Genomic DNA, 72,089 nt, shown 5'->3' on the forward strand with positions numbered 1-72,089 from the left:
TATATACACTCACTGGCCACTTTATTAGGTACACCTGTCCAACTGTGTGTTAAGACTTAATTTCTAATCAGCCAATCACATGGCGGCAACTCAGTGCATTTAGGCATGTAGACATGGTCAAGACAATCTCCTGCAGTTCAAACCGAGCATCAGTATGGGGAAGAAAGGTGATTTGAGTGCCTTTGAACGTGGCATGATTGTTGGTGCCAGAAGGGCTGGTCTGAGTATTTCAGAAACTGCTGATCTACTGGGATTTTCACGCACAACCATCTCTAGGGTTTACAGAGAATGGTCCGAAAAAGAAAAAAAATCCAGTGAGCGGCAGTTCTGTGGCCGGAAATGCCTTGTTGATGCCAGAGGTCAGAGGAGAATGGGCAGACTGGTTCGAGCTGATAGAAAGGCAACAGTGACTCAAATTGCCACCCGTTACAACCAAGGTAGGCAGAAGAGCATCTCTGAACGCACAGTGCGTCGAACTTTGAGGCAGATGGGCTACAGCAGCAGAAGACCACACTGGGTACCACTCCTCTCAGCTAAGAACAGGCATCTGATGGCTACTTTAAGCAGGATAATGCGCCATGTCATAAAGCTCGAATCATCTCAGATTGGTTTCTTGAACATGACAATGAGTTCACTGTACTCAAATGGCCTCCTCAGTCACCAGATCTCAATCCAATAGAGCATATTTGGGATGTGGTGGAACGGGAGATTCGCATCAGGGATGTGCAGCCTACAAATCTGCGCCAACTGTGTGATGCCATCATGTCAATATGGTCCAAAATCTCTGAGGAATGCTTCCAGCACCTTGTTGAATCTCTGCCACGAAGAATTGAGGCAGTTCTGAAGGCAAAAGGGGGTCCAACCCGTTACTAGCATGGTGTACCTAATAAAGTGGCCAGTGAGTGTATGTATATACAGTGAGTACCTCTTATGCGCCGTCCCCTAGTGATATATATGTATACACAGTGAGTACCTCCAGTATACAGTATCCTCCCCTACAGCTATATACATAGTGTGTACCTGCTATATATGTATAGCGCCGTCCCCTACTGATACATATGTATATGCAGTGAGTACCTCCAGTATACAGTATCCTCCCCTAGTGCTATATACATAGTGTGTGCCTGCTATATATGTATAGCGCCGTCCCCTACTTCTACATATGTATATACAGTGAGTACCTCCAGTATACAGTATCCTCCCCTAGTGCTATATACAGTACCTGCTATATATGTATAGCGCCGTCCCCTACTTCTACATATGTATACACAGTGAGTACCTCCAGTATACAGTATCCTCCCCTACAGCTATATACATAGTGTGTACCTGCTATATATGTATAGCGCCGTCCCCTACTGATACATATGTATATGCAGTGAGTACCTCTTATGCGCCGTCCCCTAGTGATATATATGTATACACAGTGAGTACCTCCAGTATTCAGTATCCTCCCCTAGTGCTATATACAGTACCTGCTCTATATGTATAGCGCAGTCCCCTACTTCTACATATGTATATGCAGTGAGTACCTCCAGTATACAGTATCCTACCCTAGTGCTATATACATAGTGTGTGCCTGCTATATATGTATAGCGCCGTCCCCTACTGCTACATATGTATATACAGTGAGTACCTCCAGTATACAGTATCCTCCCCTAGTGCTATATACAGTACCTGCTATATATGTATAGCGCCGTCCCCTACTGCTACATATGTATATACAGTGAGTACCTCCAGTATACAGTATCCTACCCTAGTGCTATATACAGTACCTGCTATATATGTATAGCGCCGTCCCCTACTGCTACATATGTATATGCAGTGAGTACCTCCAGTATACAGTATCCTCCCCTAGTGCTATATACAGTACCTGCTATATATGTATAGCGCCGTCCCCTACTGCTACATATGTATATACAGTGAGTACCTCCAGTATACAATATCCTCCCCTTGTGCTATATACAGTATCTGCTATATATGTATAGCGCCGTCCCCTACTGCTACATATGTATATGCAGTGAGTACCTCTTCTGCGCCGTCCCCTAGTGATATATATGTATACACAGTGAGTACCTCCAGTATTCAGTAACCTCCCCTAGTGCTATATACAGTACCTGCTATATATGTATAGCGCAGTCCCCTACTGCTACATATGTATATGCAGTGAGTACCTCCAGTATACAGTATCCTCCCCTAGTGCTATATACAGTACCTGCTATATATGTATAGCGCCGTCCCCTACTGCTACATATGTATATACAGTGAGTACCTCCAGTATACAATATCCTCCCCTAGTGCTATATACAGTATCTGCTATATATGTATAGCGCCGTCCCCTACTGCTACATATGTATATGCAGTGAGTACCTCTTCTGCGCCGTCCCCTAGTGATATATATGTATACACAGTGAGTACCTCCAGTATTCAGTATCCTCCCCTAGTGCTATATACAGTACCTGCTAAATATGTATAGCGCCGTCCCCTACTGATACATATGTATATACAGTGAGTACCTCTTCTGCGCCGTCCCCTAGTGATATATATGTATACACAGTGAGTACCTCCAGTATACAGTATCCTCCCCTAGTGCTATATACATAGTGTGTGCCTGCTATATATGTATAGCGCCGTCCCCTACTTCTACATATGTATATACAGTGAGTACCTCTTATGCGCCGTCCCCTAGTGATATATATGTATATACAGTGAGTACCTCCAGTATACAGTATCCTCCCCTAGTGCTATATACAGTACCTGCTCTATATGTATAGCGCCGTCCCCTACTTCTACATATGTATATACAGTGAGTACCTCCAGTATACAGTATCCTCCCCTAGTGCTATATACATAGTGTGTGCCTGCTATATATGTATAGCGCCGTCCCCTACTTCTACATATGTATATACAGTGAGTACCTCTTATGCGCCGTCCCCTAGTGATATATATGTATATACAGTGAGTACCTCCAGTATACAGTATCCTCCCCTAGTGCTATATACAGTACCTGCTCTATATGTATAGCGCCGTCCCCTACTTCTACATATGTATATACAGTGAGTACCTCCAGTATACAGTATCCTCCCCTAGTGCTATATACATAGTGTGTACCTGCTATATATGTATAGCGCAGTCCCCTACTGCTACATATGTATATACAGTGAGTACCTCTTATGCGCCGTCCCCTAGTGATATATATGTATATACAGTGAGTACCTCCTGTATACAGTATCCACACCATATATATGTATACACGTAGTGTCCGCCCCAGTGATATATATGTAGGTAGTGTCCTCCCCTAGTAATATAATTGTGGGCACCTATAGACAGTATCCTCCCCTAGTGCTATATACATAGTGTGTACCTGCTATAAATGTATAGCGCCGTCCCCTACTTCTACATATGTATATGCAGTGAGTACCTCCAGTATACAGTATCCTCCCCTACAGCTATATACATAGTGTGTACCTGCTATATATGTATAGCGCCGTCCCCTACTGATACATATGTATATACAGTGAGTACCTCCAGTATACAGTATCCTCCCCTAGTGCTATATACATAGTGTGTGCCTGCTATATATGTATAGCGCCGTCCCCTACTTCTACATATGTATATACAGTGAGTACCTCCAGTATACAGTATCCTCCCCTAGTGCTATATACATAGTGTGTACCTGCTATATATGTATAGCGCAGTCCCCTACTGCTACATATGTATATACAGTGAGTACCTCTTATGCGCCGTCCCCTAGTGATATATATGTATACACAGTGAGTACCTCCAGTATACAGTATCCTCCCCTACAGCTATATACATAGTGTGTACCTGCTATATATGTATAGCGCCGTCCCCTACTGATACATATGTATATGCAGTGAGTACCTCCAGTATACAGTATCCTCCCCTAGTGCTATATACATAGTGTGTGCCTGCTATATATGTATAGCGCCGTCCCCTACTTCTACATATGTATATACAGTGAGTACCTCCAGTATACAGTATCCTCCCCTAGTGCTATATACAGTACCTGCTATATATGTATAGCGCCGTCCCCTACTTCTACATATGTATACACAGTGAGTACCTCCAGTATACAGTATCCTCCCCTACAGCTATATACATAGTGTGTACCTGCTATACAGTGGGGAAAAAAAGTATTTAGTCAGTCAGCAATAGTGCAAGTTCCACCACTTAAAAAGATGAGAGGCGTCTGTAATTTACATCATAGGTAGACCTCAACTATGGGAGACAAACTGAGAAAAAAAAATCCAGAAAATCACATTGTCTGTTTTTTTTTCATTTTATTTGCATATTATGGTGGAAAATAAGTATTTGGTCAGAAACAAGCAATCAAGATTTCTGGCTCTCACAGACCTGTAACTTCTTCTTTAAGAGTCTCCTCTTTCCTCCACTCATTGCCTGTAGTAATGGCACCTGTTTAAACTTGTTATCAGTATAAAAAGACACCTGTGCACACCCTCAAACAGTCTGACTCCAAACTCCACTATGGTGAAGACCAAAGAGCTGTCAAAGGACACCAGAAACAAAATTGTAGCCCTGCACCAGGCTGGGAAGACTGAATCTGCAATAGCCAACCAGCTTGGAGTGAAGAAATCAACTGTGGGAGCAATAATTAGAAAATGGAAGACATACAAGACCACTGATAATCTCCCTCGATCTGGTGCTCCATGCAAAATCCCACCCCGTGGGGTCAGAATGATCACAAGAACGGTGAGCAAAAATCCCAGAACCACGCGGGGGGACCTAGTGAATGAACTGCAGAGAGCTGGGACCAATGTAACAAGGCCTACCATAAGTAACACACTACGCCACCATGGACTCAGATCCTGCAGTGCCAGACGTGTCCCACTGCTTAAGCCTGTACATGTCCGGGCCCGTCTGAAGTTTGCTAGAGGGCATTTGGATGATCCAGAGGAGTTTTGGGAGAATGTCCTATGGTCTGATGAAACCAAACTGGAACTGTTTGGTAGAAACACAACTTGTCGTGTTTGGAGGAAAAAGAATACTGAGTTGCATCCATCAAACACCATACCTACTGTAAAGCATGGTGGTGGAAACATCATGCTTTGGGGCTGTTTCTCTGTAAAGGGGCCAGGACCACTGATCCAGGTACATGAAAGAATGAATGGGGCCATGTATCGTGAGATTTTGAGTGCAAACCTCCTTCCATCAGCAAGGGCATTGAAGATGAAACGTGGCTGGGTCTTTCAACATGACAATGATCCAAAGCACACCGCCAGGGCAACGAAGGAGTGGCTTCGTAAGAAGCATTTCAAGGTCCTGGAGTGGCCTAGCCAGTCTCCAGATCTCAACCCTATAGAAAACCTTTGGAGGGAGTTGAAAGTCCGTGTTGCCAAGCGAAAAGCCAAAAACATCACTGCTCTAGAGGAGATCTGCATGGAGGAATGGGCCAACATACCAACAACAGTGTGTGGCAACCTTGTGAAGACTTACAGAAAACGTTTGACCTCTGTCATTGCCAACAAAGGATATATCACAAAGTATTGAGATGAAATTTTGTTTCTGACCAAATACTTATTTTCCACCATAATATGCAAATAAAATGAAAAAAAAACAGACAATGTGATTTTCTGGATTTTTTTTTCTCAGTTTGTCTCCCATAGTTGAGGTCTACCTATGATGTAAATTACAGACGCCTCTCATCTTTTTAAGTGGTGGAACTTGCACTATTGCTGACTGACTAAATACTTTTTTTCCCCACTGTATATGTATAGCGCCGTCCCCTACTGATACATATGTATATGCAGTGAGTACCTCTTATGCGCCGTCCCCTAGTGATATATATGTATACACAGTGAGTACCTCCAGTATTCAGTATCCTCCCCTAGTGCTATATACAGTACCTGCTCTATATGTATAGCGCAGTCCCCTACTTCTACATATGTATATGCAGTGAGTACCTCCAGTATACAGTATCCTCCCCTAGTGCTATATACATAGTGTGTGCCTGCTATATATGTATAGCGCCGTCCCCTACTGCTACATATGTATATACAGTGAGTACCTCCAGTATACAGTATCCTCCCCTAGTGCTATATACAGTACCTGCTATATATGTATAGCGCCGTCCCCTACTGCTACATATGTATATACAGTGAGTACCTCCAGTATACAGTATCCTCCCCTAGTGCTATATACAGTACCTGCTATATATGTATAGCGCCGTCCCCTACTGCTACATATGTATATGCAGTGAGTACCTCCAGTATACAGTATCCTCCCCTAGTGCTATATACAGTACCTGCTATATATGTATAGCGCCGTCCCCTACTGCTACATATGTATATACAGTGAGTACCTCCAGTATACAATATCCTCCCCTAGTGCTATATACTGTATCTGCTATATATGTATAGCGCCGTCCCCTACTGCTACATATGTATATGCAGTGAGTACCTCTTCTGCGCCGTCCCCTAGTGATATATATGTATACACAGTGAGTACCTCCAGTATTCAGTATCCTCCCCTAGTGCTATATACAGTACCTGCTATATATGTATAGCGCAGTCCCCTACTGCTACATATGTATATGCAGTGAGTACCTCCAGTATACAGTATCCTCCCCTAGTGCTATATACAGTACCTGCTATATATGTATAGCGCCGTCCCCTACTGCTACATATGTATATACAGTGAGTACCTCCAGTATACAATATCCTCCCCTAGTGCTATATACAGTATCTGCTATATATGTATAGCGCCGTCCCCTACTGCTACATATGTATATGCAGTGAGTACCTCTTCTGCGCCGTCCCCTAGTGATATATATGTATACACAGTGAGTACCTCCAGTATTCAGTATCCTCCCCTAGTGCTAAATACAGTACCTGCTATATATGTATAGCGCCGTCCCCTACTGATACATATGTATATACAGTGAGTACCTCTTCTGCGCCGTCCCCTAGTGATATATATGTATACACAGTGAGTACCTCCAGTATACAGTATCCTCGCCTAGTGCTATATACAGTACCTGCTCTATATGTATAGCTCAGTCCCCTACTGATACATATGTATATACAGTGAGTACCTCTTATGCGCCGTCCCCTAGTGATATATATGTATATACAGTGAGTACCTCCAGTATACAGTATCCTCCCCTAGTGCTATATACAGTACCTGCTCTATATGTATAGCGCCGTCCCCTACTTCTACATATGTATATACAGTGAGTACCTCCAGTATACAGTATCCTCCCCTAGTGCTATATACATAATGTGTACCTGCTATATATGTATAGCGCAGTCCCCTAGTGCTACATATGTATATACAGTGAGTACCTCTTATGCGCCGTCCCCTAGTGATATATATGTATATACAGTGAGTACCTCCTGTATACAGTATCCACACCATATATATGTATCCACGTAGTGTCCGCCCCAGTGATATATATGTAGGTAGTGTCCTCCCCTAGTAATATAATTGTGGGCACCTATAGACAGTATCCTCCCCTAGTGCTATATACATAGTGTGTACCTGCTATAAATGTATACCGCCGTCCCCTACTTCTACATATGTATATGCAGTGAGTACCTCCAGTATACAGTATCCTCCCCTACAGCTATATACATAGTGTGTACCTGCTATATATGTATATACAGTGAGTACCTCTTATGCGCCGTCCCCTAGTGATATATATGTATACACAGTGAGTACCTCCAGTATACAGTATCCTCCCCTACAGCTATATACATAGTGTGTACCTGCTATATATGTATATACAGTGAGTACCTCTTATGCGCCGTCCCCTAGTGATATATATGTATACACAGTGAGTACCTCCAGTATACAGTATCCTCCCCTACAGCTATATACATAGTGTGTACCTGCTATATATGTATAGCGCCGTCCCCTACTGATACATATGTATATGCAGTGAGTACCTCCAGTATACAGTATCCTCCCCTAGTGCTATATACATAGTGTGTGCCTGCTATATATGTATAGCGCCGTCCCCTACTTCTACATATGTATATACAGTGAGTACCTCCAGTATACAGTATCCTCCCCTAGTGCTATATACAGTGCCTGCTATATATGTATAGCGCCGTCCCCTACTTCTACATATGTATACACAGTGAGTACCTCCAGTATACAGTATCCTCCCCTACAGCTATATACATAGTGTGTACCTGCTATATATGTATAGCGCCGTCCCCTACTGATACATATGTATATGCAGTGAGTACCTCTTATGCGCCGTCCCCTAGTGATATATATGTATACACAGTGAATACCTCCAGTATTCAGTATCCTCCCCTAGTGCTATATACAGTACCTGCTCTATATGTATAGCGCAGTCCCCTACTTCTACATATGTATATGCAGTGAGTACCTCAAGTATACAGTATCCTCCCCTAGTGCTATATACATAGTGTGTGCCTGCTATATATGTATAGCACCGTCCCCTACTGCTACATATGTATATACAGTGAGTACCTCCAGTATACAGTATCCTCCCCTAGTGCTATATACAGTACCTGCTATATATGTATAGCGCCATCCCCTACTGCTACATATGTATATACAGTGAGTACCTCCAGTATACAGTATCCTCCCCTAGTGCTATATACAGTACCTGCTATATATGTATAGCGCCGTCCCCTACTGCTACATATGTATATGCAGTGAGTACCTCCAGTATACAGTATCCTCCCCTAGTGCTATATACAGTACCTGCTATATATGTATAGCGCTGTCCCCTACTGCTACATATGTATATACAGTGAGTACCTCCAGTATACAATATCCTCCCCTAGTGCTATATACAGTATCTGCTATATATGTATAGCGCCGTCCCCTACTGCTACATATGTATATGCAGTGAGTACCTCTTCTGCGCCGTCCCCTAGTGATATATATGTATACACAGTGAGTACCTCCAGTATTCAGTATCCTCCCCTAGTGCTATATACAGTACCTGCTATATATGTATAGCGCAGTCCCCTACTGCTACATATGTATATGCAGTGAGTACCTCCAGTATACAGTATCCTCCCCTAGTGCTATATACAGTACCTGCTATATATGTATAGCGCCGTCCCCTACTGCTACATATGTATATACAGTGAGTACCTCCAGTATACAATATCCTCCCCTAGTGCTATATACAGTATCTGCTCTATATGTATAGCGCAGTCCCCTACTTCTACATATGTATATGCAGTGAGTACCTCCAGTATACAGTATCCTCCCCTAGTGCTATATACATAGTGTGTGCCTGCTATATATGTATAGCGCCGTCCCCTACTGCTACATATGTATATACAGTGAGTACCTCCAGTATACAGTATCCTCCCCTAGTGCTATATACAGTACCTGCTATATATGTATAGCGCCGTCCCCTACTGCTACATATGTATATACAGTGAGTACCTCCAGTATACAGTATCCTCCCCTAGTGCTATATACAGTACCTGCTATATATGTATAGCGCCGTCCCCTACTGCTACATATGTATATGCAGTGAGTACCTCCAGTATACAGTATCCTCCCCTAGTGCTATGTACAGTACCTGCTATATATGTATAGCGCCGTCCCCTACTGCTACATATGTATATACAGTGAGTACCTCCAGTATACAATATCCTCCCCTAGTGCTATATACAGTATCTGCTATATATGTATAGCGCTGTCCCCTACTGCTACATATGTATATGCAGTGAGTACCTCTTCTGCGCCGTCCCCTAGTGATATATATGTATACACAGTGAGTACCTCCAGTATTCAGTATCCTCCCCTAGTGCTATATACAGTACCTGCTATATATGTATAGTGCAGTCCCCTACTGCTACATATGTATATGCAGTGAGTACCTCCAGTATACAGTATCCTCCCCTAGTGCTATATACAGTACCTGCTATATATGTATAGCGCCGTCCCCTACTGCTACATATGTATATACAGTGAGTACCTCCAGTATACAATATCCTCCCTTAGTGCTATATACAGTATCTGCTATATATGTATAGCGCCGTCCCCTACTGCTACATATGTATATGCAGTGAGTACCTCTTCTGCGCCGTCCCCTAGTGATATATATGTATACACAGTGAGTACCTCCAGTATTCAGTATCCTCCCCTAGTGCTATATACAGTACCTGCTATATATGTATAGCGCCGTCCCCTACTGATACATATGTATATACAGTGAGTACCTCTTCTGCGCCGTCCCCTAGTGATATATATGTATACACAGTGAGTACCTCCAGTATACAGTATCCTCCCCTAGTGCTATATACAGTACCTGCTCTATATGTATAGCGCAGTCCCCTACTGATATATATGTATATACAGTGAGTACCTCTTATGCGCCGTCCCCTAGTGATATATATGTATATACAGTGAGTACCTCCAGTATACAGTATCCTCCCCTAGTGCTATATACAGTACCTGCTCTATATGTATAGCGCCGTCCCCTACTGCTACATATGTATATACAGTGAGTACCTCCAGTATACAGTATCCTCCCCTAGTGCTATATACATAGTGTGTACCTGCTATATATGTATAGCGCAGTCCCCTACTGCTACATATGTATATACAGTGAGTACCTCTTATGCGCCATCCCCTAGTGATATATATGTATATACAGTGAGTACCTCCTGTATACAGTATCCACACCATATATATGTATACACGTAGTGTCCGCCCCAGTGATATATATGTAGGTAGTGTCCTCCCCTAGTAATATAATTGTGGGCACCTATAGACAGTATCCTCCCCTAGTGCTATATACATAGTGTGTACCTGCTATAAATGTATAGCACCGTCCCCTACTTCTACATATGTATATGCAGTGAGTACCTCCAGTATACAGTATCCTCCCCTACAGCTATATACATAGTGTCTACCTGCTATATATGTATAGCGCCGTCCCCTACTGATACATATGTATATACAGTGAGTACCTCCAGTATACAGTATCCTCCCCTAGTGCTATATACATAGTGTGTGCCTGCTATATATGTATAGCGCCGTCCCCTACTTCTACATATGTATATACAGTGAGTACCTCCAGTATACAGTATCCTCCCCTAGTGCTATATACAGTACCTGCTCTATATGTATAGCGCAGTCCCCTACTGCTACATATGTATATACAGTGAGTACCTCCAGTATACAGTATCCTCCCCTAGTGCTATATACATAGTGTGTACCTGCTATATATGTATAGTGCAGTCCCCTACTGCTACATATGTATATACAGTGAGTACCTCTTATGCGCCGTCCCCTAGTGATATATATGTATACACAGTGAGTACCTCCAGTATACAGTATCCTCCCCTACAGCTATATACATAGTGTGTACCTGCTATATATGTATATACAGTGAGTACTTCTTATGCGCCGTCCCCTAGTGATATATATGTATACACAGTGAGTACCTCCAGTATACAGTATCCTCCCCTACAGCTATATACATAGTGTGTACCTGCTATATATGTATAGCGCCGTCCCCTACTGATACATATGTATATGCAGTGAGTACCTCCAGTATACAGTATCCTCCCCAAGTGCTATATACATAGTGTGTGCCTGCTATATATGTATAGCGCCGTCCCCTACTTCTACATATGTATATACAGTGAGTACCTCCAGTATACAGTATCCTCCCCTAGTGCTATATACATAGTGTGTGCCTGCTATATATGTATAGCGCCGTCCCCTACTTCTACATATGTATATACAGTGAGTACCTCCAGTATACAGTATCCTCCCCTAGTGCTATATACAGTACCTGCTCTATATGTATAGCGCAGTCCCCTACTGCTACATATGTATGTACAGTGAGTACCTCCAGTATACAGTATCCTCCTCTAGTGCTATATACATAGTGTGTACCTGCTATATATGTATAGTGCAGTCCCCTACTGCTACATATGTATATACAGTGAGTACCTCTTATGCGCCGTCCCCTAGTGATATATATGTATACACAGTGAGTACCTCCAGTATACAGTATCCTCCCCTACAGCTATATACATAGTGTGTACCTGCTATATATGTATATACAGTGAGTACCTCTTATGCGCCGTCCCCTAGTGATACAGTCATGGCCAAAAGTATTGACACCCCTGCAATTGTGTCAGATAATATTTAGTTTCTTCCTGAAAATGATTGCAAACACAAATTCTTTGGTATTATTATCTTCATTTAATTTGTCTTAAATGAAAAAACACAAAAGAGAATGAAGCAAAAAGCAAAACATTGATCATTTCACACAAAACTTCAAAAATGGGCCGGACAAAAGTATTGGCACCCTCAGCCTAATACTTGGTTGCACAACCTTTAGCCAAAATAACTGCGACCAACTGCTTCCGGTAACCATCAATGAGTTTCTTACAATGCTCTGCTGGAATTTTAGACCATTCTTCTTTGGCAAACTACTCCAGGTCCCTGATATTTGAAGGGTGCCTTCTCCAAACTGCCATTTTTAGATCTCTCCACAGGTGTTCTATGGGATTCAGGTCTGGACTCATTGCTGGCCACCTTAGAAGTCTCCAGTGCTTTCTCTCAAACCATTTTCTAGTGCTTTTTGAAGTGTGTTTTGGGTTATTGTCCTGCTGGAAGACCCATGACCTCTGAGGTAGACCCAGCTTTCTCACACTGGGCCCTAAATTATGCTGCAAAATTTGTTGGTAGTCTTCTGACTTCATAATGCCAAGCACACGGTCAAGCAGTCCAGTGCCAGAGGCAGCAAAGCAACCCCAAAACATCAGGGAACCTCCGCCATGTTTGACTGTAGGGACCGTGTACTTTTCTTTGAATGCCTCTTTTTTCTCCTGTAAACTCTATGTTGATGCTTTTGCCCTAAAAGCTCTACTTTTGTCTCAAATGACCAGAGAACATTCTTCCAAAATATTTTAGGCTTTTTCAGGTAAGTTTTGGCAAACTCCAGCCGGGCTTTTTTATGTCTCGGGGTAAGAAGTGGAGTCTCCTACCATACAGTCCCTTTTCATTCAGATGCCGATGGATAGTACGGGTTGACACCGTTGTACCATTGGACTGCAGGGCAGCTTGAACTTGTTTGGATGTTAGTGGAGGTTCTTTATCCAACATCCGCACAATCTTGCATTGAAATCTCTTGTCAATTTTTCTTTTCCGGCCACATCTAGAGAGGTTAGCCACAGTGCCATGGGCTTTAAACTTCTTGATGACACTGCGCACGGTAGACACAGGAACATTCAGGTCTTTGGAGATGGACTTGTAGCCTTGATATTGCTCATGCTTCCTCATAATTTGGTTTCTCAAGTCCTCAGACAGTTCTTTGGTCTTCTTTCTTTTCTCCATGCTCAATGTGGTACAAACAAGGACACAGGACAGAGGTTGAGTCAACTTTAATCCATGTCAACTGGCTGCAAGTGTGATTTAGTTATTGCCAACACCTGTTAGGTGCCACAGGTAAGTTACAGGTGCTGTTAATTACACAAATTAGAGAAGCATCACATGATTTTTCGAACAGTGCCAATACTTTTGTCCACCCTCTTTGTTATGTTTGGTGTGGAATTATATCCAATTTGGCTTTAGGACAATTCTTTTTGTGTTTTTTCATTTAAGACAAAGTAAATGAAGATAATAATACCAAAGAATTTGTGTTTGCAATCATTTTCAGGAAGAAACTGAGTATTATCTGACAGAATTGCAGGGGTGTCAATACTTTTGGCCATGACTGTATATATGTATACACAGTGAGTACCTCCAGTATACAGTATCCTCCCCTACAGCTATATACATAGTGTGTACCTGCTATATATGTATAGCGCCGTCCCCTACTGATACATATGTATATGCAGTGAGTACCTCCAGTATACAGTATCCTCCCCTAGTGCTATATACATAGTGTGTGCCTGCTATATATGTATAGCGCCGTCCCCTACTTCTACATATGTATATACAGTGAGTACCTCCAGTATACAGTATCCTCCCCTAGTGCTATATACAGTACCTGCTATATATGTATAGCGCCGTCCCCTACTTCTACATATGTATACACAGTGAGTACCTCCAGTATACAGTATCCTCCCCTACAGCTATATACATAGTGTGTACCTGCTATATATGTATAGCGCCGTCCCCTACTGATACATATGTATATGCAGTGAGTACCTCTTATGCGCCGTCCCCTAGTGATATATATATATACACAGTGAGTACCTCCAGTATTCAGTATCCTCCCCTAGTGCTATATACAGTACCTGCTCTATATGTATAGCGCAGTCCCCTACTTCTACATATGTATATGCAGTGAGTACCGCCAGTATACAGTATCCTCCCCTAGTGCTATATACATACTGTGTGCCTGCTATATATGTATAGCGCCGTCCCCTACTGATACATATGTCTATACAGTGAGTACCTCTTCTGCGCCGTCCCCTAGTGATATATATGTATACACAGTGAGTACCTCCAGTATACAATATCCTCCCCTAGTGCTATATACAGTATCTGCTATATATGTATAGCGCCGTCCCCTACTTCTACATATGTATATACAGTGAGTACCTCCAGTATACAGTATCCTCCCCTAGTGCTATATACATAGTGTGTACCTGCTATATATATATAGCGCCGTCCCCTACTGATACATATGTATATGCAGTGAGTACCTCCAGTATACAGTATCCTCCCCTAGTGCTATATACATAGTGTGTGCCTACTATATATATGTAGCGCAGTCCCCTACTGCTACATATGTATATACAGTGAGTTCCTCTTATGCGCCGTCCCCTAGTGATATATAGGTATACACAGTGAGTACCTCCAGTATACAGTATCCTCCCCTAGTGCTATATACAGTACCTGCTCTATATGTATAGCGCCGTCCCCTACTTCTACATATGTATATACAGTGAGTACCTCCAGTATACAGTATCCTCCCCTAGTGCTATATACATAGTGTGTGCCTGCAATATATGTATAGCGCAGTCCCCTACTGCTACATATGTATATACAGTGAGTACCTCCAGTATACAGTATCCTCCCCTAGTGCTATATACATAGTGTGTACCTGCTATATATATATAGCGCCGTCCCCTACTGATACATATGTATATGCAGTGAGTACCTCCAGTATACAGTATCCTCCCCTAGTGCTATATACAGTACCTGCTATATATGTATAGTGACGTCCCCTACTGCTACATATGTATATGCAGTGAGTACCTCCAGTATACAGTATCCTCCCCTAGTGCTATATACATAGTGTGTGCCTGCTATATATGTATAGCGCAGTCCCCTACTGCTACATATGTATATACAGTGAGTACCTCCAGTATACAGTATCCTCCCCTAGTGCTATATACATAGTGTGTACCTACTATATATATATAGCGCCGTCCCCTACTGATACATATGTATATGCAGTGAGTACCTCCAGTATACAGTATCCTCCCCTAGTGCTATATACAGTACCTGCTATATATGTATAGTGACGTCCCCTACTGCTACATATGTATATGCAGTGAGTACCTCCAGTATACAGTATCCTCCCCTAGTGCTATATACATAGTGTGTGCCTGCTATATATGTATAGCGCAGTCCCCTACTGCTACATATGTATATACAGTGAGTACCTCCAGTATACAGTATCCTCCCCTAGTGCTATATACATAGTGTGTACCTACTATATATATATATAGCTCCGTCCCCTACTGATACATATGTATATGCAGCGAGTACCTCCAGTATACAGTATCCTCCCCTAGTGCTATATACATAGTGTGTGCCTGCTATATATGTATAGCGCAGTCCCCTACTGCTACATATGTATATGCAGTGAGTACCTCCAGTATACAGTATCCTACCCTAGAGCTATATACAGTACCTGCTATATATGTATAGTGCCGTCCCCTACTGCTACATATGTATATACAGTGAGTACCTCCAGTATACAATATCCTCCCCTAGTGCTATATACAGTATCTGCTATATATGTATAGCGCCGTCCCCTACTGCTACATATGTATATGCAGTGAGTACCTCTTCTGCGCCGTCCCCTAGTGATATATATGTATACACAGTGAGTACCTCCAGTATACAGTATCCTCCCCTAGTGCTATATACAGTACCTGCTCTATATGTATAGCGCAGTCCCCTACTGATGCATATGTCTATACAGTGAGTACCTCCAGTATACAATATCCTCCCCTAGTGCTATATACAGTACCTGCTATATATGTATAGCGCCGTCCCCTACTGATACATATGTCTATACAGTGAGTACCTCTTCTGCGCCGTCCCCTAGTGATATATATGTATACACAGTGAGTACCTCCAGTATACAGTATCCTCCCCTAGTGCTATATACAGTACCTGCTCTATATGTATAGCGCAGTCCCCTACTGATACATATGTCTATACAGTGAGTACCTCTTCTGCGCCGTCCCCTAGTGATATATATGTATACACAGTGAGTACCTCCAGTATACAGTATCCTCCCCTAGTGCTATATACAGTACCTGCTCTATATGTATAGCGCCGTCCCCTACTTCTACATATGTATATACAGTGAGTACCTCCAGTATACAGTATCCTCCCCTAGTGCTATATACATAGTGTGTGCCTGCTATATATGTATAGCGCAGTCCCCTACTGCTACATATGTATATACAGTGAGTTCCTCTTATGCGCCGTCCCCTAGTGATATATAGGTATACACAGTGAGTACCTCCAGTATACAGTATCCTCCCCTAGTGCTATATACAGTACCTGCTCTATATGTATAGCGCCGTCCCCTACTTCTACATATGTATATACAGTGAGTACCTCCAGTATACAGTATCCTCCCCTAGTGCTATATACATAGTGTGTACCTGCTATATATATATAGCGCCGTCCCCTACTGATACATATGTATATGCAGTGAGTACCTCCAGTATACAGTATCCTCCACTAGTGCTATATACATAGTGTGTGCCTGCTATATATGTATAGCGCAGTCCCCTACTGCTACATATGTATATACAGTGAGTTCCTCTTATGCGACGTCCCCTAGTGATATATAGGTATACACAGTGAGTACCTCCAGTATACAGTATCCTCCCCTAGTGCTATATACAGTACCTGCTCTATATGTATAGCACCGTCCCCTACTTCTACATATGTATATACAGTGAGTACCTCCAGTATACAGTATCCTCCCCTAGTGCTATATACATAGTGTGTACCTGCTATATATGTATAGCGCCGTCCCCTACTTCTACATATGTATATACAGTGAGTACCTCCAGTATACAGTATCCTCCCCTAGTGCTATATACATAGTGTGTACCTGCTATATATGTATAGCGCAGTCCCCTACTGCTACATATGTATATACAGTGAGTACCTCCAGTATACAGTATCCTCCCCTAGTGCTATATACATAGTGTGTACCTGCTATATATGTATAGCGCAGTCCCCTACTGCTACATATGTATATACAGTGAGTACCTCCAGTATACAGTATCCTCCCCTAGTGCTATATACAGTACCTGCTCTATATGTATAGCGCCGTCCCCTACTTCTACATATGTATATACAGTGAGTACCTCCAGTATACAGTATCCTCCCCTAGTGCTATATACATAGTGTGTGCCTGCTATATATGTATAGCGCAGTCCCCTACTGCTACATATGTATATACAGTGAGTTCCTCTTATGCGCCGTCCCCTAGTGATATATAGGTATACACAGTGAGTACCTCCAGTATACAGTATCCTCCCCTAGTGCTATATACAGTACCTGCTCTATATGTATAGCGCCGTCCCCTACTTCTACATATGTATATACAGTGAGTACCTCCAGTATACAGTATCCTCCCCTAGTGCTATATACAGTACCTGCTCTATATGTATAGCGCCGTCCCCTACTTCTACATATGTATATACAGTGAGTACCTCCAGTATACAGTATCCTCCCCTAGTGCTATATACATAGTGTGTGCCTGCTATATATGTATAGCGCAGTCCCCTACTGCTACATATGTATATACAGTGAGTTCCTCTTATGCGCCGTCCCCTAGTGATATATAGGTATACACAGTGAGTACCTCCAGTATACAGTATCCTCCCCTAGTGCTATATACAGTACCTGCTCTATATGTATAGCGCCGTCCCCTACTTCTACATATGTATATACAGTGAGTACCTCCAGTATACAGTATCCTCCCCTAGTGCTATATACATAGTGTGTACCTGCTATATATATATAGCGCCGTCCCCTACTGATACATATGTATATGCAGTGAGTACCTCCAGTATACAGTATCCTCCACTAGTGCTATATACATAGTGTGTGCCTGCTATATATGTATAGCGCAGTCCCCTACTGCTACATATGTATATACAGTGAGTTCCTCTTATGCGACGTCCCCTAGTGATATATAGGTATACACAGTGAGTACCTCCAGTATACAGTATCCTCCCCTAGTGCTATATACAGTACCTGCTCTATATGTATAGCACCGTCCCCTACTTCTACATATGTATATACAGTGAGTACCTCCAGTATACAGTATCCTCCCCTAGTGCTATATACATAGTGTGTACCTGCTATATATGTATAGCGCCGTCCCCTACTTCTACATATGTATATACAGTGAGTACCTCCAGTATACAGTATCCTCCCCTAGTGCTATATACATAGTGTGTACCTGCTATATATGTATAGCGCAGTCCCCTACTGCTACATATGTATATACAGTGAGTACCTCCAGTATACAGTATCCTCCCCTAGTGCTATATACATAGTGTGTACCTGCTATATATGTATAGCGCAGTCCCCTACTGCTACATATGTATATACAGTGAGTACCTCCAGTATACAGTATCCTCCCCTAGTGCTATATACAGTACCTGCTCTATATGTATAGCGCCGTCCCCTACTTCTACATATGTATATACAGTGAGTACCTCCAGTATACAGTATCCTCCCCTAGTGCTATATACATAGTGTGTGCCTGCTATATATGTATAGCGCAGTCCCCTACTGCTACATATGTATATACAGTGAGTTCCTCTTATGCGCCGTCCCCTAGTGATATATAGGTATACACAGTGAGTACCTCCAGTATACAGTATCCTCCCCTAGTGCTATATACAGTACCTGCTCTATATGTATAGCGCCGTCCCCTACTTCTACATATGTATATACAGTGAGTACCTCCAGTATACAGTATCCTCCCCTAGTGCTATATACATAGTGTGTGCCTGCTATATATGTATAGCGCCGTCCCCTACTTCTACATATGTATATACAGTGAGTACCTCCAGTATACAGTATCCTCCCCTAGTGCTATATACATAGTGTGTACCTGCTATATATGTATAGCGCAGTCCCCTACTGCTACATATGTATATACAGTGAGTACCTCCAGTATACAGTATCCTCCCCTAGTGCTATATAGATAGTGTACCTGCTATATATGTATAGCGCAGTCCCCTACTGCTACATATGTATATACAGTGAGTACCTCCAGTATACAGTATCCTCCCCTAGTGCTATATACATAGTGTGTACCTGCTATATATGTATAGCGCAGTCCCCTACTGCTACATATGTATATACAGTGAGTTCCTCTTATGCGCCGTCCCCTACTGCTACATATGTATATACAGTGAGTACCTCCAGTATACAGTATCCTCCCCTAGTGCTATATACATAGTGTGTACCTGCTATATATGTATAGCGCAGTCCCCTACTGCTACATATGTATATACAGTGAGTACCTCTTATGCGCCGTCCCCTAGTGATATATATGTATACACAGTGAGTACCTCCAGTATACAGTATCCTCCCCTAGTGCTATATACAGTACCTGCTCTATATGTATAGCGCCGTCCCCTACTTCTACATATGTATATACAGTGAGTACCTCCAGTATACAGTATCCTCCCCTAGTGCTATATACATAGTGTGTACCTGCTATATATATATAGCGCCGTCCCCTACTGATACATATGTATATGCAGTGAGTACCTCCAGTATACAGTATCCTCCCCTAGTGCTATATACATAGTGTGTGCCTGCTATATATGTATAGCGCAGTCCCCTACTGCTACATATGTATATACAGTGAGTTCCTCTTATGCGCCGTCCCCTAGTGATATATAGGTATACACAGTGAGTACCTCCAGTATACAGTATCCTCCCCTAGTGCTATATACAGTACCTGCTCTATATGTATAGCGCCGTCCCCTACTTCTACATATGTATATACAGTGAGTACCTCCAGTATACAGTATCCTCCCCTAGTGCTATATACATAGTGTGTACCTGCTATATATGTATAGCGCCGTCCCCTACTTCTACATATGTATATACAGTGAGTACCTCCAGTATACAGTATCCTCCCCTAGTGCTATATACATAGTGTGTGCCTGCTATATATGTATAGCGCAGTCCCCTATTGCTACATATGTATATACAGTGAGTTCCTCTTATGCGCCGTCCCCTAGTGATATATAGGTATACACAGTGAGTACCTCCAGTATACAGTATCCTCCCCTAGTGCTATATACAGTACCTGCTATATATGTATAGCGCCGTCCCCTACTTCTACATATGTATATACAGTGAGTACCTCCAGTATACAGTATCCTCCCCTAGTGCTATATACATAGTGTGTGCCTGCTATATATGTATAGCGCTGTCCCCTACTTCTACATATGTATATACAGTGAGTACCTCCAGTATACAGTATCCTCCCCTAGTGCTATATACATAGTGTGTACCTGCTATATATGTATAGCGCAGTCCCCTACTGCTACATATGTATATACAGTGAGTACCTCCAGTATACAGTATCCTCCCCTAGTGCTATATACATAGTGTGTACCTGCTATATATGTATAGCGCAGTCCCCTACTGCTACATATGTATATACAGTGAGTACCTCCAGTATACAGTATCCTCCCCTAGTGCTATATACATAGTGTGTACCTGCTATATATGTATAGCGCAGTCCCCTACTGCTACATATGTATATACAGTGAGTTCCTCTTATCCGCCGTCCCCTAGTGATATATATGTATACACAGTGAGTACCTCCAGTATACAGTATCCTCCCCTAGTGCTATATACATAGTGTGTACCTGCTATATATGTATAGCGCCGTCCCCTACTTCTACATATGTATATACAGTGAGTACCTCCAGTATACAGTATCCTCCCCTAGTGCTATATACATAGTGTGTACCTGCTATATATGTATAGCGCAGTCCCCTACTGCTACATATGTATATACAGTGAGTACCTCCAGTATACAGTATCCTCCCCTAGTGCTATATACATAGTGTGTGCCTGCTATATATGTATAGCGCTGTCCCCTACTTCTACATATGTATATACAGTGAGTACCTCCAGTATACAGTATCCTCCCCTACTGCTATATACATAGTGTGTGCCTGCTATATATGTATAGCGCTGTCCCCTACTTCTACATATGTATATACAGTGAGTACCTCCAGTATACAGTATCCTCCCCTAGTGCTATATACATAGTGTGTACCTGCTATATATGTATAGCGCAGTCCCCTACTGCTACATATGTATATACAGTGAGTTCCTCTTATCCGCCGTCCCCTAGTGATATATATGTATACACAGTGAGTACCTCCAGTATACAGTATCCTCCCCTAGTGCTATATACATAGTGTGTACCTGCTATATATGTATAGCGCCGTCCCCTACTTCTACATATGTATATACAGTGAGTACCTCCAGTATACAGTATCCTCCCCTAGTGCTATATACATAGTGTGTACCTGCTATATATGTATAGCGCAGTCCCCTACTGCTACATATGTATATACAGTGAGTACCTCCAGTATACAGTATCCTCCCCTAGTGCTATATACATAGTGTGTGCCTGCTATATATGTATAGCGCTGTCCCCTACTTCTACATATGTATATACAGTGAGTACCTCCAGTATACAGTATCCTCCCCTACTGCTATATACATAGTGTGTGCCTGCTATATATGTATAGCGCTGTCCCCTACTTCTACATATGTATATACAGTGAGTACCTCCAGTATACAGTATCCTCCCCTAGTGCTATATACATAGTGTGTACCTGCTATATATGTATAGCGCAGTCCCCTACTGCTACATATGTATATACAGTGAGTACCTCCAGTATACAGTATCCTCCCCTAGTGCTATATACATAGTGTGTACCTGCTATATATGTATAGCGCAGTCCCCTACTGCTACATATGTATATACAGTGAGTACCTCCAGTATACAGTATCCTCCCCTAGTGCTATATACATAGTGTGTACCTGCTATATATGTATAGCGCAGTCCCCTACTGCTACATATGTATATACAGTGAGTTCCTCTTATGCGCCGTCCCCTAGTGATATATATGTATACACAGTGAGTACCTCCAGTATACAGTATCCTCCCCTAGTGCTATATACATAGTGTGTACCTGCTATATATGTATAGCGCCGTCCCCTACTTCTACATATGTATATACAGTGAGTACCTCCAGTATACAGTATCCTCCCCTAGTGCTATATACATAGTGTGTACCTGCTATATATGTATAGCGCCGTCCCCTACTTCTACATATGTATATACAGTGAGTACCTCCAGTATACAGTATCCTCCCCTAGTGCTATATACATAGTGTGTACCTGCTATATATGTATAGCGCAGTCCCCTAGTGCTACATATGTATATACAGTGAGTACCTCCAGTATACAGTATCCTCCCCTAGTGCTATATACATAGTGTGTACCTGCTATATATGTATAGCGCCGTCCCCTACTTCTACATATGTATATACAGTGAGTACCTCCAGTATACAGTATCCTCCCCTAGTGCTATATACATAGTGTGTACCTGCTCTATATGTATAGCGCCGTCCCCTACTGCTACATATGTATATACAGTGAGTACCTCTTATGCGCCGTCCCCTAGTGCTATATATGTATACACAGTGAGTACCTCCAGTATACAGTATCCTCCCCTAGTGCTATATACATAGTGTGTACCTGCTATATATGTATAGCGCTGTCCCCTACTTCTACATATGTATATACAGTGAGTACCTCCAGTATACAGTGTTAGCGTGGGTGGTCAGGAGCGGGAGCTCCGAGAGTGGACCCTCTGGACCGTGGCACCGAGGGACCCCGGGCGAGCTGCCAGGTGGAACCGACCCCTATACAGGGACCGTTAGGAGCAGGCCCAGGGGTTCGAGTACCACGGTAGCCGGTACCGAGAGGGGCGGCTCAGGATGGACCGGAGTAAGACTGAGACTGGAGTAGGACGGCAGGAGCACTGAAGACAGGACTGGAGTAGGACGGCAGGAACACAAGGCAGGACTGGAGTAGGACGGCAGGAACAGTGAAGGCAGGACTGGAGTAGGACGGCAGGAACACAAGGCAGGACTGGAGTAGGACGGCAGGAACAGTGAAGGCAGGACTGGAGTAGGACGGCAGGAACACAAGGCAGGACTGGAGTAGGACGACAGGAACACAAGGCAGGACTGGAGTAGGACGGCAGGAACACAAGGCAGGACTGGAGTAGGACGACAGGAACACGGGTAGCAGGACTGATAAGCTGCTGTGAGGAGCAGCCGAGACAGGAACTGCAGGAGCAGAGTGTGCACGATGGAGCGAGGCCAGAGTGTCAGGAAACACAACGATCAGGCGCCTCCCTCAGGGGGAAGCGGCCTGATATGGCCCCGTCTGGTCAGCCATTGGTCCAAATGTGCTTCCGGGTCAGGGCACAGCCGGAGCATAAGAAGCAGGAAGGAGGCGCGGCCGCGGCCTATGGCGCATGTGCATAGCATGCAGGGAAGGCATCGGTCGCGGGTCTGTCTCAGGTGACCGCCGCGGCCGTCGGGTGGAGAGAGGCTGCGGCGTGGGAGCGGAGGCCGGGTGAGTATGGCGGAGCGGTGTAACATACAGTATCCTCCCCTAGTGCTATATACATAGTGTGTACCTGCTATATATGTATAGCGCAGTCCCCTACTGCTACATATGTATATACAGTGAGTACCTCCAGTATACAGTATCCTCCCGTAGTGCTATATACATAGTGTGTACCTGCTATATATGTATAGCGCCGTCCCCTACTTCTACATATGTATATACAGTGAGTACCTCCAGTATACAGTATCCTCCCCTAGTGCTATATACAGTACCTGCTCTATATGTATAGCGCCGTCCCCTACTTCTACATATGTATATACAGTGAGTACCTCCAGTATACAGTATCCTCCCCTAGTGCTATATACATAGTGTGTACCTGCTATATATGTATAGCGCCGTCCCCTACTTCTACATATGTATATACAGTGAGTACCTCCAGTATACAGTATCCTCCCCTAGTGCTATATACAGTACCTGCTCTATATGTATAGCGCCGTCCCCTACTTCTACATATGTATATACAGTGAGTACCTCCAGTATACAGTATCCTCCCCTAGTGCTATATACATAGTGTGTACCTGCTATATATGTATAGCGCCGTCCCCTACTTCTACATATGTATATACAGTGAGTACCTCTTATGCGCCGTCCCCTAGTGATATATATGTATATACAGTGAGTACCTCCTGTATACAGTATCCACACCATATATATGTATACACGTAGTGTCCGCCCCAGTGATATATATGTAGGTAGTGTCCTCCCCTAGTAATATAATTGTGGGCACCTATAGACAGTATCCTCCCCTAGTGCTATATACATAGTGTGTACCTGCTATAAATGTATAGCGCCGTCCCCTACTTCTACATATGTATATACAGTGAGTACCTCCAGTATACAGTATCCTCCCCTAGTGCTATATACAGTACCTGCTCTATATGTATAGCGCCGTCCCCTACTGCTACATATGTATATACAGTGAGTACCTCCAGTATACAGTATCCTCCCCTAGTGCTATATACAGTACCTGCTCTATATGTATAGCGCCGTCCCCTACTGCTACATATGTATATACAGTGAGTACCTCCAGTATACAGTATCCTCCCCTAGTGCTATATACAGTACCTGCTCTATATGTATAGCGCAGTCCCCTACTGCTACATATGTATATACAGTGAGTACCTCCAGTATACAGTATCCTCCCCTAGTGCTATATACAGTACCTGCTCTATATGTATAGCGCAGTCCCCTACTGCTACATATGTATATACAGTGAGTACCTCCAGTATACAGTATCCTCCCCTAGTGCTATATACAGTACCTGCTCTATATGTATAGCGCCGTCCCCTACTGCTACATATGTATATACAGTGAGTACCTCCAGTATACAGTATCCTCCCCTAGTGCTATATACAGTACCTGCTCTATATGTATAGCGCCGTCCCCTACTGCTACATATGTATATACAGTGAGTACCTCCAGTATACAGTATCCTCCCCTAGTGCTATATACAGTACCTGCTCTATATGTATAGCGCCGTCCCCTACTGCTACATATGTATATACAGTGAGTACCTCTTATGCGCCGTCCCCTAGTGATATATATGTATACACAGTGAATACCTCCAGTATACAGTATCCACACCATATATATGTATACACGTAGTGTCCGCCCCAGTGATATATATGTAGGTAGTGTCCTCCCCTAGTAATATAATTGTGGGCACCTATAGACAGTATGCTCCCCTACATATGTGTCCTCTGCAGCCATCACACACATGCGGTAATCGCGGCGTGTACACACGAGTGCGGTAAGGTTGGGCAGGCTGCCCCGGCCGCCGCTGGGAGGCCGCCCCCGATTTCCGCAGTGACCCTGATGACGGCGCCTCCACACTTCCGCCTGGAAACGATGCCGCATACAATGTGACTTTGGCGGCGGGAGGCGGGGGACTGGTAGCGCCGCAGCCTGAGGGAGCTGCGTGTCCTGCGGCAGCCATGGAGCGCGTCTCCCCGCCGCGGGCTCGGTTGTAAGCAGAGCAGCAGCCATAGTCGTGTGTACGGCCGGCGGGTGCAGTGCGGGCTGGCAGCGACGGGTACCGCAATGTCGCCGGAAACATGGCTGCTCGGGCGAGTGATGGGGGAGAGCGCCTGCACCGTATGATCGGCGGCGGCGCACAGAGGACGGCTCTGCACCTTCCCCAGGTTAGTGTCCATACACCACACAGGGTAGCAGTGACTGCAGGACGGCGCACTGCAGGACGGCGCACAGCAGGAGCGTCCATAGCATGTTGTGCACGCTGTGCTATAGCCACCAGATCACTGGCCCCATTACTGTGGAGCGGGGTCCGGCGGGCAGTGGCTCGGATACATCCAGACTACACTTGTAGATATGGACGTGCTGATGGGGCGATGAAAGCGCTTTATCCCAGCGGATCATAATCCCTGCCGCCTGTCATGGAGCAAAACACGCTGGCCATCAATAGCTTAAATCCGCAGAAGCCCCTTAAGGGTGTGTGCACACGCTGCGGATTCTGCTGGGTAGCGGCAGCGGTTATGGCCCTCCGGGTCCGCAGCAGTTTCTGCTGCGGTGTACAGTACCATTACAACCTATGAAAAATCTTCACGGATTTGCTACTGTTTCAAAACTGCAGCATGTCAATTCTTTGTGCAGAATCTGCAGCGGTTTTAGTATATGTGCACACGTAGCGGAAGTTACCACGAGAATTCCGGATTCCATTCCGCGGGAAAATCGCATTTTAAGTTCCCGCAATTTTCCCGCGGAAAAACTAGCGATTTGCAAGCGTAATTAGCTTGCAGAATTGCTAGCGTTTTCCAAGCGATCTGTAGCATCGCTTGTAGAACTGATTGACAGGTTTGTCACACTCGTCAAACATAGTGTTTGACCTGTGTGACCAACTTTTTACTATTGAGGCCGCCTATGCAGCATCAGTAGTAAAAAGATCTAATGTTAAAAAAATAATTAAAAAAAACTAAAAAATCGGGTTATATTCACCTTCCGACGTCCCGCGCAGCCTTCCTCCTGTGCCTCAGCGATGCTCCTGTTCCCAGTAATGCCTTGCGAGACCTTTGATGACGTCGCGGTCTCGCGAGGAATAGGGACTGCTACAGTATCGCGAGACCGCGACGTCATCAAAGGTCTCGCAAGGCATTACTGGGAACAGGAGCATTGCTGAGGCACAGGAGGAAGGCTGTGCGGGACGTCGGAAGATGAATATAACCCGATTTTTTTTATTTTTTTCTTATTTTTACAGGGATATGGTACCCACAGCCCGGAGGACAGTCTCCTCTCCTCCACCCCCTGTGTACCATCCGCAAATGTTCTGCTTACTTTTCGCATGGTGGGCATAGCGACATGGGGAAAGTAAGCAGAACAATGCATTCCTATGGGTGCGGGATCGCCGCGATTCCGCAAAATTAATGAGCACGCTGCGTATTTTTCCGCGATGCAATTCCGCAGCATTAGCACAGCATTGCGGAATCCCATTGGAATGCATGGGATGATGTTTTTTTGCGTTTTCGCAGCAAAAACACTCGTTAAAACCCGCCGCAAAAAACCGCGACGCGTGAACGCAGCCTTACACCTTCTCCATTGTAGAGGTGTGAAACCGCAGGGGAAAACCGCAATCCGCAGATAAACCGCAGGTCTTTTGACCTGCGGATTTTACAAAATCCGCGCGGAAAAATCCGCAGGTGAATCCGCAGTGTGTGCACACACCCTAAAGGCGCTTGGTTGTAAAAATCTGCCCTGTCATTACTCAGAAATCCAGTGTTTAAGTTTTATGCAAAATAGCTGTAAGTGCATTTGGGGCGTGTCTCCGAGATGTCACACCAGCAACTGACAGTGCATGCCCAGTAAGATCCAGACTGACCTGTCAATCAAACGTAGGAAGCAGGGCACAAGGGCTGGAGTCCTGGAAGTGCTCTGACACGCCCCCAATGCACTTACAGCTAATTTGCGTATACCTGCAACGTTGGCTTTCTTATTGATTGTACGGCCAACATCTAGAAGAGAGGTGTCTATTTCCTCAGGGTAAGGGCACATACCCATTTGCGTGAAAAAAAAAGGTCCGATTTCCAGACCGAAAAAACGAACGAGTGTCATGCGATTTCCGTGAGATTTTTTTTTTTTTTTTTTGCGCACGGAACATCCATATGACATTCTCTCTATGTAAAAGCTCATGTTAAAATCGCATTGTAAAAAAAAAAACTGTACACATCGTTTTAAAACAAAGTAATCTTCAAAATATATATATATATACATATATACACATATATCTATCTATATATAGGTATAGTAAAAGCCGGCAGATGCCGCGTAGAGTAAAGCGTAGGATAGGTTCGGATAGATAGAATATATACACATAGTATAGGTGTGTTATATATATATATTAGCAGAATAGCCGTTAAACATCCACCTGATGAAGATGGATGTTCTGTCGAAACGCGTTGCGGTTTAACCCCATCTCTCGTCTGAGTCTCTTTCCTGCTCTCCTAAGACCGTTTTAGATATCCTCATTGCTCCTATTCTTGTCGGCTTTTGTAAAATAATTGCAGAAGCCAACAGGAAATGAGACATGGATTACATATAGTAAACCATTGCATAAACCAGGGAGATTTATATATGTCAGTGACTACTAATTTTATTAGTGTTTGTGTGTAAAATTTTGGCACTGTAGGTGTTAAATGAAAGAATATAATCACGGAAAAAGATTTTGTGGGCCTCTGCACAATTTTCTCAGCCAGAGAAGGAAAGCCAGTGACTGAGGGCAGATATTAATAGCCTAGGAAGGGACTATTATTATTGACTCCCCCCCCCCCCCCCCCACCGGCTAAAAACATCTTCCCCCCAGCCACCCCAGAAAAGGCGCCAATTACGCCACTTAGCCTCTCTCTTCCCATTGCCCTGTAACAGGTGGCATATGGGGTAATAAGGGGTTAAGGTCACCTTGCTATTAAGGTAAGGTGACATTAAGCCTCGTTAATAATGGAGAGGTGTCAATAAGACACCTATCCATTATAATCCAATAGTATGAAAGGCTTAAAAAAACACATTAAGAATAAAGTCTTTTAATGAAATAAACACATTTTTTCCATCTTTATTTAACTCCCAATCCAATCAAAGCCATCGTTCTCCTGTAAAAAATCCAAAATAAAAAGGAACTATATCCCATACCTGTCCGCCGTACAGTCATGTCCCACGCTGCAATCCATCTCAATGGGTTAAATAGTTTACAACCGGGAGCGGTGCTAATGCAATGAATGAAAGGCTGCCTGCGCAGCCTCCCTGCCTGACCGGAGATGAACTGATTAGCGTGGGAAAGTTTCTGAACATTTTCCCATGCTGTCAGTTCACTGCGGGTCAGGTGGGGAGGCTGCGTAGCCTCAGTGACTACCGCTGACGTCAACGAGGCTGCGCAGACTCCCCGCCTGACCTCGTCCGAGAATCGCAGCAATTCGCAGTCCGATTTTGGCTGAGAAAAAACTCGCAAATGAGATGTCACCTATTGAATAACATTGGTCCGGGTGCAATTTGATTTTTTATGGGATTGCACTCATCCGTATTTCTCACAAGTGAGTATGAGTCCTAACAGTGCCTATACATCCATACTTTTTTAGGTTAAACTTCTTTCAATAGCTCTGTCCACACCTGTATCCTGAGTTTTCTGTACATTTTGCAGAAATGAATGCAGTTTCCACTGTTCAAGCTTTGTTCCCATATAGCTTCTGTTTACAATGTACAGCGGAGACCACCTGCTCTTCCTTCACCCCATCAATTTGCAATGAGTTCTGTTTTTTTTTTTTTGAAAGGAAGAATCAAACCAGCGAAATTTCAGCATGTCTGCCGAGTGATGGATGAGACTGCCGCTGCTTTGGCTGCAAAGCCCGATATTGGGGAACTCCCAGGGAGCGTATGCTATATTTACTTTTGATTCCAAAACATGGAATATACAGTATCTATATACCTCGGTACGGTCACTGCCAGCTCCGCAATAACAGAGTAACTACTCGTTGACACAACCAATCGTTTATACAGGCCGAATGAACACCCGTTACAGGTAGCATATGGCTTCAAGGGTGCGGTTTACAGAGCAAGAGGAACAGAGCTATTATATTTTATATTTAATCCAGAAAGATAGACAGTGTTTATGAAAAAAAAATATATATAAAAGATTTTGCAAAGGTGACAATACAATATATACAATTATATAGAATAAAAAGGAATAACGAAAGAAAGTCACTAATCCTGGTCATGGACATGGCACAGATTAATGGAGGGAAGCACTCCCAGTGAAAAAGTCCTGTGGACTTGGCTCTAATCCTACACCGTAATGTATCTTCCTGTCATTGAACAGGGATCATTATTGGATTATTAGCACAAGTTACACCCACGTGCCACCCCTCTGCTGACTCATAACAGGGCTGGACTTCAGAGAACTATAGGATATGTCTTAGTCTTAAAAAAAATGATGAGATTCTCAGCTTTTACAATATCTTAAGGTCCCATGTGTAAAACACTACAGTCATCTTTCCCATCACAATTTCATCTGTTCATAGATAGATGACAATATTTATGCCATGTCTCCTATCTGGACGATATCCATTTGGCGTCATGCCGGCCATTGCCCAGTGACGTGAATCCATGCATTGAGTTCGCCATTTCATTCCGTTTTTGAAAATATGACAAATCTTTAGATCTTATCTTTACCTGGTCGTAAATCTGCCCTTCTCCACATTCCTGTTCATTCTTGTGGGACCAGCTAAGCCTAGCCGCACATTTGCTAGCCATTAGGATTTTCCTTAATTACCTGTTTTCAATGGAGGAGGTCAGCTGGAAAGGGGTAATGGGTTAGATTGCAGGTTCTTACTCCATTCTCTGGAGATGTCTGTAGGGATTTTATCATAATTCTTTCTCTTTGACAGCCAAGCATAGCGCTTGGGTGTTACCTTGTATCATATGGTTAAATGGACACGAAACTCCTCATGGTCAAGGCCTTGCGATCAGTGGGACTTATACTGGTATACCAGTTATTACTGGAGTTGATGGGAATCGATTCGCGCTTCCCATTCCGTCGGCCATGACAGTGGTCTGTGGCTACTGCATGGGAGCACCGCCTCTTACCTGATTGCTCTACTTTTGATTAGCCGACCTTGCACGACATCACATGTGCGATGGCGGCACACTATGCCGGCTAATCAAAGAAGAGCTGTGGACCCTGACAGGTAATAAGTTATACCCCAGGGAGCGGTCACAGGAAAATCACCGTTCCACCCAATTTATATTTCTCCATCGCTTTATTGGGGGGGGGGACAGGAAACCATGGGTGTATGACACTGATGCTAGGAGGCTGACCCTAGGCACAAAAATTATTAGCTCCTCCCAAACAGTATACACCCCACAGACTGGCACCAAGTTAACCAGTTTAGCTTAGTGTGAGTACGAGGCGGACACGGGTCTTTCACTAGACCCATATGTACTTGGGTTTTTGGCATTTTTCAGTAATGATTTCCCTTTTCTTTTTCAGAAGGTTCTTTCTTCTATATCTTGGAGGAAAACTGTGTGAACAGTCACACTGTAGTCCCACATGGAGACAGAGTATGGTGTAGACTGACACAACGTATCCTCATCTGACTGTCATGACCCTAGCCACTAATACACAAGATGTGTTCTGATGGTCCTGGTCCCCCATTCCTGCCAATTCGGTGAACGTTGGACGTCTGTTAGTGTTTCAGAGACATCTTCAAGGATGGAGAAGAACCTTCCTTTCCACAGGTACCCCCTCCATTTCTTTCCCTGTGCATTACTGTACATTATTTTCTTCACAGGATCAGTGTTATCGCTGGGTGTACAGGTGTGTGTGTGTGACTGTGCTGGGCATAAAACCTGCACTTTTTTATGCCTCTGCACTGCCCCCCTCCTTTCATCTGCTCACTTTCTTCTTTAGGCCCTGGCTTCTGTGCGGCCTAGCTGCAGCGCTTGGCCATGCCCCTTCCTCCTTTGTCACGCAGGCTTTTCTCGCCCTCCGCACAAACACGCCCCCTTTCCTTCTTTTAGTAGTGCGAGGACTACGTGCCCTTTTCTCGCCCAAGGCACGTCTCTTCCTCCCTGCAGCCACCATTTTTCGGCATATATACTCTGGTATCACAAGAGCTTCTCCAGGCAGCCCTCCTGAGCTTAGTCACCGTGGTCTCCTGGCATAAGATTGCGCTACCTCACCTCTCCTGTGGATAAGCTGTACTCTGCAGACTGACACTCTCCTCAGCAAAACTTCTGTTCTGTTCCTTAACCACTGGCATTAGTTTGTCAACTTTGCCTATCTTCTGTCATGTCTAAATCTAAAGGAGAGTGCACTCACCCTCGGCCTCTACTACTCTTGTCAAACACTTTGTTTGCTCTTGTAAGTGCAGACTGCCTCCAGGTCAGTCTTCATCCTTCTGTCAGGATTGCAGTAATCTTTCAGTTTTGGCTACCCAGGAGTCCTCCACCGCTTCCAGCGAGAGTGCCCCCCTTATCCCTGCATGGGCATCTTTGTCTCAGTGTCTAAGACACTGATCTAAGCAAGGTTTCTCAGATCCTGGTATCTGTGCTGGACAGGTTGCCTATCCGCTGCCGGCGGATTCTATGACTCACCCTTATTTCCTCCTACAGTTCTCAGTATGAGTTCTAAGAGGGCTAGGCAGGAGAGTCGCTCCAAATCCTCCTCTCAATCCCTCACGAGTCAGAGAGGTTGTGTCTTCAGTATACAAACTAGAATTCTTTTTGGACCCGAGATCGTTTTTTGGGTCCGGACGGCAATCTTGGAAGTGTATCTGATTAAGAACAGTGCGCCTCCCCCTGGGCGGTAGGTGCTTCCTGGGCCGTTCGCCATCGGGCATCCACTCCACTCTACAGCTTTGCAAAGCGGCGACCTGGTCCTCCATCAACACGTTATACAAGTTCCATACCTGTGTCTAGGCAGATGCCAGTCTAAGTAGGAGAATCTTACAGGCGGCAGTTTTTATTCCTGCGACCTGAAAGGCGTTTGTGCTGTTCCACCTTCCTAAAGACTACTTTGGGACATCCCATAGTTTCCTGTGTCCCCCAATGAAGTAATAGAGAAAGCAGGATTTTTGGTTACTCACTGTAAAATCTGTTTCTTGATGCCTTCATTGGGTGACACAGCACCCTCCCATGTCTGATACCTGTATTAACGGTTTTCCATTGTTACAGTTTGATTTTGGTATTTATCTGTGTTTTTCCTTTACATGTTGCTTCTCCTACTGCTCCCTTACTAACTGATAAACTTGGTGCCAGTTGGTGAGGTGTATACTTCTGGGGAGGAGAATTTTTTTTGTGCCTAGTGTCAGCCTAGTGGCATACGCCCCATGGTTTCCTGTGTCCCCCAATGAAGGCTCCGAGAAACTGTACCCAAAAATCCTGTTTATCATCTGTGATGGCAAAATCTTAGGTGACCTGTGACCAAAAGCTCCAGCAGGTTTGGGTTTTCAGTAACCGTTATTTTCACAGAAACACCGTATCTGGTATACACTATGTTCCAATACTTGTGTATTGCAAGCTTAAAGGGAAGCTCCACTTTCACAGAATAGGGGCTGCAAATAGGAATGGGATTGTTTTTGATTTGTTGCCATGGAGACAGTTATTAACAGGAGTTGTAGACACAAATGACATATACATGATGACAATTCTTGTTCTCTTTTAGGCAAAACATATAAGAACTTTACTCGCTTACAAAGTATAAGGAGCAGACTAGCAATTGGGAAGGAGAAGCTACACTGTCTACGGCTTATGATCCATAAAGGTTGCAAAACGATTGTAGGTCCAGTCAAGATGGACAGAAGCAAGTTTCTTGTGTGAGTGCCTTGCATCTGCTTCTTGTTATGTTGCTACGCTGAAATACTTCATGTTGTAAGCCTGTGATTGTGTGATTGTGATGTTCTACAGCTGATGGTAGGGCAGAAGCCAAGCTAAGGACTTCCAGCATGTTGGCACATAAGACCCCCTCCCCCCCCGCTATGGAGCCCGGTCATTACATACAGCCCCACAAGATGCTCAAAAGTTTGCAAACTTCTGTTTCTTTTTTTTTTTTTTTTTTTTTTAGTAGGTCCTTCAGAATGCATCATTTTTTCCTTCAGCTACAGAAAGTCGCTGGAGAAAATGGTGCCTGGATCTGTAAGACTAAGAAAGATTGTCCAGCAATGCTGTCTGGGCAGATTCCTATAACTAAAGGGGGTCTGGCAGCAGATCTATCACTACTAAACCAATAACTGTGCTAGTAAGTACACTAAAAGGACCTTGTCACCAGGACAGAATTGACCAATCTTTGCTCCTCTTCTTATGCCCACTGTTCCCCGGAGTATTATGCTTTTTTTTTAAAAAAAAATTTTTAATCCCATCATATGGTTCCGGAAATATGTACACTTTTATTTAGTGCTTTTTTTTTTTACTGGGTTTATGAAAGGGACTTGACTCACAGGATCCTCTGGGGCGGGTTTTTTAATTTTCTGCATGGTTAGCATGTGAGCTACGCTCCCTTGTACAGACCGTAAATGTGAAGACTAAATTAAAAAAAAAAAGCTCATCTCTGGGGAGCAGAGAGAATAAAATAAGAGCAAGATCTGGACACTATTAATTTTTTCACACATCTTTAAGTGTGTGACCTGGCACTACGCTAGTTTAGTTGGGATAAATCAGGCTGTCTTTAGCTCATCCTGCCAGTCCATATAGATCTATAGCCCAACATGTCTTGAAATCTGTCGCCACTTGAGAGCTACGTGTTGGAGACTACTAGTAATGGAATATTTAGATGGGCACATTTCTACTCGTAAGCGATCACCAAAGAACTACATACAAGTCATAGCTGATCCAGACCATATGGCGACAGAACAATCATTATTACAATCGTTCTGTGGCCATACAGCAGGCATCATGTCAGTGGCACATCTCCTGTTGACAATGAGCGTTACACTGCCATCTACCAAAGAACAAACATTGTTCATTATGATCAGTCAGACTAAATGCACCTTGATGTGTAGTTTGAGGCAAACGTGATCTGGAATCCAGTAATCTATTATGTACACAATCGTGCGCTGGATCCCGAATAGAATGGCAATGCATATCAATGGGGACATGTCTGTGGCATTATTTCCATTGGAGTATAAAAGAGGGATTTTTTTTGTGTTACTGGAACAAATAAAGTGGTCATGTGTATGTATGCTTTAGGGTTGATCACTTTTTTAAAAAAAATCTGGATATTCTACAGCGATTCGTTAAAGGGGTTGTCCAGTTAAAACAAGTTGTTGCCTATCCACGGGATAAGACATATGTTGTTCATTGTCAGATCAGGGTAGATACAAGATGACATTGCAGGTGGGATGCCCAACCGCCTCAACATTTACTCACTCTGGAGCTGCTTAGAAAGGGGAATGAATGTCAGGTCAAACATGCAACAAAGGTCAACGTTCAGCCGATTAGTGGCGGTCCAACTACTGGTACCTGCTCCGATCAACAAGTTATCATCTATCCTTTGGATAAGACCTTTCATTGCCTTCTTCAGGGATCTTCATTAATCATTAGACTGGGAATCCACTCCTAAATGGACGGTGTAGGTTTACCCTCCTGTCCAGTGTAGAGAGACACCATTGTATGTGGAGTGGTACAGTTGCTGAGGCAATCACCGTATGCCCAGGTCATATTATGCATAGATCTCAATAATTAGAATAGGACCTGGGCACAGTATTTTCCCAGCATTGTATGGGCATCTCTCTAGACTGGGCAGTAAGGTGTCCCTACACTCCTTCCAATACTGACCATCACAGTCGGCTGTTGTATGGGAGTCTTCTAGTGGGTAAGGCTGGTATGTGTATGTTGGTGCACAATACATTTGGCCTTTGTTTTTCTTCTCTCTCTAGGCTTGGCTAATGAGCGAAACAGCAAAGAATGACTGGCACCTTCTCCGCATATACCCTAAGTGTAACCTGTCTCCAGTGCTGCATCCATTAGGCCTGACCTAGAGAGAAGTTACATCTACTTGGTGTCAATCTTCGGCCTCGCTAACTCCCCTGCTGTCCTCCATGCCTTCACCATGTAAGGTTGTTATGCCAGAACAGTGCTGAGGTGTCTTCAGTCCTAATAGATTCAGTTTTCACATCTGCTCCTTCTTTCTATAAGAACGGATCCCCTACAGATTCACATTCCTAGTCCTAGTGCCCACTACAGAGGCCGAAAATAATGAAGAGAATGGAGCCTTGTGATGTATACAGCTCTGATTATCAGGTCCCATCTGTGAAGACAGGCAGCCAAGCTCGGACGTGGATGGATATGATCTGTTCACACCGTCCACTTTTCCCTTCGCTCGGACCGATCCGTTCAGAGCTGTACATAGAAGACCAAAGTTGACTTTTTTTTTTTGGGAGGGGGGGTGTATGTCTTTATTCTGGGACATTTCTGGCTTCTCACATTCACTTAGCACTGAGGATCTTAGGCTGGATCACAATGTTAAACATTCGCTGCTCCTTCCGTAATCGACGCTTCATTTATTTCTGTAGCAATTAACGAATAGCAATGAATTTATAGGAAAAATGCAAATGTTTTCCACGAGGAAATCCATAGTTTACCTCAAATGTAGTGCCAGGTAAGCCAACCGGGAACTGATGTGCATATGGCGCAGACTTTGCAATAAACGCAATAATGTTGAGTTTGCTTAATTCTCAGGTTTTCCATAAAATCTAAGGGTTTTTTTTTTTATAATAATACGCATTGACTGGTGGAGTCCGACCCTTTTATTGTTCAGAAAATCCGCAGAATCCGTAATGGAGTGATGTCTACTCGAGAGGTAACGTTTATTGAATGACAGCTACATAGATGAGAATAGTTTACCCTATGGTTTATGTATGAGATACATAGAGTGTGTGGGACGGTGTCGTAAATGTAATGTGTCTGACCACAGGATGCCCATAATGAGCACTTATGTAATGAGATATGGGATTGATCAGATACTCCTAGAAGTATTGCGGTCTGCTCCATGAGTCAGTATGGTAAAACATAGGACGAGCCCACGCAGTAAAGCGTAGGACAAGTCCACGCAATAAAATAAAGAATGAGTCACTTTACATTCAGCTCTTTAATTCCTATAGACTCAAACACGCAAGCGATAATTAAAGCAGAATATCATGTGAATGTAAATATTCCCCCAAAATCTGCATTTTCTCCAAATGCTATCGATAGGAAATGACCCTAAACTGTAAATGATGGCTGTGTCATTGATTTTAGGGGCATGTCAATATGCTGAAAGATTTATTAGATAAGTTTAGAAAACTAAAATTGCATTCGGCTTTAATAAAAAAAAGTGATTCTCCTGTTTTGAGCTTTTTTTCTATAGCCATACTGAAGAGAACGTACATAGAGTGTCCTTCTCTTTGGATGACCCAGCATGATGTCCATGCATTAGCCAGGCTGGTGATTTTATTTTAATGGCAGCTTTGTAATACTTCATTTCTCCTGTAGAGGCGCTGCAGGGAAATTTAACAATCGCCATCTAGTTTCTTCACAGATTAAAGTTGAGCTGATCACTTTTATTTCCAGTGATCAGTTTAACACCAAGGAGCCCTGTTTAAAGAGAATCTGTCAGCAGGTGTTTTATACCTAATCTGAGAGCAGCATAATGTAGGGACAGAGACCATCATTCCAGCAATGTGTCAATTACTGGGCTGCCTGTTTTAGTTTTTATAAAATCACTGTAGGAGATTATCAGTAGAGGACTAGTTGGCCTGCTGCCAGCCAGTCATAGTCCCATCATGCACCCTCTGCTGACTAGCAACTTTCTGCCTATGCACAGTGTGCACATAAACGTGCCAATCAGTGCTGTGGGAGGGGCTATAAAGAGAACTAGATCTGCCGCAGAGAAAATCGTTTTTAATCAAAATTGCAGCAAGCAGCCTAGTAAGGGTTTATAACCCTACATCATTCTGTGCTCAGATAGGGTAGAAAATACCTGTTTCCCTAATAAGTGTCTAAAAATTTTCACCCCAAAACAAGATTTATCATCTATCCTGTGGATAGTTAATAAATGCATGATCGGTGGAGGTCTCATTACTAGAAAACCCAAGAAGTAGGGTGTCAAAGTCCTGTGTGGATGGAGCCATAGAGCAACCTCCTCCCAAAGTCACAAATGCACCACTGCTCCAGTCAAGGACCCCCCTAATCCAAATAATGCCGTCTACACCCCCAAAGTAGAGAACAGGTGTCACTATTTAAATAATTTGCACATCTTTAGGGTTTTTTTTTTTTTTTTTTCCGTCCTGCTTTGTGGTTACTGTGTTTTGTAACCGGTCGTAATGAAATAATGGGATACGTGCAATATTAGTGTATGTACTATATATTTTACTACTTGTGGACAAAATGATGTTACAAGTTGTCTGAGAACAACAAAATCACCAATGTCTTCCATTTTTTGATATGTGTATAGTTCCATAAAAGCATTAGTGTTAGGTAGCGAGTTGTTAGTGCCACTATAGGGCCCAGTGCATGATCTACTAATGTTTTACTATGTATCTGAAGTATATAAGTATAGACAGAAAATATTCTTTCACGATAGTCCATTTACAGCATGGTTATTGGCTTTCATCACACCTCATGGACGGTATTTCCAATTGTATCATGGAGGTAGATCATTAAAGTACTTTTTAGTAATCTGGTCCTACATTAAATGGATATAAAGGATCTTCATTCTGACGAGCACTTAATATACTTGATGTTGTTTGGGAATCTGATTATTTCTCCTTGCAGTTCCCGTCAGTGTATTCTGCATGCTGATGTACATACTTCCGGTCCAGGCGACCACCTTTCCCCTACATGTACTGTAACGGTCGTTCAGTTTACAGGAAACATACTGAGGCAGAACTCCACAATTCTGTCCGGTTGATCATCACATCTGTATGGGGTTGCCCTGCTTCTTTCCGACTGCAGATGTTGAGCTAAATAAGAGATGAGCATGTTTATTGTCAATATGCCTGATCCTTTTGTTCTCAAGGAAGGTGAATCTGTTAGCATGCATGTACAGTGGAGCTTGAACGTTTGTGAACAGCTCAACATTTTTCATATTTCAGCAAAAAATTGATCTACCACTCCATCAGATTTTCACACAAGTCCTAAGAGTAGATACAGAACCATTTCAAATAATTAAGCAAAAAAATTAGATACTTTGTTAAATATCAAATGTCTGTGAGTGGCCTTTACATAAAAACTCTATTCTGGTCTCATCTGTCCACAAAACATTGTTCCAGTAGCCCTCTGACTACGTTAACAAGCTGCAGACGGGCAGAGATGTTCTTTATAGAGAGCAGTGGCTTTCTCCTTCTGTATTTGTTCAGTGTCGACATGATAGACTCATGAACATGGCCTTTTGTTGCTTAGAGGTTAACTTGGGTTCCTTTGTGATAGACATACTCTTGGAGTGTTCTTTGTTGGTCTACAGCTACTGGTGAAGGTAACAATGTTCTTAACTTTTCTCCATTTGTTACGCAATCTATGTTTAGAGATGGTTAATAATAATAATAATAATAATAATAATAATATTTTATTTCTATAGTGCTATCATATTCCTCAACACTGTAATAGCGCTATCATATTCCTCAGCACTGTTCATTTTAGAGGGGACTTGTACAGAGAATAAAGATATTACATAATAACAATTGCATAAATCAACAGGTAACAAGAGGAGTTAGGGTCCTGCTTGCAAGCCTACAATCTATTGAGGAAATAGGGGAGACACGAAAGGTGGATGGTAACAATTGCTGGCATTGTACGGTCCAACCATCAATATAATGGGGTGTTCACATAATGCTGCATGAACCAGTCACTGGCCAGTATGTGTACAAGTACAGATACAGAGTGCATGGACGGTGTGTGAACAGATGATACGAGGGTCCTGGTTTTGAAGAAATTTTTGTATGGGTAAAACAGGGATAGTTAGATAAGTGAGATGAGGCAGTAAACCTGGCCACGCTTAAAATTGTGGGTATTGGAGATTTTGTAATGGATCGTTTTCCTAATTTAAACCATTACAAAGTCTAACGTATATAACTCATTTGTTTGATTTATTTTTTAAGGGCTAGTGTGAAAATCTAGTGTAGTTTTAGGTCAAATTTAGGCAGAAATATAGACTATTCTGAAGGGTCTGAAACTTTCAAGCACCAATGTATATGAGAGATTGGGAGGAATACCTGGTGACAGATTTTCACTGGTTGATTTGTTTGGAGATTTGGTTGGAGACTGGTTGACTTGAGGGCCCCCATTTACAACTGATTGAGAGGTCAGCCAACGGTCTTCTTGGGTGTATAGGCTCCCTAAGTACATGAAAGCCAAAGGATATCAGGCTGTTGCCAACTCTGTGATTGTGATGATCAGAAATACTAATAATTGTCTGTGATGCTTACTATTTGTAAAGGGTTCTTGAAACATGTTGGGGTTGCACACCGTGTACTAAAGGTATCCACAGTTATGACCTTCTAAATAGATGGAAGAGTCAATTATGTAAAGATGGAGTCTAACACCTTCATTCAGATGAGCTCCATCTTGTCAGATGGGACCTAATCCAATAAAAGTTCAGAAAAGTTTTTGCATACCTGGTCTAGTGCTAGGTATCAAGCCTGAAAACGGTTCTCTTGCAATAGTACAGTATATTTACCCGTGGTAGATACATATGACTTGTCTTACTGTATTTGTAAAGTGTAGGAGTATATTGTAAGCATGGATGTATACCAAATACAGTAGGTAACACACAGGTCACAAATACAGAAGAGGAGGAAAGGATTATACCCCCAAGTGGGGCCATTTTTAATGTGTTGATGACAGAATATACTGTAGAATTGCATTCGTATCTAACACGGTCTATGTGTGGTGGATTTCAAATGCTTCTTCTTAGCTCCAGTCTGCATATTATAGGGAACATTTATGAAAACTGGTCTCTATGGTGTACCACTTAAAAGCACGCATTGATAGAAGAGTAGGGTGCATATACATACTGATTTCTAAAAGTTAATGCGCTAGACAAGTGGAGGTATTTAAAAAAAAATCAGCTATTATCCACAAGTCAGTATGGTAAAGGTGCCCATATACAATAAAGTTGATGAAAAGGGATGATTTTCACCATCACGAATGTTAAGGGGGAAATTTTACAAATAAAGATAATTTTTGTCAGCCAATAACCCGCGATCATTGTCTGGTGGAGTCGGCCATATTTGAATTTTTCTTGCAATAGCTGGGGGAATAATCTTTTTTCCTATGAAAAAATCTTTTGTCTGCAACGTTATTGCCTTGTTTCCAGAAGATATTTCCTCGTTCCAGCGTCACTGAAAATATATGGCCAGGTTTGGCTGAAATGGCCTAAAATATGGGTGGTGGTGTCGGTGAAGTAAATGTTCACCAGTTGGTTTTTCTACCGTCCCATCTACTTCTATCTAATCTATATGTTTACCTTAAAAAAACACAATCCTACCTATAACATTGTCTGGACTGGCCAACTGTGTTGTGTGTATGGGGTCTTCCCAACTTCCCACCGAATAATGAGGTCAGAGGAGAGAAGGATCAGTCAGAGGAGAGAAGGATCGGTCATGTTGAAGTACAAAGCCCGATCCCTTTGTTTCTCTAGGAGATGAACTGCAGCTATCATGCAGTGGCGTATTCTGCTGTCTCCATTGAAAGCACATTCGTCTGACAATGTGTGTGCATAGAGGAGTGGAGATAAATAGTTTTTGGCCGAACAAACATTCGGCTGGCTGCTATCTAAAGTGTATGGACACCTTAAGATCTGTACAAACAGTGGAGAACATCTGGAGATATACTCTTCCAAAGTGTCTTATCCTCTACTGGAACACGAGATCGGAGAAAGAAAATCAAAATTGCCATTTCCTTGGTTCCTTGAATTGTGCCTAGACGGGAGGGCTGGATGGTGCCCATACACATTAGGTTACTGCCAGCTTTGGTCAGTGGCCAGTATCAATACTAGAGCTTCTGACTGACCTCAACTTGATCACCCTACATCCTGAGTGTCATCGCCTTCATACTTCTCAATGGTAAACCTTATACTTTCCAAGAACTTGGAATCTCTCAGCATACATGAGGGGGGGAGGGGTTATTTCCGATAGAGCAGTTTATACTCGCAAATCCTTTTCTGCCTATCTCCTTGCATGGTTAGAGATACGTGTTTATTAATATAGCCTGCATGTCTACGACTCTTTACTGTGAATTCACAAAGAATAATGGTATGCACTTAGAAGGACCAGATGAACTAGGTGACTGCCGCATGGGAGGAAACATAACCCGGCAATATTTAGCAGCGGAACTTAGTATTCTATATTCCAAATATATAAATACTATTGAGTTTATTTTTAAACAGCATGCTCATTGTAAGATAACTGATGTCTATTTTAAGACGGCTTGGCATACTGTGAGCCTTTCTACTGCTTGCTGACGGATACACAGATCTGTAAATATGGATGGACATGGTGTAAAGTGTATGTTGTAGTATCCTCCAGGTATTCATGTCGTTCTAATCTACTCCAATGGAGGAAGCAATAAGAACTGAACTTTTGCTTGCAGTAGTGTACAATATGAAATACCTCTGAAACTGTAATGCAAAATAGCACAGTATGTACCTGTTGACGCAGACAAAGCCATACAATGTGTTTGATGTTTTGCAGCAATAACTGTCTTGCATGGTACAGTACGGGACTGTCAGATCAGTCCCACGTAGCAGTGTGCATGTATCTTTGGGATCTCCTCATTTATAGATTCTTTATTTTTTGGGGGAAGGGATAATAGTTCTAACTGGCCAGATGATGCTCCACATTTATTTTTTCATTTCATCTAATGCATTATATTGCATTGCATTCCTTTTGTGTTAATGGTCATAGAACTGAAAATTAATAAAGTTGAGGTATTGCAACTATTTCGGTCTCTGTACATTTTTTTTTTTTTTTAATCCAAATTTTAGCTGTACTGTTCCTCCCCCCACACTGGCTGTCACGATAAAACCTGAAGAAGTGTGAGTAATCACACTCCTCTCTGCTGTACTCCCGACACTATATAACCACACGCAACTCATTACATGTCTCAGACTGAGAAACCTGATCTGAGCTATTGTGGGGGTGTGTTCTTCTTTCCCCTGCAAGCTGCTTACGATTGGTCAACATCATATAGGGGGAAGATGTACACGTCTCCAAAGGCAGACTCTCTGGAAGATCTCTGTACCACTAATAGATCTTAACAGTTTATTTACATATTGAGAAAAATGTGGATTTCTCTCGAGTAAGGCATCGGATTTGAGATATCAAGGTATAATTTTATTAATCTTTCTATTGTCTAAAGTGCAATACTTCAGGATTCTTTTCAACTGGCTATGTGGGATATTTTCAAGCCATTTTTTTTTTGTAATGACCACTATTATAATTTATGTAACTGCATCAACCTTCTTAAAGATTTTTGTGCAAATTGTATTCTCTTATTCTCTGATATAGACAGTCACATTGAGGATATCGATGCTGATAGCTATGGTCATAGGTGAAAAAGACATTCCCCCAGTTGTTAAAATTGATATCCTTAAAAAAAAAAAAAAAAAAAAAGATTCCACATTATCTGAATTGTCCTATATGAGGAAAGGTCATCAATGAATGTTTAATAGCAGATGATATCTTGTTTGTTCCTGCTATTATAAATGAAGATCTCTATGAATTCCCCCATAAATAAATTTGCATTAGTTGGTGCCATCTTAGAGCCCATTGCGGTGCCCCGTGTTTGATACTGTTCATTTAAAAATGTGAAGAAAGTTTTCTTCAAGATAAAGTCAAGGCCATTGTGGAAGGATTTTCATTTGTTCTGTAGTCTTTTGTCCCGTAGTCTTTTGTCCCAGACCCCAAAAAATGTGTTGAAACGCATTAATCCTATATCATGAGAGATGTTTAAATATAGGGAGGATACATCAAGGGTAAAAAAATATATATTTTGGATTCCAATTAATTTTTTTGGATTATTTGTATAACGTGTAGAATCTCGGTGATAGTTATGTAGTTTAAATACATGATGTTCTATTATTTTATCATTGTATTCTGAGAGATTACTAGTCTGAATTATTGATCCCAGAGATTCTAGGTCTCCCAGGAGGATTCTTGGGATCCTTGTGTATATTGGGCAGGTGTTAGAAGAATGGGATGGTAGGGTTTTATTTCAAGAAACTTTTTTTCTTGCGTACTTAGTATATTGTTCTCTGCTGCCTTGTTATATTATTGTAAACTGGAATTAAAGGGGATGTCCAACCCTTTCTTGAACTAAATGTTTTGGCCCAATAAAGTAAAAAAAAAAAAAACTATACTCCCCCCTCCCATGCTGGCAAAATTCCAGCAGTGTCGGCACTCGCTTCCCAGAGCTCTTGTTTGGTGTTGTGACACATGGTGCCCGGCGCCCAATCAGCACTGGCAACACTGTCTCTGCTTTCATACTGATTGAACATGAAGAGGAAGTCCGGGCTGCACCTTAAGGCTATGTGCCCACGGCAATTCCGCAACTCCCTGCCGCCGGAAATTCACATGCGGAATTACCGCGAAAAACTAGCATTTTGCAAGCATAATTAGCTTGCAGAATGGTAACGTTTTCCAAGCGATCTGTAGCACCGCTTGGAAAACTGATTGACAGGTTGGTCACACTCGTCAAGCATAGTGCTTGACAAGTGTGACCAACTTTTTACTATTGATGCTGCCTATGCAACATCAATAGTAAAAGATAGGATGTTAAAAATAATCTAAAAAATGTTATTCTCACCTTCCGACGGCCCCCGATCTGCTCTGCGGCGCTCCTGGCATCTTCCGGTCCCAGTAATGCTTTGCGCGAAGGACCCGTGATGACGTCATGCTCGCGAGAGCGCGACGTCATCGAGGTCATTCGCGCAAAGCAGTACTGGGACCGGAAGGTGCCAGAAGTGTGGTGAGAGGCAGGAAGGACATCGGGGGCCGTCGGAAGTTGAGAATAACAATATTTGTTATATTTATTCTATTTTTTACAGGATTATGGTACCCAGGGCCTGGAGGACAGTCTCTCCTCCTCCAGACCCTGGGTACCATCCGCACATGAAGCGCTCACTTCACGCATGGTGGGCATAGCCACATGCGAAAAATGAGCGTTTCAATGCAATCCTATGGGTGCGGAATACCCGCGATTCCGCAAAAAGAATGATCATGCTGTGGATTTTTCCGCTATGCGATTCCGCAGCGGATAAATCCGCAGCATTAGCACAGCATTGCTGACTCCCGTAGGATTGCATGGGATGCGTTTTTTTTTTTTTTTTCATTTTTGCGGCGATTCCGTGCGTAAAAAAAAAAAAAAACACCGCAAAAACGCTACGTGTGAACACAGCCTAAATCTGACTTCCTCTTAATGTTCAGTTGAAATGCCAGTCACCTTGGATGAGATACTTCGGAGAAGTAAACTGCAATTCTGGAACAAAGTGAAAGAAGTTTACCCTGTACAGGGAGGTACTTGACACCAAATCTTGCTTGCACGAATGGAAAATACATTATATATATTATTTGTTCTTGCTGTTCATCCCTTCTAAACAGGGCATGTAGAACATCACTTTATCTGATAATTTCATTCATTCAATCACATATTTTTTTATTATATTACATATTCATATTTTATATTATATATCATATATTTTTGCCCTCATGACAACGTGATTTTAATGCCAAATGTAACCTATCCATGTAATTTCACGCATTCACTTTAATCGTATACGCAACTATATGCGCACATATACAAAAAATAATTTTCTCCTTTTTTTTCAAATCCGTATTCATTTAAACACTACTAGTAGGCTCATGAACTAATGACCTTCATCGCTGTGTTTCTTCACACACACCTCAGTGTTCGAGTACAGACAAACCGGAAAATAAATATATATATATTTTTTCCTTTTCACAAATACAAGAAAGGAAATACACGTTATTATCAATAGTATATTTATCATATGACGTTTATATGTTTTGTTTTTATCCATAAGTGTATGCAGTTTTTCAATTATTTGCTTTTGGATTATATACAAAAAGAAAAATTTTCTCAACTCTGACGTATCACACACTGTCGTGACCTTTTTTTTTTTTGCACTCTATATCAGACCTCACCTATGTAAACCTGCATATGTATATATTTTTTTATTTCCTGAATAAGAAGTGGGTTACACTTTGAAAAGAGTAGAAAAATAAAATAAACAGTTATTTTATAATACGGTACTTCTGGCGTCTGACGTTTCTTCACAAGCTGGCAGCGCGGATATGGACCAAAAACTTTTCATGTTTTATTTTCTTTAAAGAAAAACAACTTGGATATCACATACTGTAGTTTCAAAATCAAGGTATCCACTTAAAAGGCTGCCCAACGAAGACAAGTCATCTCCTATCCAGGAAAAGAGTAATAACATAGTTTGCTGGGACCCGCTCGGATCAGTAGACCAGGGTCCTTTTATACCTGTAAGAGTGGATGGAAAGTGTACACGCTCTGTTCAGTGTCTGTGGGCTGCCAAGCATTGTGGTTGACTTTTTCCGGCTGCCCTATGGAGAATGAAAGATGTGGTCAGGCATGTGCATCATTGACGCTCCATTCTAATGATAAAAATGCCTTGTATTGCCTATCATTGTGGGGGTCAGACTGCCATAGCCCCCATCGATGCCGAGAAACGGGTCTGTGTGAATGGAGCGGTGGTCGATCATGTGCACTATTCATTCTTAATGTGAGCTCTTGAGCTTACTGAATTCGGCAGTTGTCTGATCTTCAGGGCTTCCATTAGAATGAATGGAGCGGCACTGTTGCATGATTGACCACCGCTCAATTCACCCAGGGCTCTTCAGATCCCTGATTCTCAGGGTCAGTGATGGACCTGGCGGTCAGACTTTTACAGCAATCAGAAATTTCTCCTTTATCCTTAAAATAGGGGATAGGTTGCAATCTTGAAAACACCCTGTTACCCTTTCCTGGCTATTGTCCATTTTTGTTTTTCCCTACCCTTCTTGCAAAAGACAAACTTTTTTTATTTTTATGTTAACATAGCCACGTTGGGGTTTGTTTGTTTTACTGTGAAAGTTGTTCCTTTGAGTGACACCAACCATTCAATTTAGCCCTGTTCCCAGCCCAGGTCTTTCCTGTAAAGGCAAAGATGGTGTCAGCAACAGTGTCTTCTACGCGGTTCCTAGCACCAACTGGTTTGTGAATGTCTACGTCTGGAGCCAGCAGGAAACGACCGCCATAGCTGGGTTCGAGGATCCCCAGCTAGTCGCACAGGTATAAATTTACTTTTACCTATTATCACATTTAGCGGTAAGAGTGTGGAAGGTTATGCTTTTATTGATTGCTGGGCTGAGAAGTTTCTTGAATGCTGCCATGGCTATGGAGTTAGAGGTTCCTCTTATCTCCTTGGATGCATCTATAAGATTATCTTCTCTTGATAATTCTGCCCTTTTCCAGAGTATTAGGTATTGCACATCCAAACCAGTGTCTATCACCACTGGATGCACAAGGAAAGTGCATGCTTTTTTATTTTACAGGATCATCCTATCGCTGTGGTGTTAGGTCTCCCTTGGCTTCACAGCCATAACCGCATTATCGAATGGGAAAGGGTAGATATTGTTAAGTAGTTCTCCAACTGCTAATCTTTGTATTATCAGTCCTCCTTAGGTAGTAGGTTCAATCTTCCAGGCAGGGGCGGACACAGACTGTAGTGGGCCCCTGTGCAAGAAATTTTTCGGGCCCCCCCCAACCCTTCATAGGGCAACAAAGTTATTTGTTGTTATCTAATATTGAGGCTATGCAGGGCTGGATATAATATCTGTATAGAACATAATGTACCCCCCCCATAGAATATAATGCAGCCCCTCCATAGAATATATGGCAACCCCCTCATAGGATATAATGCAGCCCCTTAAATAGTACAATGTAGCCCTCCTCATATAGTATAATGCAGCCCCCATAGAATATTATAAATATAATACAGCCCACCTCCCCATAGAATATAATGTAGCCCCCCATATTATATAACACAGCCTCCCCTTATAAAATATAATGTAAAATGTACCCCCCATGGTATATAACAGCCGCATAGTATATAGCCCAGCACCACATGGTATACAGCCCAGCCCACCATGGTATACAGCCCAGCATGGTATAATACAGCCCAGCATGGTATTTAGCCTCCCCCAGCATGGTATATAGCCCCCCAGCATGGTATGATACAGCCCAGCATGGTATATAGCCCCCCCAGCATGGTGTAATACAGCCCAGCATGGTATATAGCCCCCCCAGCATGGTATAATACAGCCCAGCATGGTATATAGCCCTCCCTAGCATGGTATAATACAGCCCAGCATGGTATATAGCCCCCCCAGCATGGCATGATACAGCTCAGCATGGTATAATACAACCCAGCATAGTATATAGCCCCCCCAGCATGGTATAATACAGCCCAGCATGGTATATAGCCCCCCAGTATGGCATGATACAGCCCAGCATGGTATATAGCCCCCCCAGCATGGTATGATACAGCCCGGCATGGTATGATACAGCCCAGCATGGTATAATACAGCCCAGCATGGTATATAGCACCCCCAGTATGGTATAATACAGCCCAGCATGGTATATAGCCCCCCCAGCATGGTATATAGCCCCCCCAGCATGGTATATAGCCCCCCCAGCATGGTGTAATACAGCCCAGCATGGTATATAGCCCCCCCAGCATGGTATAATACAGCCCAGCATGGTATATAGCCCTCCCCAGCATGGTATAATACAGCCCAGCATGGTATATAGCCCTCCCCAGCATGGTATAATACAGCCCAGCATGGTATATAGCCCTCCCCAGCATGGTATAATACAGCCCAGCATGGTATATAGCCCCCCCAGCATGGCATGATACAGCCCAGCATGGTATAATACAACCCAGCATAGTATATAGCCCCCCCCAGCATGGTATAATACAGCCCAGCATGGTATATAGCCCTCCCCAGCATGGTATAATACAGCCCAGCATGGTATAATACAGCCCAGCATGGTATATAGCCCCCCAGTATGGCATGATACAGCCCAGCATGGTATATAGCCCCCCCAGCATGGTATAATACAGCCCAGCATGGTATAATACAGCCCAGCATGGTATATAGCCCCCCCCAGCATGGTATATAGCCCCCCCCAGCATAGTATGATACAGCCCAGCATGGTATATAGCCCTCCCCAGCATGGTATAATACAGCCCAGCATGGTATATAGCCCCCCCAGCATGGCATGATACAGCCCAGCATGGTATAATACAACCCAGCATAGTATATAGCCCCCCCCCCAGCATGGTATAATACAGCCCAGCATGGTATATAGCCCTCCCCAGCATGGTATAATACAGCCCAGCATGGTATAATACAGCCCAGCATGGTATATAGCCCCCCAGTATGGCATGATACAGCCCAGCATGGTATATAGCCCCCCCCAGCATGGTATAATACAGCCCAGCATGGTATATAGCACCCCCAGTATGGTATAATACAGCCCAGCATGGTATATAGCCCCCCCCAGCATAGTATGATACAGCCCAGCATGGTATATAGCCCCTCCCAGCATGGTATAATACAGCCCAGCATGGTATAATACAGCCCAGCATGGTGTATAGCACCCCTCAGCATGGTATATAGCCCCCCCAGCATGGTATGATACAGCCCAGCATTGTATATAGCCCCCCCCCCAGCATGGTATATAGCCCCCCAGCATGGTGTGATACAGCCCAGCATGGTATATAGCCCCTCCCAGCATGGTATAATACAGCCCAGCATGGTATATAGCCCCCCAGCATGGCCCCACAGTCCAGCATGGTATGATACAGCCCAGTATGGTATAATACAGCCCAGCATGGTATATAGCACCCCCAGTATGGTATAATACAGCCCAGCATGGTATGATACAGGCCAGCATGGTATGATACAGCCCAGCATGGTATATAGCCCCCCCCAGCATGGTATGATACAGCCCAGCATGGTATATAGCACCTCCCAGCATGGTATAATACAGCACAGCATGGTATATAGCCTCCCCAGCATGGTATGATACAGGCCAGCATGGTATATAGCCCCCCCCAGCATGGTATGATACAGCCCAACATGGTATATAGCCCTCCCCCCAGCATGGTATGATACAGCCTAGCATGGTATATAGCCCCCCCCAGCATGGTATATAGCCCCCCCCAGCATGGTATATAGCCCCCCCCAGCATGGTATATAGCCCCCCCAGCATGGTATGATACAGCCCAGCATGGTATAATACAGCCCAGCATGGTATATAGCACCCCCAGTATGGTATAATACAGCCCAGCATGGTATATAGCCCCCCCAGCATGGTATACAGCCCCCCCAGCATGGCCCCACAGCCCAGCATGGTATATAGCCCCCCCAGCATGGTATGATACAGCCCAGCATAGTATATAGCACCCCCAGTATGGTATAATACAGCCCAGCATGGTATATAGCCCCCCCAGCATGGTATATAGCCCCCCCCACAGCATGGTATGATACAGCCCAGCATGGTATATAGCACCTCCCAGCATGGTATAATACAGCACAGCATGGTATATAGCACCTCCCAGCATGGTATAATACAGCACAGCATGGTATATAGCACCTCCCAACACGGTATAATACAGCACAGCATGGTATATAGCCCCCCCAGCACGGTATAATACAGCCCAGCATGGTGTATAGCCCCCCCCCCAGCACGGTATGATACAGCCCAACATGGCATATAGCCCCCCCAGCATGGTATATAGCCCCTCGCAGCATGGTATATAGCCCCTCCCAGCATGGTATATAGCCCCCCCAGCATGGTATAATACAGCCCAGCATGGTATATAGCCCCCCCAGCATGGTATGATACAGCCCAGCATGGTATATAGCCCCCCCAGCATGGTATGACACAGCCCAGCATGGTATATAGCCCCCCAGAATGGTATATAGCCCCCCCAGCATGGTATGATGCAGCCCAGCATGGTATATAGCCCCCCCAGCGTGGTATGATACAGCCCAGCATGGTATATAGCCCCCCCAGCATGGTATGATACAGCCCAGCATGGTATATAGCCCCCTCAGCATGGTATATAGCCCCCCAAGCATGGTATGATACAGCCCAGCATGGTATATAGCCCCCCAAGCATGGTATGATACAGCCCAGCATGGTATATAGCCCCCCAGCATGGTATGATACAGCCCAGCATGGTATATAGCTCCCCCAGCATGGTATAATACAGCCCAGCATGGTATATAGCCCCCCCAGCATGGTATGATAAGCCCAGCATGGTATATAGCCCCCCCAGCATGGTATGATACAGCCCAGCATGGTATATAGCTCCCCCAGCATGGTATGATACAGCCCAGCATGGTATATAGCCCCCCCAGCATGGTGTAATACAGCCCAGCATGGTATATAGCCCCCCCAGCATGGTATGATACAGCCCAGCATGGTATATAGCCCCCCCACAGTCACACTGACCTGCGGCTGAACTGCATCCACCGTCTGGCTGGCGCCACAGTCAGGGCCAGCAGTGTGAGTGACAGTCTGACAGTCTGTCTTCCCTCCTCTCCTCCCCCATGGCACTGAAGCTGCTGGCTGGTCGCTGATGATCTCAGTCCACTCTCTCCACAGTCTTCTCTCCTCTCCTCCCCCACGGCACTGACGCTGGGCTGCTGGCTGATCGCTGATGATCTCTCACCTCAGCCCGACTCAGCCCTCAGGGCTGGCTCCTCTGCACTGGGCCGCTAGCACGCAGCCTCAGGAGGAGTCACACCCCTCCCGTTGCCTCCTGCAGTGGGGCTGCTCTCCTCTCCTCCTTGCTGGCTCTGCAGGCTAGCTCCACAAGTCCACATGGCTAATTTGCATGAATAATTAGCCATGTGGTGCTGAAGGGGCCCCCTCTCCCCTGGGGCCCCATGCAATGAGCCGCAGTAGGTCCGCCCCTGCTTCCAGGTCTTGTGGTATGTGGATGAGTTCCCATAGGTGTTCTCCGAAGAGGCCTCCCACAAATTACCTCCACATAGAACTTATGACTGTTCCATCCAGCTCATTGAGGAGGCAAAGTTAACTAAGGGCAGAATTTTTAACCTGTCACAATCTAAGAGGCAAGCCACAAGGGAATATATTCAGGAAAATTTGAAAAATGAGATTACCCGTCCTTCTAAGGCTGTGTGCACACGCTGCGGATTTTGCTGCGGTTCCGCAGCGGTTTTGGCCGCTGCGGACCTGCAGCAGTTTTTGCTGCGGCGTACAGTACCATGATTCCCTATGGGAATCAAAAACCGCAGTGCAGATGGTGCGGAATTTTCCACGCGGATTATCTGCGGTTTTCAATCCGCAGAAAGAATTGACATGTCAATTCTTTCTGCGGATTCTCCTGCGGTTTGCCATCTCCTCTATTGAGGAGATGAAAAACCGCAGGGCAAAACCGCAGAGCAATCCGCAGGTAAAACCGCAGGTATTTTGACCTGCGGTTTCACCTGCGGATTTTACAAAATCTGCGCGGATGAATCCGCACCTAATCCGCAGCGTGTGCACACAGCCTTAATCCCCGTTTGAAGCAGTGTTTTTTGTAGCCAAAAAGGATGGAGGTTTGAGACCGTGTATTGACTATCATGACGTCAATCGTATAACCGTAAATAATCAGTACCCTCTCCCACACATTCCCGACCTCTTTAATCCCTTCATGACCGGAGCTTTTTTAGATTTTTCGTTTTTCGCTCTCCTCCTTCCCAGAGCCTTAACTGTTTTTATTTTTCCATCAATATGGCCATATTAAGGCTTATTTTTTGCGGGACGAGTTGTACTTTTGAACAACATCATTGGTTTTAGCATGTCTTGTACTCGAAAACGGGAAAAAAATTCCAAGTGCGGTGAAATTTCAAAAAAAGTGCAATCCCACACTTGTTTTTTGTTTGGCTTTTTTTGCTAAGTTCAATAAATGCAATAACTGACCTGCCATTATGATTCTCCAGGTTATTACGAGTTAATAGACACCAAACATGTCTAGGTTCTCTTTAATCTGTGGTGAAAAAATTCCAAAGTTTGTAAAAAAAAATGCGCAATTTTCCAAGACCCGTAGCGTCTTCATTTTTCGTGATCTGGGGTCGAGTGAGGGCTTATTTTTTGCGGGCCGGGCTGACGTTTTTAATGATACCACTTCTGTGCAGATACATTCTTTTTATCACCCGTTATGGCGTTTTTAATTTTTTTTCGGGCGATTCTGAAAGCGGCAATACCTAATGTGTATGTGTGGATTTTTTTAATAGTTTTATTTTGATTGGGGCGAAAGGAGGGTGATTTGAACTTTTATTTTTTTTCTTTAACTTTTTTTTTTTTAACTTTTGGCATGCTTCAATAGCCTCTATAGGATCCAATAGCTGTTACTGTGCAGGTGCCGCCATCTTACGAGAGAAAAAAAAAATTCCTCCTCCAGTATGGTGCCGCCTGTGCAGTAGCAGCTATTGGCGATCGACGATCCATCTCAAAAAGGCAGGGGAGAGTAAGACGAGGCAGGCCCATAGATGCCATCAACAAGTTGCAAACTCCGTGGGGAACCATCTCCTAAGCTGGCACCCAGGTTTATATGCCAATTTTCCATTATCGAGGTTGTCAATAAGGTGGCTTTTCGAGTAGGTTTGCCTTAATCTATGCGGGTTCCCAATGTTTTTCACAAGACTTTATTAAAAATGTGGTTACTCTGCTTGTGACCCAGGATCTTCCTCCTTTTGATCTAGTAGTTAATACTGAGAAATTTGAGATTTCCGGACAGGGTGGGTGGTGAGAACCCGGAGGTCTCTCCTAGGTAGGGGGGTACTGTTAGGAATTGTGGTTCTATGCAACCAACTGGGAATGGATGGGGTCCAGTGCTTCGCGACTCTGGTCACAAGCGCCACCATTGGCTTAGAGGGTACACTGTCTGCCATCCCCAGATATCAGGAAGGGGTCTGTTCACACTGGAGGTGGAGCTACCATGAGTGCAGGGAAACTGTCTCAATCTTACAGAGCGTCGCGTTCTGGAGTAGTAGGATGTGTAGGGACGCAAGACACAGTATTGCCCATGGATTCACTGCCCATGGGACGCTGTGTTCCCCGATTGCCAGTCAATGCAGAACTCTGCTTTGTCTGGTACGAGGCGCCAAGTGCATCTGTGGCTGCGCCTTTGCTGGTTTGGTGCCAGTCTTAGGCTTGTTTCACACTTGAGTTTTTTGTTTCAGTTAAAATCCGCCAAAAAGGCGGAAAGCGGATCCGTTCCTAACTGATGTGAACGGATGCCACCGGATCCGTTTATTTGACGGATCCGCAGAATGAAGAATTTTAAAGGAACCGCTGCCCGGGAAGAGGAGAGAGAGACTTTTTTCTCTGTCCGCCCCAGAAATGATTTCAGGGTTAATTTTCCTCCTGACTTCATTCCTCCGGGCATGCGCTGTATAAAAATGAAGATCCTGCAGTAAAAAAAAATGTTACATGGTCCGTCCAGGCATCTCGGCGGACGCAAAAAAAATTGACGGATCCGCCAAAAAACGGATCCAATGGATGGCTATCCGTCAAGATCCGCCGGTAATGCAAGTCAATGGGGAAAAAAACGGATCCGCCCAAAAAAATGGCGGATCCGTTTTTTTGCAAAAACGGCGGATTTTGACTGATGGTCAAAAACGGAAGTGTGAAACAGGCCTTACTGGGTCTCTCTGTATAACACAGAAGTACTGTAAGAAACTTGGCACTCAACTTATGATAAGGAAATCCAGATGTTTTTTTATTTACGCAGTCACAAAAACAGAGGATGTTTTGGTCCTAGTTGGACCTTCATCAGCCCGACTGCTGTAGGAATGAGTAAGTATAGATACAGGGCTATATGTGCCTTTAGGTGAAGATGGCGTAGCAGCAACCATAATTAGAGTTTAGTCCTGCAATTATGAGAAGGGGTGTATAGGTCAAAGCTGACCAAAAGCAGGGATTTGAAAAGCTGCAATTATGAGAAGGGGTGTATGGGTCAAAGCTGAAAAGCAGGCGCTGTGCTTAGCCTCTCCTACACTGACCCGGAATCCACCGTTGTCAGATGTATAACACACTGAAAAGAAAACTATTACCGTAATAAAAAAAAACACACATTTTGTATCGCTGTGTTCGGAAATGTCCAATCCATCAAAATATAAAATAAGTTAATCCTATCAGTAGACGACGTAACGAGAAAAAAAATCAGAACACCAAAAATAGGTTTTTTTGGCCTCCTCAAAATTGCAATAAGAGGCATAAAACATCCTATCTACTCCAAAATGGTATCAATAAAAATGTCTACTCAAAGTGCAAACAATAGACACTCACCCAGCCCCAGATCATGAAAAATCGAGACCCTGCGGGTGTGGGAAAATGGTGACCACAGCAAAAACTTTTTTGATACAAATTTCTTCAATTTTGTTCACCACTTAAATAAAAAAAAAAAACTATACAAGTTTTTGGTATCTGTGTACCCGTACAGACCTTGGGAAACGTGGCCAGGTCAATTTTACCATGTAGTGAACATGGTAAATAAAAAGTAAACAAAAAACAATTGTGGAATTGCACTTTTTTTTGCAATTCCACCACACTTGGGCTTTTTTTTTTCCCAGCACACTATATGGTAAAATCGATGGTGTCATTCAAAAGTAAAACTTGTCCCTCAAAAACCAAGCCCTTATTCAGCTATGCTGATGGCAAAATATAAAAGTTATGTCTCTTGGAAGAAAGGCAGGAAAATGTCCATAATTTTTTTAATTAAGTGTTAAAAAAATTACAGAATTTTATAAAAAAAAAGTGTTGGAATTTCCTAGAACAGTAACATTTTCAATTTTCGGCCGATGGAGCTGTGTGAGGATTTGTATTTTGACCCCTGAGATCACTTTTTACTGATATAATTTAAAGGGTAGATACCATATTGTAATAACTTCTTAATGCATTTTTTTCAGGTATTGCCGTGCCAAAAAGCGCAATACTCGCATTCTTGCTTTTATTTTTTTCACCATCACACCGTTTACTAATCAAGATAATTAATTTTGCATTATAAAAGAGGACTTTTACAGATGACTATACCACATATTTGTATTTTTTTTATGGCGGAAAAAGGTGGTTGATTCAAACGGTCTTCAGTAGACCCCCAGCCATCATGGCAACTAGTGATGGGTCTTTTGTGAACTATCCTAGCACCGGGAGCTGGCTCCCCAGTGAGGACCACTAAAGTCTGTGAATTGCTCTCAATGGGGTATCATCATGATGGTGCTCAGCCGATGGAAGGCCTTCAGCATTGGGGAAGAAGTGAGGGGTTTCAGCCATCACTGGTTGGTTGGTTTGCAGGTGTTCAAGGCAGATGATGACTGAATAACACAGCCATCATCTGTCAGTAGAGATGTGGTCTCAGGAACTGAGCCTGCACAAAGACAGAGACGACATGACCAAACCAGTACATTGTATGCCCGGAAGGGGTTAAAAAATGACAAAATATTTAATCTATTTGGTATTGCTACGTCCGTCAGTCTGATCTATGAAAATAGGTAAGTATCCCGTACTGTAAAAGAAAAAAAACGAGAATCTCCAGAATTGCAGTTTGTCTCCGCACCTCCCAAAAATGCCTTAAAATATGATATATATACCTAAAAAGTACCAAAGGAGACAGCAGCTCGCCATGCCGCAGTAAACAGGAAATTATACAAATTATAAAATATTATAGATTTTTTTTCTGCAAAATACTAAAAAAAAAGTGGCTCAGATATATAGGGATTTGTGTACTCACCGTAAAATCCTTTTCTCCGAGCCATTCATTGGGGGACACAGAGACAGTGGGTGTTATGCTGCTTGCCACTAGGAGGACACTAAGTAAACCAGTATACTCCCAATGCAGTATACACCCTCTCGCTGGATGAGATATCTCCAGTTCAGTGAAAAAAGCAGTAGGAGCTTAAACAGTCAACAATAACCATAACTATGTCAAAACCTAAGAATGCTACAAATGAGCCAGTAGGGTAAACAGGGTGGGTGCTGTGTCCCCCAATGAATGGCTCGGAGAAAAGGATTTTACGGTGAGTACACAAAAATCCTTATTTCTCCTACTCCTCATTGGGGGACACAGAGACAGTGGGACGTCCTAAAGCAGTCCCTGGGTGGGGAGCATACATCTGCTAATACCCCATGTACCACTGAGTCAACACTGAGGTACTGCCGATTGCAGGATGCGTCTGCCGAGAGCTGCGTCCGCAGAGGCCTGAGAATGAATTTGGTAATGTTTTGTAAAAGTATGCAGACTGGACCAAGTCGCAGCCTCGAAGACCTGTTCTGCCGAGGCCTGGTGCCGAATGGCCCAATAGGTGTCCACTGCCTGGGTAGAGTGCGCCTTAATCCCCGCTGGGACAGGCGCGTTCCTGAAACGGTAGGATTCCTGAATTGCTGAGCGAATCCACCTGGCTAGCGTTGCTTTTGAAGTGGCTAGACCCTTCCTATGCCCCTCTGGAAGTATAAACAGGGCATCTGACTTGCAGAAGGCAGCCGTCCGCGAGATGTACCCATCCAGGGTGTGGAGGGCCTTCTCAATGCAATGGACTGGCGCAGGACAAAAGGAAGGCAAAACAATTTCCTTGTTGAGATGGAAAGCGGAGACGACCTTGGGCAGGAAGGACGGGGAGAACGTCCTGAGAACTACCTTGTCCTGATGAAAATTCAGGAACAGAGAACGGCAGGACAGGGCTGCCAATTCTGAAACTCGTCTGATTGACGTAAGTGCCACTAGAAAGACCACTTTCCAAGAGAGGACGGTCAATTACATGTCCTGCAGCGGTTCAAAAGGAGCCTCCTGTAAGGCCCCAAGAACCAGGTTAAGGTCCCATGATTCCAATGGCCTTCTATAAGGAGGCGCCACATGGGAAACTCCTTGAATGAACGTCTTGACCTGAGGTTTGGTGGCAATTTTGCGTTGGAAAAGCACTGACAAGGCCGAAATTTGGCCCTTGAGTGAGCTAAGCGAGAGACCTGATTTTAATACGGATTGAAGGAACTCCAATATGGCCGGAATGGAGAACACCAGAGGGGATCGACCATGATCCTTGCACCATGAAAAGATGATTTTCCAGGTGCGGTGATAGATACGCCTGGACCCAGGCTTCCTAGCACTAATCATGGTGGAAATCACGTTGTGAGAGCCTGTGCTAAAATCCAGGATTCAACGGCCACGCCGTCAAAGACAGGGCCCCGGAGTTCTGATGGTAAATCGGGCCCTGAGAAAGCAGATCCGTGCGATCTGGAAGTTGCCAGGGGACGTTGGCGACTAGTTGTATTAGTTCTGCATACCATGCTCGGCACGGCCAGTCTGACGCAACTAGGATCACTGGTACACCCTCCTCTATGATCTTCTAGATAACTCGGAAGCAAGGAAAGAGGGGGAAAGATGTACGGGAGCCGTAACCGGTGCCATGGCAGAACTAGGGCGTCTGCTCCGATGGCACATGGATCGGGCAATGAGCCGAGACACCTTGTTTAGTCTGGAGGCCAAGAGGTCCACATCCGGAGTCCCCCAACAAATGACAAATCTGCTGAAAGACTTCCGGATGAAGAGACCACTCTCCCGAGGCAATGCCTCGGCGACTGAGGAAATCTGCCAATTTTCTACGCCCAGGATGTGAATTGCTGAGATGAGCAAATGGTTGGCCTCAGCCCAATGGAAGATGTGACTCACTTCGTGCATGGCCATCCTGCTCCGGGTACCTCCCTGGCAGTTGATATACGCTACAGCGGTGGCGTTGTCGGATTGGATCCTGATGGGGTGACCTGCGAGGACATGGAGGAAACTCCGTAGAGCAAATCTGATCGCTCGTATCACCAAAATGTTGATGGGGAGACGAGACTCTCAGGTCGACCAACGGCCCAGTGCCGTGTGGTGACGAAAAACCGCACCCCAGCCGAGAAGACTTGCGTCGGTGGTTACTACCAACCATCTAACTGGAAGAAAAGACCTCCCTTGATTCAGGGAGGACCTCAGTGTCCACCACCTGAGGGCTTGCCTGACCCGCAGGGACAGAATCATAGAATCGTAGAGTTGGAAGGGACCTCCTGGGCCATCTGGTCCAACCCCCTGCTCAAAGCAGGATTCGCTAAATCATCCCAGTCAGATGTCTGTCCAGCCTCTGTTTGAAGACTTCCATTGAAGGAGAACTCACCACTTCTCGTGGCAGCCTGTTCCACTCATTGATCACTCTAACTGTCAAAAAGTTTTTTCTAATATCTAATCTGTGTCTCCTCCCATTCAGTTTCATCCCATTGCTTCTAGTCTTTCCTTGTGCAAATGAGAATAAAGTTGATCCTTCTACAATGTGACAGCCCTTTAGATATTTGTAGACAGCTATTAAGTCTCCTCTCAGTCTTCTCTTTTGCAAACTAAACATTCCCAAATCCTGCAACCTTTCCTCATAAGACAGGGTTTGCAGACCGGTCACCATTCTGGTCGCTCTTTTCTGAACTTGCTCCAGTTTGTTGATGTCTTTTTTAAAATGTGGTGCCCAAAACTGGACACAATATTCCAGATGAGGTCTGACCAAAGAGGAGTAGAGGGAAATAATGACTTCACGTGATCTAGACTGTATGCTTCTGTTAATACATCCTAGAATTGCATTTGCCTTTTTTGCTGCTGCATCACACTGTTGACTCATATTCAGTCTGTGATCTATTAGTATACCCAAGTATTTTTCACATGTGCTGTCACTTAGCCCTATTCCTCCCATTCTATATATGCTTTTTTCATTTTTATTGCCCAGATGTAGTACTTTGCATTTCTCCCTGTTAAAAACCATTCTGTTAGTTGCTGCCCACTTCTCCAGTTTATTTAAATCTTTTTGAATCCTCTCTCTCTCTTCTCTAGTATTAGTTATCCCTCCTAGCTTTGTGTCATCAGCAAATTTAATCAGTTTACCCTCAATTCCTTCATCTAAATCGTTGATAAAGATGTTGAACAGTACAGGGCCCAGGACAGAGCCCTGTGGTACCCCACTTGAGACATTCTTCCAACTGGATGTGCAGCCATTTACGACCACTCTTTGGGTCAGATCACTAAGCCAGTTATGAATCCACATAACAGTTGCCTTGTCCATTCCATACTTAGTCATTTTTTCAATAAGGATTGTATGAGAGACTTTGTCAAATGCTTTGCTGAAGTCAAGATATACTATATCTACAGCATTTCCTTGATCCACCCAATCAGTGATACCATCATAGAAGGAAATTAAGTTAGTCTGACATGACTTATTAGTTACAAACCCATGCTGACTCTGTTTAATCACTTCATTCTTATCCAGGTATTGACATACATGTTGTTTAATAATTTGTTCAAAGATCTTTCCTGGTATAGAAGCCAGACTCACCGGCCTATCGTTGCCTGGGTCCACCTACTTCCCCTTTTTGAAGATAGTTACAACATTTGCTCTTCTCCTGTCTTCTGGCACTTCTGTTCTCCAAGAATTTTCAAAGATTATGGAGAGGGGTTCAAAAATTTCTTCTGCTATCTCCTTTAGTACTCTGGGGTGTAATTCATCTGGACCTGGAGACTTGAATTCATTTAGGTTAGCTAAGTGTTTCCTCACTATCTTTCTGTTTATAGATATCCTGGATTCTTCTATTCCCTTAATAGGACAGTGAATAACAGTTGATGTTACATTTCCTTTCTGAGAGAAAACAGATGCAAAATAGGAATTTAAAAGTTCAGCCTTCTCAACATCCTGTCTTACCATTTCATCATTTTCATCCTGTAAAAATCCTATAGCATCTTTGACTTTTCTTTTACTTTTGACATATCCCCAAAATCCTTTATTATTGCTTTTGACATCTCTTGCAAGCCTCAATTCATTTTCAGCTTTAGATAATCTGATTTGTGCCCTGCAGGTTCTGCAGACAGCATTATATTCTTCTTTAGATATGCCTCCCTCTTTCCATTTTATAAACATTTTTTTCTTCCTTTTTAGCATGTGCTTAAGTTCTGTGTTCATCCATCCTGGTTTCCTTAAATGCTTCCTATTCTTCCCTCTTTTCGGAATTGTTAACAACTGTGCTTTGAGAATTTCATTTTTCAAGATTTCCCATCCTTCCTGGACATTTTTGTCTTTAAGGATATCCAGCCATTGGATCCCTCCAATTCTCTTTCTGAATCCCTTAAAATCTGCCTTTCTGAAATCTAACCTTGACGTCTGAGTCTTCACAGGTCTTCCGCCTCTAGTTATCCAAAATTCTAAAATAGCATGGTCGCTACCTCCTAGGGTCCCAGCCACTTTTACCTCCTCAACCATTTCCTCCCTGTTTATAAGGATTAGATCCAAGGTAGCAGTTCCCCTTGTTTTCTCCCTTACCTTTTGGAAGATAAAGTTGTCAGCAAGAGAGGATAAGAATTTCCTTGACCTGTTAGTTTTGCCTGAGAGAGATTCCCAACAAATGTCTGGATAGTTGAAATCTCCCATGACAACTATGTCATATTTTTTGGAGAACTTGGCCATTTGATGCATAAAGAGTTCATCCATATCTTCAGCTTGCACAGGCGGCCTGTAGTAAATGCCTACAATGGTGTCCTTTCTATTGTTCTGTCCTTGTATTCTTACCCAAACAGTTTCCACAGAACTCCCAGTCTCTGAAGCTTCAATCTCTGTGCAGATATACGCGTTTCTAACATACAATGCAACACCCCCTCCTCGTTTATCAAGTCTGTTTCTTGCAAATAAGTTGTATCCTTCTAGTCTTGTATTCCAATCATGTGTATTGTCCCACCAAGTTTCAGTGATTCCAATGACATCATATTTCTTTTCCTGTGTTAGTAGTTCCAATTCTCCTTGTTTGTTGCCCATGCTTTGTGCATTAGTATAGAAACATTTTAGTTTGTGATTGGTTTCTCTTTCTCCAATATTTTTATTAATTAGATTCTTTTGTCTTTGTTCTTCCTTTCCACTTCTAATAGCAGAGTTCTCAATAGCATTTGTCAGGTGTATGGCTTTTTCTGGTCTTTTGCTTCCCTTCCCATGTTGTTCTAGTTTAAAGCTCTCCTTACAAGTGTAGCAAGGCGACTTCCAAATACAATCTTTCCAGTCTTCGTAAGGTGCACCCCATCTCTAGCAAGTAGTCCATCGTATAAGTAGTTCACTCCGTGATCCAGAAATCCAAATAGTTGCTGACGGCACCATCGATGTAGCCAGCTGTTCACCTGCAGAATCTTATTCCACCTCCTTGTTCCATGGCCATCCACTGGGAGGATGGAAGAAAAGACCACCTGGGCTCCCAGTTCTTTCACTTTCTTGCCTAAGTCTTCAAAGTCTCTGCAGATGGTTTCCAGGTCATTTCTTGCGGTGTCATTTGTCCCCACATGTAGTAGCAGGAATGGGTAGTCACCAGTAGGTCTGAAGAGTCCTGATATCCTCTCAGACACATCTTTAATTTTTGCACCTGGAAGACAGCACATTTCTCTTGAGGTTATATCCGGTCTGCAGATAGCGGCCTCTGTTCCTCTCAACAGGGAATCCCCCATGACCATCACTCTCCGTTTCTTCTTCACAACATTTTTCTTTCTCCATCCAGGAGGACTCTGAAGGCGTACAAGGTTGCTGTTTGTTGGCAAAGTCTTATCCTGATGTATTTCTTCATCGTTTTCCTGCGTGAGAGCCTGGTACTGGTTTCTGAGCAGTATGGGTGCTGACTGCCTCCTGATCCTCCTGCTTCTCTGGGTCACATGTCTCCATTCCTCTGTTTCTTCAGGTGCACTTCGAATTTCTTCTCTTTCTGTAACATGAAGAGATAATTCTGCTCTGTCCAAGAACTCTTCACCTTCCTTAATGATCTTCAACGTAGCTAACCTCTCTTCGAGATTTTGCAACTTTTCCTCCAACAGGGACACAAGCTTGCATTTGTGGCATGTGAAGTTTGGCTTTTCCACTGGTAAATCTGTGAACATGTAGCAAGAAGTGCAGCTCACCAAATGGCTCCTGGCCTCTTCCATCTTGAGATTTCTTAAAAACGATGAAAGATGAGCCAAAATTCTCCTCAAGACTCTTCCCCTGGTTTAGAAGGATCCGACGGTCCAGGGAGAACGGGTTCTTGTCCCAAGCTAACAGCAACGCATGTTGTAAGGGATGGAGATGGAACTGTGCAAATGGAACTGCTTCCATCACAGCCACCATCTTTCCGAGAACTCTCATGCTGAAACGAATGGAGTGAGAAGCTGGTCCGCACTGCCTGTTGTAAGGCTTGCGTCTTTTCTTGAGGGAGAATGACCAACCCGCGGGAAGTGTCCAAGATCATTCCTAAAAAGGAAATCTGCTGAGCCGGTTTCGGGGAACACTTTTCGAAGTTTATCTTCCACCCCAGGGGCGAAAGTGTATTTACTGTTATCTCCACGGATTCCTCGCAGGCTGGAAGGGACAGACCCTTGATGAGTAGGTCGTCCAGATACGGTAACACCACTACTCCCCGAGAGTGGAGAATGGCCATGACAGCCGCCATAACCTTGGTAAAGACCCAGTGGAGGCAGTGGCGAGTCCGAAGGGCAAGGCAACGAACTGGAAGTGTTCCTCGTGAATTGCAAAACGCAGGAACTGCTGGTGGGACGGGCAGATCGGAATGTGAAGGTAAGCGTCCTTGATGTCAATGGATGCTAGGAACTCCTTTTTCCATGGGAGCGACAACTGATCGGAGAGATTCCATTTGGAATCATCGTACCCTGACAAACTGATTTAACAGTTTCAGATCCAGAATGGGTTGCATCGTCCCGTCCTTCTTTGGAACCACAAAAAGGTTTGAATAAAATCCTCTGAACCTTTCGTGATGAGGGACCAGAATGTTGACTCCGTCCTTTAAGAGCCTGAACAGCCCGAAAGAAGGCTCTTGTCTTTCCCTTGGAGGGAGAGGAAAGGAAAAAGCGAGTTGGAGGGGGAGAGGAAAACCATCTTGTATCCGGAGGACACCAGCTCCCTGACCCACTTGTCGTGGACGACCGCGAGCCAGGTGTGGCTGAAGGAAAGTAGGCGACCGCCGGATACCACAACAAGTCATTGGGTAGATCTATGAGAGCTGGCTCCCTAGATCCAGAAGCCCTAGGCCTGGGTTTCCAAGAGCGGTTAGGTCTGTATGAGACCTGGGAGCCTCTGTCTTCGCGCGGGGACGGACCTGATCCAGAAGAGAAGGTAGAGGAGGACCAACCGGAATTGTTGTGAGAAAGATCGAAAGCGCATCGGCTGTTGGTTGCGAAATGGCCGAACAGCCTTTTGTTGAGGAAGGAATTTACTTTTTCCCCCGGTAGCGTCAGAAATGAGCTGATCCAGTTTCTCTTCAAAAAGACGACCCGTTTGAAAGGGGAGAGAAGTCAACGATCTTTTAGATGTGGCATCCGCCCACCAGTCGCGGAGCCATAGGGCTCTTCTAATGGAGATCGCATTAGCGGCAGTTTGAGCAGCGCAATTAGCAGCATCAAAAGAGGCATTCACTACAAAGTCCGCTGCGTGAATTATCTGCCTGGCGACTGTGGTTGCCTCCGGAGGAAGATTGGTGCCCTGGAAGGAAGTAATCAAAACTTCTGTCCAAGCGGCCATTGCCACGAAAGATGGAAAAAAGCACTGCTCCTGAAGCTTCAAAAACTGAACGGGCAAGGTAGTCAATCTGACTATTGGAGGGGTTTCTGATTGAGGAACCCTCAGAAACGGATAGGAGCGTTTTTGAAGCAAGGAGAGTCCACCGGAGGGGACTGTAAGCAATCCTTCATTAGGCCTGGATCAAAAGGGTATTTAGCCTGAGTGGACTTTTGCCCTGTGAACCGCTTATGCGGACGATCCCTATGTTTCTGGACAATTTCCTTAAAGCCCGGAGGGCTGGTAAATAACCTGCGCACACGCTTGGTTTTCTTAAGTGAGATAGGATGTGCTGGAGCGGGAACATTATCCTCATCCAACTTCAGAATCCTGTTGACTGATTCTATAAGAGAATCAAGCGACTCTTGATCAGTTGGGGGATTCTGAGGGGCTGACGTGTCAGATTCGAATTCAGAGTTGTGCTCGCTGAGAACTCCAGGAGAGGAAGAGCGAGAGACAGGAGTCGCAGAAGCTGAGGCGCGAACGGGACTAGGGGACGCGTCATGGGTCCGCTTTTTAGAGGCCTGACCATCCCTTGAACGAGTACGGCCCCTGCTGGTGGACTGTTCCCGGCCGAAGCCAGAGCCTTCCTCGGGGGGTAAGGACGACTTCTGGCTTAAAGAGTCCTCCTGGTGGGAGAATATAGCCTGGGTCAGGGACTCCACCGACCGTGACAGGGACGCAGACCACTCAGGGGTACTAAACGCAGGAGGCCTGTCAGCAGCAGCGGCAAGGGGCGATTGAGCGCAGGCCGGGTCGCAGTCCGTGCATAACGGATTAGTCTGTGCATTGGGTAAGGCAGACTTGCAAGTGGTACACACGGTAAAAAATGCAGTGTGTTTTTTAGCAGCCCGTTTAGCCTCCTTAGATTGAGACATAGCGCTCCTGAAAGGGTTAACGGCAGAGTCTGTCTGCAGCTGCAGGGAATGTGCCGGGAAGTGGTTAAGCTTTAATCTGAGAGCAGATGCAGCTTACCCGATCCTGCGCTGTGTCCCCCGGGAGGAATGGCGGTGGCCCTGCGGTGTCAGAATGGTCGCCTCACAGCTCGTGTCCAGAGCAGGCTGAGGTAAAAAGACATGGCCCCCGAGATTAGAATTGCACGTCTCGTCAGGGATGAGAGGCGCCAAGACGAGGGGGCGGTGATAATAGCGAGGGTGGCGCTATTCAAATTGTGGCCTAGTAGGCCAGAAAAGCCGGGGGCTACATTTTTGAGCCTACCCGCGGTAGGCGCTGAGGGCGGCGCTATTGAAATTGCAGCCTAGCAGGCCGGGGACTACATTTTTCGGGCTACCCGGAAGCGGTAGCGCCGAGGGGAGGGGGGGGGAGATGCACCCCCGCTGACGCTAAGTCAGCGCTTCTCCCGGGGGCCAGGACCCGACCCCATACCTCAACTCCAGTGCTCAGTGCTGTCCAGGCCATCCATGCAGGCTCTCATCCTCCTGGGCTGATGTAGCAGAGCTGGAGGAGTTCTTAAACTGGCATGCTCAATCGATCCTCCCTATGGTAGGGGGATGGAGAGCTATGGGGCTGATTCAGGGCCTTCGGAAGCGCTGTCCAGTCTTCTCCATTCCGTGTGCCTGCCCTCATATCCGTGGATTACCGGAACGTTCGCCATTATTGTCAGAGGAATCGGCCCCAAACGTCGCAGGCAAGTGTACGGGGAGGTATACTCCGCGTGCTTGCCTGTTGTTGGTTCTGGGGAGAGCGGGCCGTAGAAAGGAACCGTCGCCCCCTTCACTCCGTTAATTAAAAAAATAAAAATTTACAGAAAATAGAATAAAACCGGTGGGGTGTGAAGCCAGACCCAAGTGCCTCCTACAGACACTAAGAATGAACTGGAGTAGCGATGTGTCGTTCATGAACGATTCGATTAAAAGAGCCGGCTCCCTACTGTGAACGAAATGAGCCGGCTCTGCAGGGTGAACGAGCTGTTTTTATTTTTCCTGGCGCCTCAGCAGCTTAGGCCTGTTTCACACATCCGTTTTTTGGCATCCGCATGCATCCGTCAAAGTGTGAAAAAACGGATCCGTTTCCGTTTTGGCGCAAACGGATCCGTTTTTTTGACGGATCCTCGGTAGTTGCTAATGGAAGTCTATGGGACAAAAAAAACGATCCTCAAAAAAAATGACGGATCCGTTTTTTTAACGGAAAACGACGAATTTAGACGGATTTTAAAAAACGGAAGTGTGATCCAGGCCTTATCAGACCCATCTTACTGAAGCCTGACTGTGACTCATCTGGGGGAGGAGCAGTCAGGAGAGGACTGTGAATAAATGCAGGGGAGTTAACCCTTCAGTCCCAAATATACACTGCCAGTTCCTCCATGGCATATATGGCATGGAGGGACTCAGCACATTGTTTGTCATCATCTGCAATGACCTGTGCGTTACCTTTAGTCCCGAATAAAGATCTACTTTACTGGCCCCTCATCCATGGCGTATACATACAGTATATAGTATATGTTGGAGGAGAGACTCCGCACATTGTTTGGTATATCATCTTCTCATAGTGTTAGGCCAGGTTCCACATTGCGTTAATGGCCCTGTGTTCAACGGGATCCGTTACATAGCAAGCGGCACTAACGCTATGTAACGGACGCGTTAACGCACCCATTGGCCACAATGCTACTAACGCATCCAAACGGATGCCAAAATCGACATGATGCGTTACTTCATGACGCACCCCCGACTGCTGCAGCCCGCGTTCAAGGGTACGTCATGAAGTAACGCATCATGCCGATTTTGGATGCGTTAGTATCATTGCGGCCAAAGGGTGCGTTAACGCATCCGCTACATAGCGTTAGTGCTACTATATAATGGATCCCGTTGAACGCAGGGCCAGGAGGATTCAGGACAACACTACAGGGAGGAGGATAGACGGCGTCAGTTGTTGCTGCTAAGGGCTCATACTCACTAGCGAGAGAGTCGCACAATTCTTGTGCGTGTTTCTCGCATGGAAACCTGGCACTGCCACCAGCACTCAGACCGGAGCGTGCGGTTACATGTACTTCTATGCAGTCACCCCCTCCGGTCCCAGTGCCGGCGGCAGTGCCAGGTTTTCATGCGAGAGACTCACACGAGTCTCTCGCAAGTGAGTATGAGCCCTAAAGGTACTGTCACACTTAGCGATGTACCAGCGATCCCGACCAGCGATATGACGCGGTCAGGATCGCTGGTACATCGCTAAGTGGTCTCTAGTGAGCTGCCACACAGGCAGATCTCACCAGCGCCATCGCAGGGGACGGGGATCGCTACTTACCTGTCACACTAGGCGATCCTGCGTCCTCCCGCCCGGCTCCACGCGTCGCTCGTCCTCACAGCAGGAAGCGCCGCAGGAAGTGGCCGACGAGAAACAGTCCTGAACGTTCTCGCGCGATCAGCTATAACCAGCGGGGGAGCCGGTCGTAGGTAAGTATCACACATAGCGATATCGCTAGCAATATCGCTATAACGTCACTAGTTATAGCGATATTGCTAGCGATATCTCTTAGTGTGACATGCCCTTAAGGGTAGGGGAGGTAATATAAAGTGATTTTAGGCAAAACCTGTGGAGAGATCAGGTCCAGCCCCAATCATTATATAGGGTTACGCTGGTCTCACACTTGCATATTTTGGATGTACACGGATCCGTTTTCGTCTCCACTGACTTTCAGTGGTGACGGATGCGACTTGCATGTGCATCCAGTTGTCACCATTCTCCCACAGATCCGCATGTCTGCATATTTTATCAGATGCACAAAAACGCAACATGTTGCAGTTTTGTGTCATCTGAAAAACACAAAGGCACAGGGAGACGCACGGATCCAGGACAACACAGATCCATGTGCTTCCGTGTGCAGGAATCCGTTTTGCGGCACTGAGCATGCTCGGAAGCGAGGGATGTGCTGTATGGGACCAGTATGCAGACATAATATAGACTATGTCCGCATGCTGCTCTTTCATACAGTGATCTTTCCACCTTAAATCCAATCTGAGACACCTGAGGTCCAATCGTCATCCTCATTCTCAGGTGGCAGATCTCCACCGATCAAATCAGCCTCACTACCTCCTGTTACCACCAGAGGGAGTCTGAAAGGAGAACTCACAACTGGTGATCCAGAGAATGAACTCACAACAGTACCCCCCCTTGAGGGATCACCGAACCCTCATCCACGCCACCAGGCCGATCAGGATGGGCCCGGTGAAAAGCACGAACCAATCTATTGGCATGAATATCGGAGGCAGAGACCCAAGACTTATCCTCCTGACCATAACCCTTCCATTTGACCAAATACTGGAGTCTCCGTCTAACCAAACGAGAATCCAAAATTTTCTCTACCTCATATTCCACATTGCCTTCAACCAACACAGGTTCAGGAGGTGCTGCCATAGGAGCCACTGGCTCAACAAACCTCTTCAACAGAGATTTGTGAAATACGTTGTGGATCTTGAACGTAACTGGAAGAGCCAATCGAAACAAAACATGATTAAGAATTTCCAAAATTTTATAAGGACCAATAAATCTTGGTTTAAATTTAGGAGATGCAACCTTCATAGGAATATTCTTAGACGACAACCAAACCGTATCACCCACTTTAAACCGGGGACCAATGGTCCTATGCCGGTTGGAAAATCGCTGGACCTTTTCCTGAGAGAGTGACAACTTCCACCACTTGGTCCCATATCTGCTGCATTCTCTTAACCACAGTGTCCACACCGGGGCAGGATGAAGATTCCACTTGCCCTGAAGAGAATCGAGGATGAAACCCAAAATTACAGAAAAAGGGTGACATCAAAGTGGCAGAACTAGCTCTATTGTTCAGTGCGAATTCGGCCAAGGGCAAAAATGAGACCCAATCATCCTGATCAGCAGATATAAAACATCTCAAATAAGACTCCAAGGTCTGATTTGTTCTCTGTCTGTCCATTGGTCTGGGGATGAAACGCGGAGGAGAAGGATAACTGAATTCCCAGATTGGAACAAAAGGCTTTCCAGAATCTGGAAACCAACTGGACTCCTCTGTCGGACACAATGTTCTCAGGAATCTCATGTAACCGAACCACCTGTTGTAAAAACAAGGGCACCAACTCAGCAGAAGATGGCAACTTTGGGAGTGGTACAAGATGGACCATATTCGAAAATCTATCACAAATCACCCAGATAACAGTCATTCTCTGAGAGACAGGAAGATCAGAAAAAAAATCCATTGAGATATGGGTCCATGGCCTTTTGGGCACCGGCAAGGGCATCAGCAACCCACTAGAACGAGAACAGGGTTTAGACCGAGAACAAGTCCCACAGGACTGTAGAAAATTCCTGACGTCAAGAGATAAGGCAGGCCACCAAAAGGACCGACTCGCCAAATCTCTGGTACCAAAAATACCTGGATGACCAGCCAATGCGGAGCAATGAATTTCAGACATCACTCTCTTTCTCCACTGGTCAGGAACATACAATTTTCCCATAGGGCAACGCTCAGGTTTATCCTCCTGAAATTCCTCCAGGGCGCGTCTCAGATCGGGTGAAATGGCAGAAAGAACTACCCCCTCACCTAGGATGGTAGTAGGCTTGGTCACACTAAAAGAATCAGCAAAGAAACTCCTAGAAAGGGCGTCTGCCTTAACATTCTTAGTGCCCGGAAGAAAAGAGACCACAAAATTAAAACGCGTGAAAAACAAGGCCCATCTAGCCTGTCTAGGATTCAAGCGTTTGGCCGACTCCAGATAAATCAAATTCTTGTGATCGGTGAGGACCACAACTTGATGTCTAGCTCCCTCCAACCAATGTCTCCACTCCTCAAATGCCCACTTCATGGCCAACAATTCCAGATTCCCCACGTCATAGTTGCGTTCAGATGGGGAGAACTTTCGAGAAAAGAAGGCACAGGGATTCCTCTTAGAAGTCACAGGGTCTTTTTGGGACAAAACAGCTCCTGCACCAATTTCAGAAGCATATACCTCCACCTGAAATGGAAGTGAGACATCAGGTGGCCGTAAAACTGGAGCTGAAGTAAATCTCTGCGTAAGCTCCCGAAATGCTGACCTAGCCTCAGGGGACCAATTCAGCACTTCAGCGCCCTTCTTGGTCAGATCAGTCAGTGGTTTGACAATACCAGAAAAATTACCTTTAAATTTACGATAGAAATTAGCAAAACCCAAAAACATCTGGAGGGCCTTCAAAGAAGTAGGCTGAACCCAATCATAAATGGCCTGTACCTTGGCCGGGCCCATTTCAATAGTCGATGGAGATAAGATAAATCCCAAAAATGAAATCCTCTGTACACCAAAGAGGCATTTCGATCCCTTAACAAACAGGGAATTCTCCCTCAAAATCCAGAACACAGTCCGGACATGTTCCACATAAGAATCCCAATCACTAGAAAAGATCAAAATATCATCCAGATAGATGATCAAAAACTTATCCACAGTCACAGAAAATATCATTCATAAAGGACTGGAAGACAGAAGGGGCATTAGTGAGCCCAAAAGGCATCACCAGGTACTCAAAATGTCCGTCCGGAGTATTAAACGCCGTCTTCCATTCATCCCCGTGCTTGATGCGAATAAGATTATACGCCCCCCTGAGGTCAAGCTTAGTAAACCAGCAGGCACTTTTAACTCTGGAGAATAAATCAGACATCAGAGGTAACAGGTACTGATATTTAACCGTCATCTTGTTAAGGGAACGATAATCAATACACGGTCTTAATGAACCATCTTTCTTGGCCACAAAAAAAACCCAGCACCTAAAGGTGACGAGGATGGTCTAATATGACCCTTCTCCAATGACTCCTTAATATAGGATCGCATAGCATCATGTTCGGGTGCTGATAAGTTGAAAAGCCGACCCTTGGGAAATTTACACCCAGGCATCAACTCAATTGCACAGTCATAACTCCTATGAGGAGGCAAAGACGCAGACTTGCTCTCACTAAATACATCAGAAAAATCGGCTAGATAATCAGGAATATCATGAGACTGAGGAGACGTGGAGAAAATAGGAGCGTCCCTAAGAACACACTGACAACCCCAACTCACCACAGACCCAGATTTCCAATCCAAAACTGGATTATGAGTTTGCAACCAAGGAAAACCCAGAACAATAGTATCATGCAAATTATGCAGCACCAAAAATTTACAATTTTCTTGGTGGTCTGGGGCAATCCGCATCGTCACCTGGGTCCAAAACTGAGGTTTATTCTCCGCCAAAGGAGTAGCATCAATACCCCCTCAAAGGAATAGGCGTCCGCAGAGGAGTCATGGAAAAACCACAACGTTTAGCAAAGTCCAAATCCATCAGATTCAACGCTGCTCCTGAATCCACAAAAGCCTTCGTGGAAAACGTGGATAAGGAGCAGATCAGAGTAATTGCCAAAATAAACTTAGGTTGTATGCTGCCCACAGCAAATGTGTGTGCAAAACGTTTCTCTCGTTTTTGGCAGACAGAAATAATATGAGAGGCGTCTCCACATAAAAATCACAGCTTATTACGCCT

The 72,089-nt window shown here is 44.3% G+C and overlaps 2 long non-coding RNA genes across 4 annotated transcripts; one reads left to right on the plus strand and one right to left on the minus strand.

The window, feature by feature from the left end:
• The first annotated feature begins 23,792 nt into the window (after positions 1-23,792).
• Positions 23,793-42,874, plus strand: LOC141082809 (uncharacterized). 3 transcript variants are annotated; one of them, XR_012230588.1, is made up of 4 exons: positions 23,793-23,916; positions 31,454-31,701; positions 33,629-33,779; positions 35,838-42,874. It is a non-coding gene; the product is annotated as an uncharacterized lncRNA (long non-coding RNA). The 3 variants fall into 3 exon arrangements; XR_012230587.1 differs by lacking the exon at positions 23,793-23,916 and adding an exon at positions 25,760-26,111; XR_012230586.1 differs by lacking the exons at positions 23,793-23,916; positions 31,454-31,701 and adding an exon at positions 25,776-26,111.
• Positions 42,875-46,102: 3,228 nt separating this feature from the next.
• Positions 46,103-51,623, minus strand: LOC141082810 (uncharacterized). Its single transcript, XR_012230589.1, has 2 exons — positions 51,487-51,623; positions 46,103-46,523 (listed from the first exon to the last, which is right to left on the minus strand). It is a non-coding gene; the product is annotated as an uncharacterized lncRNA (long non-coding RNA).
• Positions 51,624-72,089: the final 20,466 nt, after the last annotated feature.

Source organism: Dendrobates tinctorius, unplaced genomic scaffold, assembly GCF_039654945.1.
Source record: "Dendrobates tinctorius isolate UK_male_01 unplaced genomic scaffold, ASM3965494v1 ptg000019l, whole genome shotgun sequence".
Lineage (NCBI taxonomy): Eukaryota > Metazoa > Chordata > Amphibia > Anura > Dendrobatidae > Dendrobates > Dendrobates tinctorius.